At 40.2% G+C, this 70207-nt stretch overlaps 7 protein-coding genes across 9 annotated transcripts in view; 2 read left to right on the top strand and 5 right to left on the bottom strand.

Annotated features, from left to right (window-relative positions):
* Positions 1 to 6298: 6298 nt before the first annotated feature.
* On the bottom strand, positions 6299 to 14304 carry csrnp2 (cysteine-serine-rich nuclear protein 2). The gene is made up of 5 exons (XM_072449245.1): positions 14198 to 14304; positions 11218 to 11390; positions 10183 to 10445; positions 9063 to 9359; positions 6299 to 7082 (listed from the first exon to the last, which is right to left on the bottom strand). The coding sequence occupies exons 2-5, from the start codon at positions 11375 to 11377 to the stop codon at positions 6342 to 6344; spliced, it is 1461 nt and encodes a 486-aa protein (XP_072305346.1). The 5' UTR covers positions 11378 to 11390; positions 14198 to 14304; the 3' UTR covers positions 6299 to 6341.
* A 1423-nt stretch (positions 14305 to 15727) lies between these two features.
* On the bottom strand, positions 15728 to 23856 carry tfcp2 (transcription factor CP2). Of its 2 annotated transcripts, none has more exons than XM_072449244.1 (16): positions 23569 to 23856; positions 22208 to 22404; positions 21508 to 21656; positions 21357 to 21433; positions 21171 to 21276; positions 20987 to 21093; positions 20749 to 20901; positions 20572 to 20682; positions 19961 to 20049; positions 19828 to 19876; positions 19058 to 19151; positions 18887 to 18977; positions 18450 to 18550; positions 17424 to 17566; positions 17300 to 17351; positions 15728 to 16763 (listed from the first exon to the last, which is right to left on the bottom strand). In XM_072449244.1, exons 2-16 carry the CDS (start codon positions 22327 to 22329, stop codon positions 16726 to 16728), a joined length of 1482 nt encoding a protein of 493 aa, XP_072305345.1. In that variant the 5' UTR covers positions 22330 to 22404; positions 23569 to 23856; the 3' UTR covers positions 15728 to 16725. The 2 variants fall into 2 exon arrangements, with proteins under 2 accessions (XP_072305345.1, XP_072305344.1); XM_072449243.1 differs by having other exon boundaries at positions 15732 to 16763; positions 19816 to 19876.
* A 1638-nt stretch (positions 23857 to 25494) lies between these two features.
* pou6f1 (POU class 6 homeobox 1) lies at positions 25495 to 37771 on the bottom strand. 2 transcript variants are annotated; one of them, XM_072449241.1, is made up of 11 exons: positions 37410 to 37771; positions 35919 to 36007; positions 32542 to 32704; positions 31768 to 31889; positions 31312 to 31525; positions 30667 to 30863; positions 30027 to 30155; positions 28961 to 29266; positions 27610 to 27745; positions 27355 to 27520; positions 25495 to 26764 (listed from the first exon to the last, which is right to left on the bottom strand). In XM_072449241.1, the coding sequence occupies exons 2-11, from the start codon at positions 35970 to 35972 to the stop codon at positions 26416 to 26418; spliced, it is 1836 nt and encodes a 611-aa protein (XP_072305342.1). In that variant the 5' UTR covers positions 35973 to 36007; positions 37410 to 37771; the 3' UTR covers positions 25495 to 26415. The 2 variants fall into 2 exon arrangements, with proteins under 2 accessions (XP_072305342.1, XP_072305343.1); XM_072449242.1 differs by lacking the exon at positions 37410 to 37771 and adding an exon at positions 34233 to 34311 and having other exon boundaries at positions 35919 to 36009.
* Positions 37772 to 38682: 911 nt separating this feature from the next.
* On the top strand, positions 38683 to 43122 carry dazap2 (DAZ associated protein 2). Its single transcript, XM_072449240.1, has 4 exons — positions 38683 to 38842; positions 39491 to 39609; positions 39698 to 39943; positions 40011 to 43122. The coding sequence occupies exons 1-4, from the start codon at positions 38830 to 38832 to the stop codon at positions 40137 to 40139; spliced, it is 507 nt and encodes a 168-aa protein (XP_072305341.1). The 5' UTR covers positions 38683 to 38829; the 3' UTR covers positions 40140 to 43122.
* Positions 43123 to 49081: 5959 nt separating this feature from the next.
* Positions 49082 to 60417, bottom strand: bin2a (bridging integrator 2a). The gene is made up of 14 exons (XM_072449237.1): positions 60173 to 60417; positions 58023 to 58117; positions 57860 to 57940; positions 57367 to 57421; positions 57199 to 57293; positions 56040 to 56135; positions 55856 to 55963; positions 54178 to 54263; positions 54017 to 54092; positions 53860 to 53942; positions 53259 to 53524; positions 52450 to 52586; positions 52136 to 52333; positions 49082 to 49159 (listed from the first exon to the last, which is right to left on the bottom strand). Exons 2-14 carry the CDS (start codon positions 58104 to 58106, stop codon positions 49115 to 49117), a joined length of 1410 nt encoding a protein of 469 aa, XP_072305338.1. The 5' UTR covers positions 58107 to 58117; positions 60173 to 60417; the 3' UTR covers positions 49082 to 49114.
* LOC140362944 (uncharacterized) lies at positions 59018 to 66588 on the top strand. Its single transcript, XM_072449238.1, has 5 exons — positions 59018 to 59237; positions 60417 to 60522; positions 62237 to 62343; positions 64894 to 65066; positions 66265 to 66588. Exons 1-5 carry the CDS (start codon positions 59081 to 59083, stop codon positions 66538 to 66540), a joined length of 819 nt encoding a protein of 272 aa, XP_072305339.1. The 5' UTR covers positions 59018 to 59080; the 3' UTR covers positions 66541 to 66588.
* A 579-nt stretch (positions 66589 to 67167) lies between these two features.
* The window catches only part of racgap1 (Rac GTPase activating protein 1), a 9387-nt gene continuing 6347 nt past the window's right edge, over positions 67168 to 70207 (bottom strand). The window contains exons 10-16 of the mRNA XM_072449236.1: positions 70170 to 70207; positions 69504 to 69702; positions 68835 to 68940; positions 68328 to 68460; positions 67767 to 67893; positions 67380 to 67476; positions 67168 to 67289 (exon numbers count right to left, since the gene is read on the bottom strand). The exon at positions 70170 to 70207 is cut by the window's right edge and continues 58 nt beyond it. Coding sequence (XP_072305337.1) covers positions 67214 to 67289; positions 67380 to 67476; positions 67767 to 67893; positions 68328 to 68460; positions 68835 to 68940; positions 69504 to 69702; positions 70170 to 70207 — 776 coding nt within the window. The 3' untranslated portion in view covers positions 67168 to 67213. The remainder of the gene's footprint in view (positions 67290 to 67379; positions 67477 to 67766; positions 67894 to 68327; positions 68461 to 68834; positions 68941 to 69503; positions 69703 to 70169) is intronic.

Genomic DNA, 70207 nt, shown 5'->3' with positions numbered 1-70207 from the left:
ATGGACAAATTTGCCGGAAAACAAATGGGACGGACACAAAAGGAACAAAAATAGGACAAAAAATCACATATTTTGAATAAACCACAGAGAAAAGTATCCCCAAGAACATTAAAGGATGTGAAAAAAGGACCTGCTTCTTTCTGAGGACAAGCTTATCTTATCTTTAACTCTACAAGTACTGTACACATCATTCATGTATTTATTTGAACAACCATTTCACATTTTGCAGAAACATTTTGACTCTAATGTAGAGTCCAGTATTTCCTGTCTGAAACGCCCGGTCCAGTCGGTCACTACAGCAGATACACACATAAACAGGACACGTCTTTCACCGGCAGCTCATGTGAAAGGGAAACCTCGCATTCGTCATCATAATGAGCCTGTGTTTTTAAAATAATAATAATAATCATAGGTATTTGTGCAGTGCCTCTTCATCAGCACCATATTCCCCCAGCAGACTGTGCGGGACAGAACGCTTTGACTGTGAGTTTCCTCCTACAAAAAGAGTAATTACATGTTTAGTTCTGTATAAATCACAAGTTAAATTACAATTTCTCATCCATCCACTGCTTTGCTGCGGCTGCCCCGGGGCGGACTAACAGAAACGTGGCAGCCATTGTTTCAGCTACAGCCTGAGTCAACACGAGCATGAGCATGGACGGGGAAGTGTCTGGGGAGGTGGAGAGTGAACATGGCGCTGGAGCTGGGTCATTTATACTATGTTTTTAAAATTGAGACATTTTCCATCTGATTTGACTGAGATAACAAATGTCTTGAGCTTTAAAACATTGATGAATCACTCCTGAGGCGAAAGACACATTACATTGACATAAATAAGAAATAATGTGTTTATTTTTGAGTTTGTTGTGTCAAATCATAAGTTTTGGTGACACTTAGCGGCACTGTTTTTATTTATTAAGATTTTTATTGTCATTTTTTCCCCCCAACTTTATGAAGATAGATCAGAGGTAAAAGAGAGAGAATGACAGGCAATAACTTAAAATGCGTCAAACTAATGTGATTTTTTTTCCATTTGTGGAATTTCCATTATAATGTCGGTCAAGTCCTTGATTGTCGGTGTATTTTTTTTAAGAGTGCCTTTTAATAACTGCACTTTTAATAGCCTTAAAAGCATTTACAAACAATTTATTAACAATGATTCAGTCTTAACTACTTAATTAATACCCTAACTCTACTTACTAAGGCAGAATCACCCTTTATAAAACCTTTGTTCATTATGAGTTAGGTCTTGGTGCTTTATTTAGGCTAATTAAGGTATAAATATATACCATGTTCCCTATGTAAATGTAGCTTTATAGTTTTTCACCTGTTTATAATGTACACAGGCTTATGAAGATCCTTGTTGACTCTCTGTGGATGGAGTTAAACTCAGTTCATAAACGAGATCTGCTGAAGTTTGATCAGATAATGAACTAATAAAAGAAAAGTACAGTAAATATCTTTATGTTGGCAAAGGCAAAAAACAAAACAATGTTCAAGTTCAGTTATTGTGGAAAATGTGTTCTGGCACACGAGAGCGAAGGACAATGTACCACGTAACATCAGCTTCCTACCATTCAAAAAAAGGAGAACAACAATATTTTCACTTTTGTAATGGAGGGAACAGTTTGCGTCGCCATGGTGAACAAACAAAACAATTACAACAGCGCCTTTGTCTAAATGTGACAGTTTTCCAATAAATAAGTGGAATCATGCGATGTGTAAGATCATCCTCGGGGTCTGGAGATCACACACTGCTCCTCAGGTTTAACGGGACCATTGTTTAAGGACCAGAAAAAAAAACTACAATTTAGATTAGATTTATGAGTAAAGGAGGAATTTATCATCATTAATCTGCCTTTTTTCATAATTGAATGTTTTTTTTCCTTTCATATAACATAGAGCACAATTACGATTTAAATGGATCAAAATTATTCCTAAACTACTGCGTTTTGGTTCTAGTTACTATTAGTTTTAGGAGTATCTTCATGGCCCTGGTTCTACAGTGACATCACAGTGCAGGGTGAAGAACACGTGACACGGTTTAGCTGCTGTGGGGCGACATCTAGTGGTGAATGCGTGAACTGCGTGTTTATTCTAGGGCTGGAATGTGGGCTACTGGGTCAAAAGAAAATGCCAAAGGACTGCAGCTAAAACAGGCTACTGCATCTCATTTGTATTTATGTATTTATTATTGGTCTTACACACACGGGGCAGCCACAGCAAAGTCGTACGATTTAGAGCTATTTTATGGCCAGATGTTAAGCCATAAATTGTTATAGACGCACCAAAGACAGGATGAGATTCATAAATTCCAAGCCCATAATTATGACATTTATCGGATGTGTAAAAGTAATTTCATTGCTGAAGGAGTCATTAGTTTGTTGAGTTAGTGTTCTGCCCAGTGGTGCAACATGTGGGTTTTCCCACTGCTCAAAGGTTGAAAAAAGAATCATTAGTTTTCATGTTTATTTTCTTTGGTTCCTCGAGCTGCAGCTTCTCCCATGCTCCCATGTTCATCACAGTGAGTAATCACAGACTCGTCAGTTACAAACTGTACTTTTCTGGTGAAATGTTATTGCTTTGCCTGTTGCTTCAGTGTAAATAGTGTTTTTATTCATCATAAAGACTTAGTAAAACATGCATTTCTTACTGTGAGGAGTCGCACTGCCAGGGATGGCAGGGTGTTTTTGGGCCCCGCCCTCTTTCTCTTGACATTTGAACTTAATTTTTTTTAATCCTTCAAACTTTGGAACAGTTTGTCTCTTTAGAAACAGGACGATCTGTTCCCATAATGCCACAGAGGAAGTTATTGAAGGCTGTTGAATCTGTCGCTCTGATGTTCACCACCTACTGTGGTCAAAGAAAACAAAAGTTCAATCAATAAGAGACCTGTCAATGAAATGTACTTCTGTAATGAGCCTGTAATGACCTGAGGAGGCCTCTGGGGGCCCCTGGGGGCCCAAGGAAGTGCCTGTCCTGCCTGCTGAGCTACAGTATGTTTCTGTGCAGTGTTCATTTAGGAAAGTCTACTGATTCTCTGCTTCAGTGTTATTTTCTCAGTGGCACAAAGTAAATAATTGGTCAATACTTTCAACCCTGAAGGTCATAACACGACAACACTTTCAGTTACATAATATATATACAATATGTACAAGACACTGAATGTTACAGGAAACATTTGAAATAAGAGTGGGACATTTTGAATGTGTTTTAATGTTTTTAATGTTGGTATAAAAACGTTTCCACTTTAGGCAACAGTTAGTATGAGAACAGCTCTCACAGCCTTACATCGTGTTAACTCTTTCACTCACACATTCACACGTCACAAAAGTGTAGGTAATATACGGCAGGGGCCACAAACCTAACTGTAACACCAACAGAGCAACACAAGGGTTTCTTTACGTTTCTTTAGTACTTTTCACTATATCAGATGTATTTCCCCTTTTTTAGACCAAGATTATTCTATTTCCATGACTGATTTCCATCTTTTTTCTTTCATTGAACAAAATCAACAGTTAGCAGGAAGAAAAATGCGCTCGATTTGATAAAAACAAACGTGTATTTGGCAAAAATCATCTACCTTAAAACGCCATAAAACACAAGCCTCATAATAAATAACACAAACCTGAACTAGTCAAAAGTACTAACAACTGCTCGCTACAAATACAACAGTGCTTTTTGAGCTGCTTAACAGATAACATGATAATATAATAACAGATAACATAATAACGGATGCTCCATTCTTTTCATTAAGTTTGTGGCCACTGCTTTGGTGCAACTTCAAGCAGGTTAATATTAAGACAACAGAAAAAGGCAAATAAAAGAAACATCTCCGACACGGCTGCACGTCCTCTGTCTGAAGAGGAGCAGAGCTGTCCCGTTACAGAACGACCTTTACTCAGGTCGTACATGCAGGCACAATCTGAATTTTTCAAAACCATTATTTTGTACAGTAAAGTTCACACGATGCGGATTATAATTGAAAGTATCGTATTTTATGTCAATTATGAACGGTTTGCTTCAGGTTTATATATCAGGACAGACAGTACTTATAAGCAGTTTTTTTTTTCTTATGACACTATTTTTGTAACAGATTAGAGAACAAAGGGGGAATATAATGATTACAGATGGTGGTCGTTTGCGCGGGAGGAGTCGGCACACTTACACGTAAAGACGCGACGATATCAAAAGTCAAACATGAGCAGATTGAAGAGATTCTAAAGGATCTGCAGTGCCAAACGTCACCGTCATCAGTCAAGAGCACTGTCTGGAAAAAGACACAGCGCTAATTCTGGAGAGATCCCGATTACAGAGAAAAACACAGACTAAATCAGATCTGATCCAGGACCAGAAGAGATTCAGGAGCTTTTCGTGCAGCTGGAACGTATCTCCTGTCGATCTAGATGCAGCAAAGCAATTTTCAACCAAATAAAGGTGGAAATACTTTGACTGAAGGCTTCTGGAGAGAGAATATTTGTGATATTTTTATAGCGTATTATTGATGGAAATCAGAAATCTCGTGTTCGTCTTTTTCAACATTTTTGATTCAATAATGTCGCTGTGTTTGTTATAAAAAAGAAAGGTCATTATATGTTTTAGATCCAGATAAAGATCACAATCGTCAAAACATGATTCTTTTTAACTAAAAATAAGTAACTAAAATTGTGTTTAAAAAAACTATCCAAACGACTTAAAGCCCAAACATTTCAGCCAATAAATAGACTAAATCATCACAATCATGTATTTTCAAGGTATTTTGGAATAATAAAAACAAAAACCTTTATTTTAGCCATCTGCTGAAACGTCATGCAGTGGAGCTTTAAATTCTGTATTAATAAGCAGATCCTTATTATATCGCCATTATTTCCTGTTCCTTGACACTTTTAACTATTGAGTTTACTGTATATTTATCCTCAATATTTACTTAAAAAATCAGCAAAGGGCACTGCACGTCTTCATGTGACTGACTCCCATTGCTAACACAGTACATGTACAGACTCAAACAGCCATAATAATAATAAAAATAGTTAAAACAACTCAGCACATGCATACCCGCTAAATATTAATATACAAATCGATTACTTCATGGACAATTTCAGAATCTGTCAAACGAATAGCACTTTTGAATTGCGTCTTTCTTCAAACGAGTCTTATTTTTAGTGCACGATGACGACTTCTCAGCACGTTTAGTATCAAAAACAAAGCACTGGAGATTGAAAGAGCATTTCTCTTGACTAAGTAACAACGCTGGATGTGACGTGCCAGTATCTAATTCACAAAAGACGCGTTACTGTTGATAATATCATGTAGGCAACCGTGACGCACCGCTCGGCCGCTTCTGATTGGACGGCCTTCGCTCGGAGTTAGGGCTGCGAAATATGTGGCAAGACTTATTGTAAATATAAATGGCAAGCGCGGCGTCGGTTTTAACGAGAAACCGCAATTTATGCAGAAGTTTCCGTTTGCGACACAGAATGGCGAATATTCTTTTTTTTTCCGCAGTCGCTTCCTCAGTATTTGAGGCGAGTTACTGCATAAGTTACTACGACGTTTTAGTATTTATCACTTTGAACCTTTAGACAATGGTGAGGTCTGATTCCACGCGGCGACTGCAAACGGAACGTATTTACACTTCTCATTTGGATCGGGTGGAACTCGCCGGGTCGAAAGGTCGCGTTGCCGAGGTAACTCATAAGACAAATCCAAACCTCTAAACATCATCAACAATCATTATTATCTTGCTATATTTCGCCGCTTTCTGAAGCTTCTGCAAAAACATGATTCAACTTTTCGTCTATTTACGGCGACAGAAACGACGACGAACTTCATGCCGGTTTTTGTTTCATGTGGATAGGCCCGGTAATTACACCATAACCGGACAAAAAAACAGGACTAAATAACTGCATTTTGACAGTTATTAAACAGCAATATTTCCGCCCTGTCCTCAGTGCTGAAACGTTTCGTGAACGCGATCTCCAAATACAATAATGCAAAAGCCACAGTCAGTATCCTACAGCCCTCTCTTCTCACAAACAAATAAAACAAAAACTCTCAGTCTCACGTAATGCAAATACAGTACACGAAAAACAAGTATTTCCAGGATTCTAAGGTCTATGTCCAGCGGAGGGAACGTTCGCTTGATTTGGTTGGACGACAGCAGCCGCGTAGTTCAATGGGAATGAGACCGTTATTTCTTCTTTCTTTTTTATAAATTCATTCGTTATACTGTATTTTCCACTGAATTCACCAGTCACAACGGAGATCACGGTCTATTTTTCCATCGCATGTGGAAAATGTGATTTATAGAGCAAGCTATTGTGCAAACATGTGCAGAAACGCTAGTAAACTTCTTGGTCCAAGCGGGCGTGGTCTTGGCACTGGTTCCGAGGAGTGCTTGGTGGTCTACTCTCCTCAATACACCTAAGCTCTTCTATTTCCTGTTTTGTGATCATTATATCTGGGCGGGAAGCGCCCTCCTCAGCCGTTTTGGCCTCTTCCTGATGCATCGGAACTTCAGCGGCGCCCACGTTTCGCCCGCCCAGCCCGCGCCCCTCGTCTTCTTGGGGCAAGGCCTCAAACGCGCCTGCTTCGATGGGGCTGAGCTGGTAGTACAGTAAATCCTCCTTGTTGTAGTGCGCCTCCTCTTGGTCCTCGGTGATGCAGAGGACGGTGGCGCCGGTGGGGAACGGGCCTTGCAGCAGCACCTCCCTCGTCCTCCTCTCCCGCTCTTCGGCGCTTTGCAGATGCAGCACGGCCGTCTCGTTCTCCCTCTCCAGGATGTCGCGTTCGTCCAGAGCGTCTTGAATTTGCCCCGCCTCCTCCTCCTCCGCCGCTGCCTCCCGTTCGTCGCCCAGGCCGGGGCACCGGTCGGGGGACGCGGGGCGCAGAGTGGCAAGCGAGGGCTGGGGGAAGTGGTCGTCGGCGCTGTGGTGGAGGAGTATTTTCCTGCAGTCCGAGTCCAGCTTCATGATGGTGTGCAGGTAGTGGGTTCGGACGCGGAGCGGGTTGAACTCCACGCGGCCGGACATGTTTCCGCAGCCGTCTCTGGAGCAGCCGCACGGGAAAGACATGCGGTCCACCTAAGGACAAGAGGGACGGAAGTCATTAGTTCATAACAATAATAGAGCATCTATACATCGTGCTCTTCTGCTTTGCAATTCTACATGTTGTTCATTCATATTAAGGTACACTTTAATGTCCCTGTGGTGAGGAGGATTTTGTCCTTTTGTGCAGGTTTTGTCTTCACTCTCACTCTTCATACTACTTTTGTGAACACATTCGTGTATAGGGAAGGTGGGATAACACATAACTGTTTAATATATAACTGTTTAATATATAACTGGATAATATATAACGGCAGGCGATGGATCTAACTGCTCTAACCACTGTCCTTTGTTAATGTGGCTCTATAGAGTTCATTTTTTTATTTTAATTTGCTGTGTGAGATCAGATAACCTTTATTCGTCCCACAATGGGGAAAGTCCGGTGTGTGAGGTCACGGTCGACTAAGCTGACTCGGTTTACCACAGTAGTTTACCTACTCCCGGTACAGAACGAATGAATAACGGACACGGCTGTAACGCCACTTAGAGCGTCTGGAAAAGTCAGGAAAAGACACTTTCATTCTGACTTTCTCCCTGATTACTGCAACTTTAACAGGATATCACATCCTCATGTCTGAATATTGCAATGATGAAAGAATAAAGAGAATGTTGACTTCCCGGTGAGTATATAAGAGCAAAGTGAGCGTAATATCTTTCTTTACAACGGTTCTCTGTTTCAGGTGTAAGTATGATAATGAGAGAAACCAGCTCCAGCTGAGCCATGTTGTGTGAATAAACTCTTACTGTCATTATTAAGTACAGTAATAATTCATTATTACTACCGCACCAGACTAAACCAGACCCAAAACAGGGCTGTTGTAGGACTATATTAGAAAGATCATCACTTAAACCATAAAACATATATTCCAAGACATTAGCATCATATTCATATCTGTAGTTCTTGCTATATTGATATTCCATTGTCTGACATTTCAATAATAATAACTTAAGTATATATTTATTAGGCTATTGCTAATTTAATTTCCGATTACGTAAATATAACAAATCTATACATATTTTGTAGCTATTGGCATGAGCAAAAGGAACATATCATTAACCCTCTACAGCAGGGGTCCCCAACCACCGGGCCGGGGACCGGTGCAGGTCCGCAACGCGTTTGCTCCAGTCCCGGCCCGGGCCACACAAAAACAGTAAATAATTTATCAGCGACAGCATCTTCTCTGACGTAACTTTGGCCTGTACCTCGAGGCACACTAATGAGCTGTCTGTGGATATATAATGAAAAGCCATATAGGAAATTGCCAATACCAGGAGTCCTACTTAAAATATGGGTTTGTCGCTACAGGTGACACTCACGCACCGAGTCCGCTCTGCATAATATGTGGGGTAAAGCTAACAAGGCAATGAAACCTTCAAAACTGCGGCGGCAAGTGGATCGAGGGATATATGACATGTTCCAAACATTAGCAGGGATTTTGGAGGACACCTTGGCCAGCATTCTCCAGCTGCTGCGCGATCACCTGCTTTTGCTTTTACAAGAGTTCGAGCGCTACTTCCTGTGCACAAAAGATCCCCGAACTGCACATAAATGGATCCGCAACCCATTTGTGAGTAAACTGTGCGAATCGAGCATGTGCAACAAGAGGATCAGCTGTTGGAGATTGTAAATGACGGTGGTCTTAAACGTATGTTTGAGGCAACAACTTTACGACCATTTCCAAAATCCTTTCTATGTGAAGCGGGCTTTTCTGCAGTGACGGCAACCTTGATAAAATTACAGAGCAGACTGGACTTAAGAAACACGCACCCCTAGATGGGACCAAGCGCAGGGCCCCCACTGATTCAGTGCAATGATGGGTTGTAATTTGTATGCACTTATTTTTGCTGTATTTATCTGGCCGGTCCGTGAAAAATAAAACATACATTATTCCGGTCTGTGGTGCATAAAAGGTTGGGGACCCCTGCTCTACAGTATATTATGCCCGTAGCCGTCACCTGGCACTTGATCCCGGCCTGGCTGCACCCACAGTGCCTCGGGTCGCAGTAGAGGCGGCAGTCGCAGCCACACTCCTCCCGGGACAGGCGGATGGCGCGGAGCTCGGTCTTCTCGCGCGCGTCGATGCGGCTGATGCCCGAGGCTCGGAGCAGGGCGCGCCGGCGCTTTGTGGGCAGCGGCTGAAGGAAGAAACAGTCGTCCACCTCCAGCCCGTCCACGTCCAGGTCCTCGTCTGAAACGTCGTCCAGCGTCAGGAGCTCGGCCTGGGCACACTCCACAGTCCCGTTACGCGTCAGCTGTAGAGGAAAATCAAGCTTAGTGCTGCCGTTTTTACTGCTGTGGCTCCCAACCTCTATGATCCTGGGTTTTCCTCTGGGCCAGTGGCTCCCAGAAGGGTTCGAGGCCCCAGAGGTACTGCAGGGGCCCCAAAAGATTTTCTACACATAAAGCACATAGACAGAAATGTTTGAAATCAACTATAAGTATATGCTTCTTCTTTTTGTTTTTAGGCATCAGTCATTACCGTATTTTCCGCACTATAAAGCGCACTTAAAAATTTGAACGAACTTACTAACCTGGTACATGTTTTGTTTTGCTTAATGCGCCTTATAGTTATGTATGAAAAATGATCGAAAATGGACCATTTATAATCCAGTGCGCTTTATAGTGAGGAAAACACGGTAGTTGTTTCAGGAACTGCTGCCCTCAACTCCAATAAGGCATAAATTAGCAAGATTATTGAAAGATTTGGCTTTATTACAAGTCCATAAATCGTGATAAATGGGCAAAACAGCTTTGAAATGGGACTTGTCAAGATCCAACAAATATTCAATCTAGTATCCATCAGTCCAACGATTAACCAAAATAAACCAGGCGGGATTTGAAATTTGAAGACAAAAAAAAGGTTTCCGTTTGAATTGAAGGTAATTTTAGTCAGAAATGTAAAGGACAAGTTAACAGTTCAGGTAAAAGTGCTTTAAAATGTAAAAAAGACCACACACATTATGTCTTCAAGGCTTATCCTGTCATCATTATATTATCATAGGGTTCTAAATAAAGCCACTAACCACCGTCCTTCATACAGCCAGTGACAAAAGTACACAAAAGTATGCGCTGTACCTTCATCTTGCGTGCGTTGAGCTTCTCTTGGCGCAGGTGCTGGCGCAGGGTGTGTCTGTGGCTGGACTCCTGCTCCCGTGCGAACTCGCCCAGAGTGTAGTGTCTGATGGAGCAGTGGTGTCGCGCCATGCCCAGAGAACTGCCCCCCTGACTGGGCACGCTGGTGAAGCCCTGCCTCCGGGGGAAGTAATACACCGTCACCACATCGAAGCGCACTCTCTTACCCCCCGGGGACGGTTTGTGCCGCCTGAGGATGGACGTGGCTGGTGGGAGACACGAGGACACATGTCAAGACTTATTTTAGTGTTGTCCGTTACTACCCTTAAACCACAAATACTCTTGTCACTGTACTGTGTGGATTTTAGGAGTAATTTTACTTTTGGAGTATATTTGTACTTGTACTTGAGTATTATTCTAGCCATGTAAATGTATTTAGAAGAAGTAGAACAAATCAATTCAACTTTTAACTGTTTAATCAATCAGGTTTTGTAAACAATTATATAAAATGTCACTATAATACAATATTTTTCATATTTTTAGTTGTATTTTTCATATTTTTTCTAGTTTGGCAGCAGCACTTGTTCTTGCATTTAAGTACATTTTAACCCAGGAGTAGGAGTAGGAGTAAAATTGTACACATTTTAAGCACTCTGTAATGGTTAATGCACGTTGCAGGTAAACATGCGGATAACAGATAAATATGGTGGAATTATGGACATTAATGCAAATTGCACTGTTTCAAATCAGTACTTTTTCCTTTAGGATTACTTATAATTATAATATAATCAATGAATCATCATCTCATTACAGTTTGAGAATCATGCTTGTGTGTTAAAATGTCAGGATTATTTAGGGGAAACAGCAAAATGAGACGAAAAATGTATAAAAAATGATATATTATGGAGGTATTGTACACAAAACACAGGATCTTTTGCCCGTCAGGACACTGCAAACTCCCAAACTGCTACAATGACATTGACACCACAAACATAACCTTGGTAAACCGTGTCCTTTGCTGTGTTGAGTTGGTCTTACGCGTGAAGGAGCTGGACGGCGGGTTGAGGCTATCGCAGCTGTCTGCACTGTCGCTGCTGGAGACGTCATCGTCAGAGTCCTTTGGCGTGAGCGAGAACGGAGAGCCTTGGTCCACCTCTTCATATCGTCTTTTCAGGCCGAGGGACGCTCCTGTCTCCATGGAAACGCTCTGGCTGCGGGCCGGGGGCACAATGCATGTCAGAAACACACCGGTCCTTCACGTTGAGACAGGTTTAAGTCGTGGTTTTGTCTCCGTTATTGACCCAGTTCGGTAAATTATTCTTTGTTGAGTGGATTTTTAAACATTTGTACTTGTAATTGAGAATAATTTTAGCTATGCATTTACGCAATACTTCATTATATTTAAAAATCCTCTTAATCGTTCAGAGAATAAAAGGACTATCGTTTAAAAACATCTAATTCAGGGTTACACAATCAATCAAGTTTTGCTTAAAAGAGTGAATTAAAGGAGACATATAACGCTTTTTTCAGGCATATAAACTGAACTATAACATAACTGGATCATCACTTCACATTTTACAGTTTACAGTTTCTTATAAAGTGCAATATTGATCTAAAACAATACATATATGTGTGTAATATGTAATAGAAACACTGTTCAAAAGTGCAGAACTGATAAGAATGTCATTGTAGTAAGCAGAGGACTGTCATAACACTTTATTTAAGTGTTTACGTGACAAAAGAATAAAATGTTCTCCTTTGTGCAAATAAACCAAAGCCCTGCACACAATACTGAAACAAAAAACCTCGTGTTAATTCCTTTTTATGGAACGATAGGCTGAGCACCTTAATAGTCTAAATTTAAATTAATTTAACATGAGCTTTTGTGCCGTCTCTTTTCATCTGTATTCAGGCTTCATCAGGCTCGCACTTTGAGATCATCGAGTCCCACAACGTCACCATGGCAACTCAGCAAGCAGCGACCGCTGCGACCAGCCTTGACCAAATCCTTTCTCTGCTCCATGTGACAGGAGCATGTACAATATAGATCAGCAATGATGACGAGTGCTAAAAGTATGACCGGTCTGTGCCAATGCACCAAAACACGGCACAAAACACGGCACAAAACACGGCACAAAACACGGCATCCAAAACACGGCACCAAAACACGGCACAAAAACACGGCACAAAACACGGCACCAAGAGTTCTTAGAGAGGATTTTGTGCCAAATTTCAACTAGAAAGAATCTAAACATGTATCTTTAATTTCTATTATTAGGTAACAAACTTCAAATCAGTTGCACTTTACTTGACAGCAATGGAAATAACCTGGTCCATAAACAAGCAGCCTAATGATCGTCATGGTGATGACTACAGTCATTCTCCTTTATTTCATGGTAATAAAACCCTTTGTGAAGAGCTTTTACAGGATTTTACAGTTCTGTAATGGACATCCTAAAACCAATCAACTTAAGATCACCTTTATCTGAGCCACACTGGGGAAGTTTCAGTTCAAGAACAGCAGGAGAAGAGAAACAGGCAATAAAAAGATACTTTCAACATATTCAAGCGAACACACTGTGCAAGGACAAGTACAACATGTACCTCACACTAATAATCCTGAAATAACAATGTGTCTGATGGCTGGGAGGCTAAGCCCATTCAGATGAAACATTTTGGATACTGTGAGACCCAAAGTTATTTTTTCACTGCTGTTCAAATGTAGCAACAAAAATCCAAATGAATGACGACAGTTTCATGCGGTAGAAGAGAGATGTGTGTCGAAAAAGGGATCGTATCGCAATTGTTGTTTCAGAGAAATGCAAACGTAGAATATTAAGTATGTCATCTATAAATAAACAAGGGTAAAGCGACGTTTCTGCAGCGGAGCGGTTATTTTATGGTTCATTCACGTTCTGTGTGGGACTTACACCTCGACCCAGACATTCACAGGCGCATTTTAGCACATTTCTCTTAAAATATCATGTGAATATTGATATTGAGCTACTGCACACACAAGAAATTCACCTATTCACGCCCGTTATTTAACAATATGCAGCTTGTTTGAAGGTCTAGCTTTTTATAACACGTCTACTGCTGCAATTATGAAGGTTTATGGCAATTGACCTATTCTATGATAACACAAATGAAGTAGCCTGGTTAACACATGTATTATGACACACACATGACCAATAACTTTAGAGAAGATCCAAGCACAAAAGGTGAGTGGAAATGAGGAAATATAAGATGGATTATTGTCTCTGAGCTGTGGGTCAAACTGCTGAAGTGTGTTGTGCACCTTTAGGGCCAAAGTAGCCAGTGAAGGGGGAGGTTAGATATTATCACACACAAACACAACAGACATACAACACATACACACACACACACACACACACACACACACACACACAGACACACACACACACACACACACAGACACAAACACACAAACAAACACACACACAGACACAGACAGACACACACACACACAGACACAAACACACACACACAGACACACACACACACACAGACACACACACACACAGCCCCATACACACACACACACACACACAGACACACACACAGCCCCACACACACAGCCCCATACACAGACACAGACACACACACACACAGCCCCATACACAGACACACACACACGCAGACACACACAGACACAGACACACACACACACACACACACACACACACACAGACACACACACACACACACAGCCCCATACACAGAGACACACACACACAGACACACACACACACACACACACACACAGCCCCATACACAGACACACACAGAGACACACACACACACACAGACACACACATACACAGACACACACATACACATACACATACACACACACACACACACAGACACACACACACACATACACACACACACACACACATACACACACACACACACAGACACACACACACACACACACATACACACACACACACACACACACACACAAACACACACACACACACTCACGTCTTACCTGGGGAAGAAAAGACGACCCTTATTCCAGGCGAGACGTGGAAGAATGTCGTTCCTTTTGGACAAATCGAGCAGGTCATGAATGGCCAGGAAAGACCCGAGCAGCAGCAGCAGCCGGACAGGACAGGACAGGACAGGGGCCCCTGATTGTGCAAATGCAATGCGTAAAAGGCGTCCTAAAGTCACCAAAGCTCTGAGGTCATTGTTCTTGTGCTCAACAATGGCTCGAAAGTGACAGCCCGTGAGACCTGCAGAAGGGGAAGAGATGATGCATTCCCCGTTTGATTAAAGCCCAGGAGGAGCAGGAGGAGGAACAGGAGGAGCAGGAGCAGGAGGAGGCTATGGAGTCAGTCCTGCGACGCGCCACTCCAACATCTCACATCGGTTGGATTGTTCCGCACGGCCCGGTGGAGGTGGCTCTTCTTCTTCTTCTTGGGGCAAGTCCTGGAGAATTGTGGTAAAAGGAGGACGCGGCTGACGTCTGTGTCCTGTGCGTGTCCGGGCCGGGCTCTCCTTTAACGCGGGCTCGTTGGCGTCATTTGGTGACTCTTCGTTGCAGAATTTGTAACGGGAAGACGCCTTTCTCCCCGGTTCGCCCCGGCCCCGGTTGTTACAGTGTAACAATGGAGGAAGGTTTTTTTCCCCCTGGTAGCTCTTTATATACCCTCGTGACGTCATGAGCACGGGGCGCACCGGGGCATGCTGGGAGATGTAGTGCACTAAGCCCATTCAGATGAAACAGGATAAATATGATGAATACAGAGAGAGACAGAGATCATATCTTCACTCAGGGCTTTGAAAAGAAGGACATTTTTGTACCAACACAGCCTCTGGTCCAGACCCAGAGCTGAAGGGACGTGGTGTCTGCAGAGACACACCAGAGTTAGACATGCAAACACTACTCACTTTTATATAATAACACATGTATTATTGATTATAATAAAATCTATTCATGTTCCAAATAGTGTCACTGTTCCACACATGTCTGTCACATGTGAGTTCACTGCTGTATGTGAGTTCTCTAACGGTTACTAAGCAGCAGCACACAGAGGGTCAAACAGAGGGTCAAAGACCAGAGGTCACCCACATTATACCAGAACCAGGGTCTGTCTTTGGAACAGTTCAGGTCCAGCTCTGCTTGTGCAATGGCTCAGAAACTCTGAGATATTTGGGCCGGATCAGCCCCGCCATTCACTTTAGGACGTCAGCCAGAGGAATCATTTGGGCAACATTCAGGCACGAGCCGGGGCACGAGCCGGGGCATAGTCCTAGGGCAGCTCTGGTGTTGTAGTTTTGTGAGACTCCTTGACATATGTTAGTATCAGCCATGGCAGGTTTGTCAAAGCCACAAAGCCACAAAGTAACCCTCGATAAAAGAAATATAATTAAAAAGGACATTTCAAACAGAATATTTATTTGGTAATACATGTCATATTCGACCTTTATGATGATCAAACTATGAGAGAAAAACAAACGTTTGCATTTGTAATGTTTTTTAATGTTGCGTGTGGCGGATAAATAGATCAGTACAACAGACTATGAACATAAAGAGACCACATTGCCTCCTGCAACACGTTTAGTTCATTAAAAAGGTCCATTTACAAATAAAACAGAAACTAAAATGTAGGAGACAAAGGTGTAAACAATGATCAAAAGCGGTTGTTAAAAAGTAACTGGTGATTAATCTGAACAATATAGTTTTAAAAAGGAGGAAGCACATGAAGAGCTCTGCTGGTGACGCCACTCTTAACACTCCAAACGACAGCGTTATAAAATCATTTATATAATTATCTGACATCTGTAGAATAAAATACAACAATAGTGTGACAGTGTGCAGAATCAGTCTTTTAAATTAAATACACACCAAGGACATGATGCACAACTTCGAGACTTTGAGTAACAACATTCTCTGACACTACAAACACATCCAGCGCTTAAAATGCCTTGAATTCAGAATGTTAATATAGATTAGTGGCGTTTTTCTCTAGTTTAGATTCATTTTCATTGATTGATCGGTGGAGGAAGTGGTGACCAGGCCCAAATCGTCTGCGTAAAACAGACAGACGATAGAAATATGAGAAAATTGCCCTTGAAATGGGAAATACTTTTGAATGTGATGCACTGACAAACATGAAAGCAGCCAATGCAACAGAAAGGGGAAAATAACAGTGAAATTTCTTCCAATTATTCAAACCTGGGCGTTGTTCGTGGCGGTAAACGAAGCCAAACTCTGAATTCAAGTCATTTCAACTCATTTCTCATGTGTGTGGTGTCATTTTGTGCTCTTAAAAAGGACAGAGTAAAAAATATACAGCAGCTGAAAACGACGACGACGCGTTAAGGGCAAAACGGCGGTAACAGAGCGTCTCGTTTAGGAGGGTCACAAGGAGCTGAACGAGGGGCGGAGCTTCGGCGGCCGCGCGGGACCATCTTTGGGCTCCGTCCGCTCGTCCCGGGATCAGCTTCGGCCCCGCGGCGCGCCGGGAAAGGGCCGAAAAAGAGACGGGACTTCTTCACTCTTCTTCTGCATCACTTCAGGATGATGTGGTAGCCGTCGCTGGTTTCATCTACAGAGAAACAGATTTATAATATTAACTTCTAAGTGTCGGTGAAAAGATGAAATCGAAATAAATAAATAAGCCGAGGGAAGAACAATTACAGTGATTTCGAACACTTAAGTGCGACGAAAGCGCTGCGAAATATTAAACTGCATCCTCTCTTATTTAGTTTGCAGGAAAAAAAGAGTTTGTAGTAAATTGTATGACATTTGGGGGAAATAATCAAACTCGGCTAAATGAGTATCGGCCATGACATTTTTTAAAATAAGAATTCATATTGCTCTGTCCACAGAGACGAGCAGTATCCAGACTTCCATGAGGAAAGTTAAAGAGTTGCACCTGTATTATTATCCTTTATGTCTATCCAAATGTTTAATGTATGACAACAAAGAACCAGGGATTTATTCTGTCTGATGCCAAAGAATAAATACTAAAAAAATATCATTCATATATTACAAAAAACATCACTGGTTGTAGAGTGCTAAAGACATTTCTGCGTTGCAATGGAAACATCTGTGACATTTTCCTGAGTAAGAGTCAAATACCTTTCATTGTGTCCAGAATAAAACAGACTTCATCCTGGAAGTTCTGGATCATCTGTAAATAAACGGCATCATGTCATTTATTACAGAGTTAAAGTGGTACTTGAAAAAACAGTCCCGCTCTGACCTCGTCGCTGACCAGCACGTGGATCCCGGTCGGGCCTTGTTTGAAGATCTGGTTGATCTGTCGGGGCGAGATGTTGAAGAGCTGCGCGATTTTCTCGGTCAGTTCAGTGGCGGTGAGTTCCTCCAGGTAAATGGCGTGATACACTGTGAGCAGAGCCAAAACGTTTAGGGCTAAAAGATGAACTCATGTGTTCAAGTGACTGAAGTGAAAAAGGTGCAGCAGAAAGTTCATGTTAAAGGAGTGTGCCCAGTAAAGTACTGATGTAGACATGGTTTAGTCCTGGTTTAGTCCTAGTTTAGTCCTAGTTTAGTCCTAGTTTAGTCCTAGTTTAGTCCTAGTTTAGTCCTAGTTTAGTCCCGGTTTAGTCCCGGTTTAGCCTAGGTTTTGTCCTGCTCTAGTCTAGGTTTGGTCCTGCTCTAGTCCAGGTTTAGTCCTGCTCTAGTCCAGGTTTAGTCCTGCTCTAGTCCAGGTTTAGTCCTGCTCTAGTCCAGGTTTAGTCCTGCTCTAGTCCTGGTGTATAATGCTGTATAATACCGGTAAGTACAGTAGTTTTGTTTCTTAAAATATGTAATTAAGTATTTCCATTGTATTTCTGCTAATGTACACATTACTAAACAACTAGAGATACAGTATTAGTTTTACCCATTTTCTATATAGGCAAAGTATAATTGATAAGTTCTTCTTCTTTGGCTGAATAAACTTGACTTCTGTGATGGTGTGTTGTGTTATTTTGACACAATGATGTTTAAGTGAAGTAGAAGCTCACACACAACAGGAGTTTGTCATGAAATATGCCACTGCCCAAATATATATATAGTAATAATGTATTTAAAAACATTTCTGCTCATATTTTAAACACAAACTATTTCACACTTTCCATTAAGAATATGGAAAATAATAAAATGTTGTGGATTTTTAGAGTTTGAAATGCAGTGACTTCATGACACAATTTTTTTTTTTTTATCAAGAATATTACTGTGAATATTACTGTGATTGAGTGTTCCGAGAGATTCAAAAGTGACCGACCGAAAAAGGCAGCGGCGTCTCCATTCTCATGCTTTGATTGTTGCTCTTGTGACTGCTGAGACTCCTGGCACACGTAGACGGTCAATCTGGGACGCACCACTCTAGAACATGTTCAAGAAACAATGGTTCACTCAGAACTGTAGCTTGTCAAATACAAATTAAAATAAACAGTTTTAAAATACCTGTCCACGCCTCTGAAAATGTGCCAAAACGTTTAGAATGTAGAGAATGAAATCTAGGAATGAGTTTGGTGCATTTAAAAAACTACTTCCTCCTTTTTACAGTGTGACAATAGGGTTACTTTAGGAGTTCTTGAACGTCTCTTAATTGTGTGACTGTTTTTATGATTTGCGTGACCTTTTACCCTCGAAAAAGAGGCCTCGTTCTCACCTGGCTGAATGAAACAAAGCTGAATAAATGAATAAAACATCTCATACCGTCCCTTTAATGCATTGAACAGTCGTATTCCGTCCGCTGGGCCGCAGATCTGGATCACATCTTCCCTCGTCAGCTTCAACAAATCTGCTCCTGTGGCAGATTAAACTCGTACCGTGACATTTTCTCCTGTCGTTCGACACTGAGGCGGTGACGGAAAGGAGGCACTGTACCTGAGAAGTTTGTGAAAAGTCGACTGAAGGGAGTGAAGCGATTTCGCAGGAGCCACTGTTGAGCGTCTTGTGGCGTCGCTGTGGGTAACAAATTCTACCAGAAAAGACCGAGAAAGTTTGATGAATAACATAATAAATGACGTGTATCCTAAATTGTCTGGATGTCAGGATTACTTGATTATATAGATTCAAACATTTATTTTCAGTCGCGGCCAATGAATTCAAAAATGGTAAAACACAGTGTGGATTAAGTGAGGCTTTGGGGGGGTCAATAATGTAGTGCGAGGACGTTCGTTGCTCTCTAAAAAGGGCTGAAAATTCTGTATTACAATTGCGATTTCTGTCTTAACTGTTGAACTCTGTTAGAAGTTCACATTTTTAAAAACATGTCCGTGAGCATCTGCAACTGTTAAAACTGAGAAGGATTCCATGCATTTCAGAACATGTTTGTCAAAGTCTAAACTACAGGATTAGCAGCTTTTACACACAAATGCAACAGGGCGTTTTGCTGTTGCTTAAATAACTGCAGTCTTTGCGAGTTGTGAACATTCAAATTGTGATTTCCATTAGATTGCTTTATAAATCTTGCAGCTCTAAATCATAACACTAACATGACATTTTGATTTACCTCATTCCAAATAAAGCATACTTACGAATCATAAAGGGTTCTCCCTTTGGCTATTACCGTATATTAAGGTCAAACTCAAACCAGTTTTCAGGATCAGTGTGAATGTTTCTTCCGGCGTTCAAACACTTACACAAAGACTTACATCGACCGTCGGGACGACAGGTTCAGGCTGGTGGCTGGGTGAGCCATTTCTAGGAAAGTGAATTCAATTGGTATTTTTAGGACACATAATGAAAAAAATATGGGCTGTATTCTATGTCTATAGTTCCCCTCACCCTTCAGATATAGTGAAGCTGTTGTGTGAGCTGCTAAAACCAGGAGATGGACAGTTGGTCACGTACGTCACCTCAGGCCAAGGAGAGCACTGCAAAGCATAAAGAACACATTTACATTTATATGTTGTGCTTCTCACAAAAGGCTGCAACTAACCATCATTTTTTTGCATGGGTTTGAGAGGTCAAAATAACGATGCAACTACATAAATTTTTTTTATAGTGGAGAAGTCACAATTACCGGTAGTCAAGAAATCATTGCAGCCCTAAGTTCACGGATACAATTTGTGGCTTTTTCAGCTTCGTCAATATTATTCACGTTGTTGATCTCCTTTATATTAATCCATATTAGCCGATATAGAACCCTTTTAGTAATTGTTCAAGGACGTTTTGGTCTGAAATCTTTATGTGACAGGACAGAAACTGTGTTAAATGTGGTGACGAGGGGTGAGAACGCTTCAGTGTGTTCAAGTGCAGTATGTGACAAAACACCACAGTGCAGCACAACTTTATCGTAGTCTCCTTTAAAAGCTGCTCTAGACCTGGTTTAGAGCTGGTGGCACTCGAAAAGCCTGATGATACTTTAGGAGGTACTTAGAGAGAAAAGCTCTGACCTCCGTTAGTATGGTGGTTTCGTAGGAGGGCTGATACTTCTCCTTCTCTTGTGGCGCCCTCTTCTCCATCTTCTCCCTGTCCGTCTTCTGTTTCCTGTCAGCGCCTTTGGGCTGAAGAATAACAGTCACATCAGAGCCTGCCGTTTCCACACTTCGATTTGAATGTATTTGTCTGACCTTAAAGACTTTGATTTGGCAGGAGGCTGAGTGAAGATGCTCCGTGTATTCACTGCTCTCGTTCTCTTTAAAAGTGTCTATTTGGATCCGAAATGGAACGCCTTTTTCCCCACCGTGTTTGCGCATTGTAAACTCTGTGCTGATGCAATGAACCTAAAACGACAATAAATACAAAATATCCATATTCTGATACAAATTTAAGTTCTTATTCTATCCATCAGGGGGTGATTTTTTTTACCTGGATAAAAACTGAGGTTCTCTTTGACGGGTCCCACAGGAACTCCACAGTGTTTAGCTGAGTAGGGTTGGATCTTGGATCAATGATGCCGACCGACAAGGGAACATCTGTAGGGCAATTTGTGACACCTCAATAACTCTTGCCTTATTCAACAATGGAACACGTGTAATATCTTTGTGCTAACCTAGATCGAGTATTCTGTCCCCGGGTCTGTTCCAGCGCCAGCCCTCGAGCTGCTGATGCTCCGTGTACTGAAGCCGCCGGTCATGAAACACCACACGAATAATGCTCTGAAAAACATACATCTTTATCATGTGTGTGTGATCACAAATCCCCCTAAAGACAGTCAAATATGGAAGTAGATTCATACCTTCACCATTTTATCAGTGATTTCAGGAAGTTCTCCAATTTTCCGATTGTCAAGCATTCGAATTTCATAGGACTGGCCTAGAGTAGTAAGAGTGAGAGTTTTGTTTAAAAAACAAGACAACGTAAAGAGAGTGAACGACTGTGGCACAGACCTTGGTTGAGGTAGGTGAGTGTCTCGTCGTGCAGTTTGACTGCAGGAGAAGTAGCTGCACACAGGACATACTGAAAAGGAAGGATCTTCTCAGAGTCTGGAGGGAGATTAGACTCTTCCTGCTTGAAAATGGGAAGAGCCAGGACATCGCTGGAGACAAAAGAAAAGTCCAAGTTAATGAAAAATGAATGGTAAAAGCTAGAGTCCGGAGGGACAGTCTGCTGTCATTGGTCCTTCAAAGTAATCAACGTTTAGGGTTTAGGTTAGACAAAGGGTTTGGGTTAGTTTAAGTGTTAAGTGTTTAAGTGTTGGCAGCAGTAAACTTCAAATTGAAAAGTTCACCTACTATACTCTGATCTTACAACAGCAAGAAAACACAAACCAGTCAAAAATATGACTAAGTTTTGGCCAAATTTCCAGACTATTGAGCAGTAACATAAATGAAAGTACCTGAGTGTTATGATGATACAAGGAACAAGACATTTTGCAGCAACAGAAACAGGTGCAGTACTATCTGCTGCTCTAGAGCAAGACAAACATGGAAGAGCTTGGAATGCCAGGGTCACTAAACTGTGAGCTGCTCCTCCAGTCAACAGAGATATTCAAAAACCTCACACATCTGACCTACAGTGAAATAACTCAAAGCCTTTTATTCAAGTAAGCTATAATCACAGCCTGACTGACACGTGTCTTCACTCTACCTCATGCTGTACGCCCCAGCCCCGAGCTCTTGGCCGATTCCCGAGAGGCTGGCATCGAAGTCCTGGACCAGTCCGGACTCGATGACCTCATCCGTGAGAGGAAGCTTCAGAGCCCACGCCATGGCTCCAGAGAAGGACAGAGAAGGGCAGGACACTTTCAGACAGGTGCTGTTTTTACCTGGCACTCCACGCTGCTCCTAAAAACAGAATCATTACAATTAAACTTCACAACAGCAGACAAGATCAGTGAGTGCATTTACATGGCCCAGTAACAATCAGAGAATAATCCGACAAGCAATTAATTACCGCAGATTATAAGCTGCAACGGTTAATCAAGTAATTGTGACAAGCTGACTATAAAAAAATAATCTTAGTCTTTTTTAGAACAATTCAGTGGCATTAATGAAACAAAATGTCAAAAAAAAAAAGATTCTCATCCGTAATTCACTTTTTCCCTAAATATTCTCTATCTAGAAGCCTTCAGTCGCCATATTTCAGCCTTTAATAAGTTGATAATGTTTTTTAAAAGTCTCAACGTACAATAGAAATATTAATTCAACTACTAGACAACTACATCATCATAATAATTCGTTGCAAATAACTCTTTAACCTTTTCTCTTTGCCACGTTAGTTTGCCCTTTTTCACAGATCAGAAAGAAATCAGTTTACTCTCATCAGATGTCTGTTTACGTGTCAATAAACTGAACTCCAGAAATCAGATAATGATCTTTCCTGTGTGTGCGTGTAAACATAGCCTGTAATAACCTATAGAGCCTTAAAAAGTGTATAAACAAATACATTATAAATTCAATGAAGAAATTGGGATTAACCACAGAATATGAAAAAATGATAAATCAAGAAGGTTTTGTCCAATAAAAAACACTCAGACACAGTCTGGTTTAAAGACATTAACGATTGTATTTTACATAATTTGTGTATGTAATGGGAGATTATGAAATGAATGAATTATGAAAGGCAAAATCATGGGTTTTAGGTTTTACGGCACAAATACTAAAAAACATATTGACCTTATAATTGTATTTCTCTTAATCTACAGAGATACTATATCATTTACCACAGATTATAATCTTCGTGAAACTCAAATGGAGAATAGCATATGATTCCATCCCTTAGATCTGATGTCAGTAAATGATTGAAATTGTATTATGATTGATGAATGATATGATATGATTGATATTTGCCTCCATTCATAATCAGCATTTCAAAGGATCTACGATAAGAGACAATTGACCACTGATATATTATCTGGGTTAATAAAACATAATACAACTCATGAACAATCCTTAAATGTAGCACAATTTACAGCAAAACGCATACAAAATAAAAGCATCAATGCCTACCGTTCTCGGACTTAAACGGTGCGTCTTCTGAGTCAGTTTCACGCCATCACGTCGCTCTAATTCGCACTAAAATAAACATATGGAGCTAACTACATTAGCAGCTTTAGCTAACCGAGCCTTTAGTCTAAGTTATCAACACTGGAGACACACCCGCACTATTCCACCTACACGATTATGTCTGTTCTAAACACACTTCTTATAAACTGAGGCCGAAGCGTAAAAATTATACAAATGTTTTGGCTTTTGTTTTTTTTGTTTTTATCAGAGAAACAACGCTGTCTTTTTCGTGTATAACGTTGGTTTAAAGCAGATGCGCGCTCTACTGCCCCCTGCTGGCGAAGTGAGGAAATGCTGCTGGAGTTCATGCAGGGTGAGCGCCTCATATTACAGTGGTGGAACCTAAAAGTACAGTATTAGATATCTGTACTTCACACATCAGCAGGCATCTGTACTGTCTAATAGCACTGCATTCAAAATACTTAGGCAAATTGTGCTTAAATGCCATAAAGTGTTTTTTTCTATATTTTTTCCAGTGAAACTCCTGTGCCAATTAGTTTGTCAGGTAAGTCCAATTAAAGGAAAAATTAATTAAGAAAGACATTCCACATTATTAAGCAGACCACCAATTTCAAGCAATATGGGAAAGAAAAAGGATCACTCTAGTGTTGAAAAGTGTGAAATAGTTGAATGTATTGGACAAGGTATGAAAACGTTCAATATTTCACAAAAACTTAAGCCTGATCATTGTTGTATTAAGAGATGTGTATCTGATTCAGAGCACACACGGCTTTGTGCAGATAAAGGCACAATGAGGAAGGTTTCTGCCAGATAAATACATCGGAATGAGAGAGCGGCGAACAAGTATTTGAAGTTGCTGGTGTCTCTGAAGTACAGCGAACATCAAGGTGTAGGATCCTCCTCCTCCCCTGACCTCGACCCTATTGAGACCCTTTGGAGCATCCTCTAGAGAAAGATCTATGAGGGCAGGAGGCAGTTCACATCCAAACAGCAGCTCTAAGAGGAGATTCTGACATCCTGTAAAGCAATGCAAGCAGAAACTCTCCACAAACTCACAAGTTAAATGGATGAAAGAATTGTGAAAGAATTGTTCAAATGTAACTCGACCTGTTAAGATATTTTGCATAATAATTTGGAACAGTGCAGTTTAAGTTATTTTTGAAAAACATACTGTTATCATTGGGAGGTTTGTTCAATAACATTCAAATTGCACTCTAAAGGTTGATGACTTGATAGCTATATTTGGCAATTTGCATAATCATTTGGAACGCTGAGTATGTGCACCATTTTAAAAGGCGACCATAACACATTTATAATGCTTAACATCAGATTTAAATGCTAAGGAGTTTAAAGTCTTTATAACAAACAATGAGCCACAGTTTTGAATTTCTACGGTAAAAATACTAGGTAGTTTGCTCTTCGATTTCAAAGGAGACTGGAATAGCAATATAGATGCCAAAGAGTTTTCAAAGTCAGTTAACTCGAAAAGGGTTGACTTCTTTGCCAGTAGAAAGGGTGAACATATACATATATTTGCATGTTTTCTATGTAAATCTCACTTAGTTTTTATTCATGAGCTGCCAGTGGAAAAGTGGGACATTCTCTAAATAAGTGGGACAGGGGCCGAAATGGCTGTGCAGGACCACAAAGAGGGACAGGACCTTATCTTGTCCCACTTATTTAGATCATTTCATCGCACTATTACGCAATATATACAGATATCATATTAACACTTTCTGGGTTCCAAACACTTATAAATAAACACTTAGATAAACATTGGAAAGTCTTGATAGTCTTTATAAGCCTGACTTCATCATATCCGCCCCACTATTGCCCAAAATGTCACACTTTTTCTTCTATTTGACGAGGCCATCCTGAGCATGACTCACAATATTCAATAAAACTTACTTCAGTAGGGATAGCCATTATTTATATTAGTATATTTAATGTGCCATATTGTTTCATTGTATAAAATATCTGGCATTACAATGGCAACTGGAGAAAAAACAAAAAGTTACAGATTTTCACAAAGCAAACAGTTCCAAAACAGTTATTTTTTTCTTAAATGCGATATGAATGAGAGGAAAATGCCTTTATATTGTCCTTTCAAAGGATACTTTCACACTGCACATGCACAGACCAAACCTATGGCCACAAAAACAAATGCATATTGCTTTCAGTAAGTATCGGATATGCATTAGCTTAAAACATACAAATAAAACAATTCATATAATCACACAAATGTGGCACTGATGAATCAGACACGCGAGGACCACTGAAGCTGACTTGTTAATATAACTTACAATGAAAAGTAGTCCAGATACACAAGGATAATAACATAAAACAATTTTTTTAGATGCATGTGAAGAAATTAGACATAATTAATATGTAGTTATACTTTATATGAGCAGAAGTGATATATTTTAACTTGAGCCTTACTGCACAAACATGGTTTAAAATGAATACAACAATAAGTTGTGTACTTAAGAAGAAGAAGCTACATGATTAACAAGTTAAACAACAAATGATATATGACAACATTGTAACACTTAAAGGCCGGTTATTGTGGATAAGCTAAAGATAAATGATCAGATTCATATTCTGAATAAACACTGATGTAAGGAAAATTTAAATATGTGTTTTAAATAACATATTATGCTATTATTATTGTTACTGTATATCATATGATCATGCCGTTTTTCTTGATTTGACAACAATAAAGAAGTCGTACCTGTACAGTATAATTTCCTTCATAAAAAACGGTCTAAAATTTCCATCACTCTTGAACCCATAAGCAAATAGGACCAAAGAAAAAGGTAAAAGGCGAGGTCACTGTTGAGCCTGGAAGACATTGATTTTACTTGTGTTTTTCAAAGTCTGTCGTCTGTTGCAGAACCACACCCGCACCACTTCCCTGTCGTAGTTGAGTTCTCGTGCGATTTCGGTAATTTCCTGACCGGTCGGGAGGGCGTTCTTCTCAAAGTAGGAATTGAGAACTTCGATGGCCTGCGGAGTGAAGCTGGTTCGCCTTTTCCGTTTTTTCGAAGGTTCGCCGCCGACAAACTCCATCAGATTCTGCTGGCCTTTCTGGTTCCAGTGCTCCGCTTCAGCCAGCCACTTCTCCAAAACCGGTTTGAGTTTCTGAGCACTCTTGGGGGTAATGTCCAGCTTCTCAAACCTGTGGGACCAGAGATGTTTTTATGAGAAATGATATTGCTGTTGATGATTTGACATGTTATAGGGCTGTAAGAGACATGTTTCCTTTCCCTGCATGTTGACATTTCTAAGCAGATAGTTTTATGCCCTCTATGCGCCATCTAAGGGAATAAAAGCCTCTAAAATGGAAACCTATAGTCCTACTGGAGTTGCCAATACGTCATCAAAGTTATATTACTCCCTACAGAGGAAGCATAGGACTTGAACACTATCACAATGTGGTCTCCGGATCCAGTTTCTGTACTGACGTTAAAAAACTTCTTAGAACTATCGAGCTACTTCAATTTATCAGGCAACATTAGGGTTGGAGGCGGGAAAACTATGCTCAAACGAACCAAATCAAACATGGGGATGCTAGCGTACATACTATTGACTATTGCATTTGCAAAAGGAAAGGATGTCTCGACTGGACTTAGCAAACGTCTGGTTTATCAGCCCAGTTGTGATGTTGTGATGGTTTGGCTGGGAGTGAAATTGATCATGTGCAGAACTCAAAGTAATCAGTCTGGCTCCAGGTCAGCGATGTCCAGCTCCACTTTCAGATGAACACACCTGCAGATAGCGGACTGACTGTACGCTGGGCCTTCAGTTGCCGTCAGAGCCTGTCCCACTTGTGTCTGAGTGAGTCCTAAAGACAGGCGGCGGATCTTGAAATTCTTGGCGAATTCTCGAATCTCCTCCAGATTAATGCCCTCCTCGCCGACTGCAGGCTGAGGCTCTGCAGTGCCAAAAGAAGGAAAAGTGTCAAAGTTATGGACTCTTAAAATTATCTACAAGGGCTCAGACAGTGACACGGAGTATACATACTGTTGACAAGTTGTCCTACTTTGGCCACGTCTCCGCAGGTGATGGGCCCGGCGGAGGACAGCGTGGAGGCGGTCTTCAGAACAGACGGAGACGGAGCGATGACAACCGGGGACGGACTGACAGCGGTAATGGACGCCTGCGGCAAACAGACCCACACGTTCTTTTAAATACGGCACTCTCACCGTCTTCTTGTCAGGTTTAGAATGCAAGGACAGGGAACAATAGGCTGCAGTTCATTCTTCGCTTTATGTAACCACTCGTTTTGAGTTATTTTAGCTTGTGCCATGATCTAAATGACACTACATTAAAGAGTGAAATCTCAGAACAAGTAGATAGTGTTAGTTACCTCTTAAGGGTAATATAAAGCTACACAAATAACTGTACAAACCTAAATAATGTTACTTTCATCATATTTGATGACGTTTTATTCAACCCGGAGAACCTCGTTGAGATATCAACAATGTTTTTTCCTGACAATCAAATAACTAAAATTATATATTATATTATATAATTTCTCAGTTAAACATTGACACAATTACAGGCTTTTAGAACTAACTTATATTCAAGTCTATTTGGACAATTTTGTTAAAGGTGTACTAGCATTCTATAGGTATATCTGAATTATATTTCTAAGAACGTTTTGGAGTCGTTGGTATAATTTACATATTATTTTCATATTGATTAAGGAGATCAAAGAGGTGCCTTTATTTTAGAAGGTTATGTTTTTTATGTTTTCTTAAAGGCGTAATGGGCGATTTTTTGGCGCCAAATCTGAGTCTCATTTCCTTGTGGCGTGGACTGCCGATTAGTCCACGTATCAGTCATAGGATGCACATACCGCTCACCTGCAGCCTTGTTCTGGCTCGTCCCCATGAGAGCAGCATGTTTCCCCGTGTCTGAGCGCATGGATCTATCATAATATAGTTCCCTCAGTGTACGGGACAAAATTAAGACAGAAGAAAGACAGTTCGAGCTGTCTCAGAAGAGACGGAAATCTACGCGATTTTTGGATGCGATCCGTCGCGCTAATGAACAAACGCACGTGTAACAACAAGGCTTTTCTCTGCTTCCGCACGGGGTGCACATGCGCACTTCCGCTAGAGTTCTCAAATCGGCAAAAAATCCTCCATTATTCCTTTAATAGAAATATTGTTAAAACGTGTGATCAAGCGGTGAACCTCCAATGTCAATTTTGAATTTCTGTCCATTTTTGAATATTTTTGTAAAGTTTTTTATTCACTTTTTTGGACAGAGAATGTTTTGGATACTTTTGGGCATTCGTATTCTAATATTGTCTTTTCTCGTACACACCATTGTGAGACAAATGCATTTTTTCTCTCATGTTGTTTACCTGGGTGTTAGATTTAGATATAAGTGAAGCCGCAGTGGTTTTGGGCTGCACCGTTGCCGAGGGAGCGACTGCAGCTTGTCCGTTCCCGACTGTGGCGATGATCTGGCCCTGATTATTGAAGAGGATTTGAGGAGAAACCGTCTGCACCTGGAGCCCCTGGAGCCCCTGGAGCCCCTGGAGTCCCTGGAGTCCCTGGAGCCCCTGGAGCCCCTGCAGCCCCTGCAGCCCCTGCAGCCCCTGCAGCGGGAGGCCGGGCGCCGCGCCGGTCAGCGAAGGGTTCAACAAAAACGGCAGCGTTCCTATCACCTGGAAGAGGAAAACACTGTCAAAGTGTCATTCATTTAAAAATGACTTATTGTGCTTTTTTCCGCTGCAGTTATCTATGACACCCGGGGATAATTATTATATACTTTGGACATTTTTAAGTTGCAGTACTGGTCCAAAACACCTGAAAAGAAACACATCAGTTGGCTTCATGGTGGTAAATGACTCTCCATTGCAGATCCCGGTAACGAATAGTGTATTATTCATTTGTGTCAAAATGGAAACACGATGCTGCTAAAACCCACGTACATCAACAAAGTATGTCACGTGCAGGGCAGTGAGCGGTGAAAACGGGATATGCAATGGCGTCTAGAATGCAGGAGAATAAAGATAACTCAACCCTGCACGAATCATTCCAAATACAACTAAAATGACAAGGGAAAACAATTAAAGCAATTATAGCTAAGAGCTTTGATTTAGCATAATACAGTATGTCTCCTTTAATAAAAAAAAAAGATTATTAATTGGGAAATCTCAGTGTGAAACGTTAATATTTCTTATGATATAAAGTAATGTTCTTTGTCACTGATTTAACTTTAGTTTGATCAAATAAGGGAAAATATACAATATCAGTTTATACTAGTATTATTATATTACTGCTTCTCTTTATGTTGTCCTGTGCTGGTTTTATGTGGTAGAAAATAATGTAATGTAATAATAAAAATGTAAATAAATACAGTTTGGGTGTAAAAGTGTTCAGAATATAATCCTGTTAAAGAGAAGGGACTGAACAGAAACGGACCTGTCCTTGGGCGTTGGTGATAATCTGGCTGGTGATTCCGGCCATGTTGGACATGGCGTTGGTGAAGATGGGAGTCGAGGAGATGGACCCAAGAAACTGAGTCTGTGCTCCCAGAGTGGCAGCGTTTATCTAGTAACACAGTAAAAACATGTCAGTCACACTTGCACCTGATCAAAATGGGCAGAAAACCTAAAACTAAGTCTGAAATGGCGTCTGGACTAGCCCCAAATAAAAGAAGAGAATGACACTGTTTCTACACTACAGTTGGCTGAATGTCTTTTCCCGCGCTTTACCCCCAATTACTGCTAAGATCTGTCCAATAAACCTTATAGTTGAAACAATTAAAGACGACATATTATGCTTTCCCCCCCAAAATTTAGTATTTACTATAAAATACGTAGATAAGGATGTTAAATTTAGTTTGTTGTAAACCGCGGAATTCATCTAAATTGATTTAATAATAGATGAATAGAAAGTTTAAAATCAGAAGAGGCGCAGAAAGCCACCTCTTCATAGCGCCATAGCATATTTTCATTTACATGTTTCTATTGTTAAGCAGTGGGCGAATACAATAATCATCAACACCTAAAATTATAAAAAAACGAATCATGTTTGATGCAAAAATCCCAGTGTTTCTTACAATGGCCGGGTTGATGGAGAGGCCGGCGGTCTGAAGAGCAGCCACTGGGATGGACTGAGAGACGGCGCAGGACACGGGCGTCGCTGCTGCTGTGGACACCGGAGTGGACGGGACCGGGGACTGAACGGACTGAACCGCAGGAGAGGAGAAAACCGTCTGTGTAGCGGCCTGAAACTGAGGCTGCACGGAATTCAACACTGCAGCAGCGGATGGAGGACAGAGGTAACGTCACATTGTAAGAAAATGTGTGCTTTTAAATCAAGAACAAACTAAAATGTTATATATTTAAGTCATTTTATTTAATTTTAGGATAGGAATTTCAAAGCAAAGTATGATTTGGTTCATTGGGTCTTCTGATATAATGATACTATAGTTACAAACTACATGGAGAGAGAGAGGCAGGATTTGTGAATTTTACAATTTATATTTCATGTGTATTAATACAATTTTAGACGTTTATAGGCAATATAGAAGTTCTATCAAACGAATATGCTACTGAGTTTACATCACACAACAAATATTTCATTTAAAGTTGCAGTTGAATGCTATGACGACCTTTAAAGCAAATAATGTATTCATATTTTTATGTTCAATCTTAGTGAAAATTCAAATGTCTTTCTTCTCACAGTCATTTGAAGTGTGTACCTTGGAGGCCAGCGAAGGGTAACTTGAGCAGATTCCCGGCTGTGGTGGCTGCTGCCAGGCCGGGGAGCGTGGCTACGTTTGTGGTGGGCAGAGTGAGCACTGCGAGGCTGCCCTGACCGCCCATGTTCAGAGGGATGAGCAGCGGCTGACCCAAAGTCCCTGCCTGCGCCATCATGCCAGTCATCAAGGTGGCCAAACTCTCCTGGGTCAGCACCTGTGGGACGATCAGAAGCACTTTTAGCATAGAGCTTTCTGTCTTTTACATGTTTGTCCTTGCACATTTTGCTTTTTATCATGTCCTTGGTTTTCTGGACCTTAAGTTTGATTATAGATCACAGTGGTATCATTGTTCAATCACACCTGAGCAGTTATTCATTCAAAAAGACATTAATAAGTCTGTAGAGCAAATCTCTTACAAAATATGACATTAGTGTAATTTTCTGTAGAAGAATTCACCTGTGGACAGGCTTGTACAGAGATGGGGACCGCCGCCTGAGCTTGAGACAGGGACACACTGATGGGGACAGACGGTGTCAGAGTTTGAACTGCGGGAGCTGAAGTCGGCTGCTCACCCAAAACTGCAACAGAAGAATGGTATTTGTTTAGTGGCTACATTTATGCTGTTCACACTGGTTTGAGCCCAGTCGACTCCTGATTCACACTTAGATTTGTCCTGTCCGAGTCCCATCACTAGAAAAACATGATCACTTTAAATACGACAGTGAGTGCATAAGTGCCTGAATTAAGTAGTTTTATCTGGATTTTAGTATATTTTCACTTTAGAATGAAAATACAAAAAGCTCCTGCACATGTTCTATTTGCAAATTGTATTTCAAAATAGTCGAAATATACTCAAATTCAGATAAATATTATGTACCGATCATTCAAGCACTTTTTTTGTTTTTATGTGTGTGTGTGTGTGTGTGTGTGTGTGTGTGCAAGTGTTAACGCCCCCTTAGTCTGCACAGTATTATTATATTAAACTCATTCATGTATTCTAGGTCTTAAATTGTTTATTTTGTTGCAGCAGCAATTAAGTTGGAAAAGCTAGAGACTAAGGACCTTTGCAACTTGACAAAATAATGAAGAAGAAAAGAAAAGCGCATGATACTGTATCGATTACATAAAGGTAGGCTGATTACTGTTGCCAGTATAATCCCCCAAAATGTCAAGATTTTGTGTCAACATTGCCCACCTTCACAGTTCTGTATTCTTTCTGTTTAAACTCACCCACTGCCCCTGAGCTCTGGTCCAGAGCCGTGCAGCCGTCAACTTGTTCTGCCGCTCCATTTTCACTCTTTAAGTCTCCTTTTCCGTCTGGCGCTGAAGACTGTGGCGTGTCCACTTCGACCTCGAGCACTCGAATGGTCTCATGGCCGGACATTACAATGACCTGAGCAACACAAGTGTCAAAGGGATATTAAAGAAGATTTGCAATCATTATCAATGTTGACCTATTAATCAAATACCTAATTTTGTAAAATCCCTCACAGTTTGCAGTGTGCATTGTTGGTTCTAACGTTTACAGGGAAGAGGAATATGGAAAATGTACTTTATGATTTACCTTGAATGATATTTTTGTTACATCTTGATAGTGAATTTACACAAAAAGCTTTCATTGTGATATTCCTTGTTTGTACAAATATTAGTCAGAACATGGGCATTAAACACCAGCTTTGTTTTGAAATATAACAAATTATCTCATTGTATTGTAATTACTTGGAGTGTAGTCAAAGTTTCAAAGGTAAACTATGTCACTTTTCTAATGGAGGGTTTGCCCGAACCCTGAAATGGTCTACAGTATAGCATCAAACTATTTCTGGCATTTGATCATTAGCATGTGTGTTTGCTGCTTGAAAAACATGCATTCTTACAGTGAGCAGGGTCACATTTCACAGTAACAACTTCCCTGGCGGCTTCACCTGCTCGTAACCACGGAAATAGTCAAGAAATCATATGTACACACATCTGAGTGTTTCCTTCCTCCTGAGTGATGGTTATGAACAGGCCTTGGCTCATGTTCAGCTCAGAACCTCCAGAATATCAGGCTCTCTGAGCTGCAGAGGCTGCACTAGCTCTCATTCATGGTGCAGGAGATAGTGACCAGTCAGATCAGAGCGAGGACACACTTTGAGACTCATGTGAGGCTCATTCTGCTCTCTGATTGGATAATCGTCTTGAACCAAAACACTAAATTATAACATAAAGACTTGGCCATAATGTCCAATGCTTTCTGAACTTAAAGGTGGAATGGACGATTTTTTTCAGCAATTTTTTTTATCATATTTCCTTGTGGCGTGGATAAATCATTTGTCCTGCCACGTATCAATCATAAAACGCACCTACCGCTCACCTGCAGCCGTGTGCGGTTCGTCCCCACGTTTCCGCGTGCCTAAGCGCATGGATCTATCATAATATAGTTCCCTCAGTGTACGGGGCAAAATGAAGACGGAGAAAGACAGTTCGAACTGACGCAGAAGTGGACAGAAATCTACGGGAGACGAGAGATGCGATGTGCTCCGTTGCGCTAATAAACAAACGCACGTGTGTGTTGTATCAGTCCGCACGGGGGAGTGCGCATGCGCACTTCCGCCTGCGTTCTCAAATCGCCGAAAAATCGGCCATACCGCCTTTAAGAATAAATCAACCTTACAATTGTTCTCAGTAAAAGCAATAGTTCATTTGAACATGTTTACCTTGTCATTTTCATAAAAGTGTCAAAATATTGCTGTTCCTTTAATGCCACACTGCGGAATATTCCGGGGAAAGGTAGGTTCCATAGTGCACCTTGAATCTGTTTTAACATACACTAAGATTGTGAACACAGTGAGATGTGAGTGAAGCATGAACAGCCTGGAGCGAGAGCAGCTGAAGAGCACACATCGCACAGAGAAAACAGAGGGAGACGAGGCACACTGTACCTGGCGGTCTTTGGCAGGGAATTCAAAGTGCAGGATTTAAATGGCTGAAAAAACACTTCTGCAGTCAGACAGAGAATGGCTAAGGAGAACAGAGAAGCCAAGCACATGTTAGGACACAATGATTACATAAATATAAAACAATAAATGAGCCGCATGGAGGAGGGCTGGGCAATCGAATCAAACCCCAATTCTATCCAATCATCAATGATCGGATTGGTGCTTTTTAAAGGTTCAATCCTCTCAATAAAAGCATGTTCTGACTTTGAAAGAAAAAGCTTTTCTGGTGAGGGAGGGGTCTGTCACATGCTCGTCTCCATGGAGATGTTGTTGTTTTGCCTGGAATGTTCCATAGTACGGCATTAAACGTATCTATCACATCTTGTTTTTTACTAAGCAGGCTCCCCTCTTCACAGATCTGACTTGTAACTTGGCGGAAGATGGAAACGTTAAAAGCCAGACTGTGGAACATTCCGGGCGAAGCAATAACATCTCCATGGAGACAAGAAGGCGGCAGACGCTCCACCAGAAACGTGACCAGAAGTGCAGCGTTCACATGTGTTTTTAACGAGAAAAAAAAGGAAATTTGAGATGAAATTTGAAACTCTTGCCCAGCTCTAACATGAATGAAACCATGACAACCAGCATCAGCCCATGGACAACTCAAGCAATGTGTTAATCGCCCTTTTGCATCAGAGAGCACTGCTTTTAGATATAATGAAGAAAAGTCCTGACCGAAGCATAGCAGCCGGTAACAAGCATAACGTAAATCAGGAGCGTGTGACCTGGATTAGTGAATTTGTTAGTCAAAATGAAAGATAAAAGTCAAACATTGCAGAAGGAACGTGACACAAAGAGTAGGCCCCAAGACACTAAATTTATCTGAGATAGAAAAGTAGCTAAAGTTAGAAGAAATAGACTAAGCTTTTGAAAACTAAGGATTTCTGTATAAAAATGTCAGACATCTGGATCTTTGCATTGCTGTTGGGGCTCTTTGGGAATCTGATTTCTTGTTATGCAAGTGAATAAAGGAATATGTTAAATATAATAATAGGAAATGCACACATGGACACACAGCAAACACCAGGATATAGTTCATTTTAGTGGCTTTTACGCTACAAAAGAGCAGGAATCCCAAAAGAAAATGTCAAACCTGAGCATTTGTTTTAGTGACTTGGCCCTTGAACTAGAAGGAGAGATATTAAAAAGTAGATCATATTAAACTTTTTGTTAAGTAAAGTTTAATACATAAAATCAATAGCGTAAAAAAGAAAGAAACAGCTAGAGTAATCTTCCAAACAATCATACAAAGTGAACTTTTGTGGTTAATTTAAAGATCGATTCGCATTTTGTGCAAACTGAGACATTTACAGGCAGATTTGAGCACATTCCCGATGCGTTGTTAAAATATTGTTGTTGAATATTGCACAAATATTGAGCAACGTCATTTTGGTGAATAAAGCCCATCCATGCTATATTTAACAAACTATTAGAGGCCTATGAATGCTGTGAAGTCGTCTGCTCCTTTGCTCTAAACGAGAAAGTGGCACTGGAGCTCACGACCAGACTCCGGCAGCTCAGGATCAGACCCGTTCAGGAGTTTTAGCCTGTTCTTTCTTCGTTTTGGCGATCATGGTAAACGTCCACGTCCCGGTCCGCTTTGGCTGGCATACGGTGCGAGACACTTACTTGCTCGTTGACAGTGAGTGACACATCTTTGGCTGGTTGGTCTTGGGAGGCCATGGTTCTCCGTTAGGACTTGGCGATTTCCATGTATCCTGCGCCAACGCCAAAACAAAACGTAACCAATTAACAAAAATAACCTGCGACATGACCAGTTAATCGTCGCGTTCGTGTACGTCGTGTCAAATGTAGAATTAAACAGTCAAATTGATTCATTACAACAGACGAGTATAATATATATATTCTTTTTTTTTAATCTTTCGCCCTTTTCCAGTGTTTGGTTTGAGAGTAACAAGAAGCAACATGTTCTAGAAGGTTATAGAGAATGTCACTTCACAAGCTGAAGTTTATAAAATGGCTGTAGAGGCTTATCACTCATTCACAACCATAACACAATCATATCCAATGTCAGCATTTACAGGGCCAGACAAACATTAGATAACTGTAATCATCAGATAACACACAAATTCCATCTGCTCTTTGGTGTGTGCGTTTGTTGTCAGAGGATTTGTGTCAGAAGCTGTTGTATTTTGAAGACAAAGTACAATCGAGTTTAGAATAACTCTCAGTCTGTAACACAGTCTCTTTCATTCATGTTTGTCTTTGGCACATTCGCATAATAGTCCAAACCCGGCGCTGGTGAGAACGACCATAAAGAAATCAGATTACTCGCATCAGATTCATTCAACCGTTTACATGACATGTCGATAATCTGATAACTCCCGAAGTCAGATGATAAGATTTTTGTTGTGCAGGTGAACATAGCAGTGAGGGATTGAACCACCAGCCTTCAGGTTAGCGTGCGGAGTCATAATTTAACCTTAATAAAACACTGTGACAGCAGCTTCATCTTTTATTTGGACGTGATCACTTAGAGAGATAGTTGACACTCATTTATAATAGGATTGGACCGGGATACTAACTAAACACCAGAAGAACAAACATAACTGTGAGGGCAAGTCTCCATGTGAAGGTTGACACTCATGGATGTGATTATACCTTTATTCCTACACTTATAAACATGGTCTTTGCCATTGAAATAGTTCCTGTCTTGTGCAGGATGAAGCATACTATCTGAAGAGGCCTGCGTCAGGAGATCCTGTGGTGTAAAGACAGAATGTAATGCAGATCACTCAAGTGCATTGTCCCTAAAATGCTCAAAGTGATGCACATGAATCCTCTCCTGCTGCAGAGCCTGAGACGGAAGGATGTGTCAAAACTTGAGCCGCAGCTCCCCGCCCCCATCACCCAATAAAGTCTCACCGCGGCGGACACTTTCGGACACACGCACCAAACATCACGTTCAAGCGGCTCAAAACGCGCAGACCGGTGCACGGAGCGCGAATATTACGTATTCCCCTCTTCTTATCATAAATATATAAATTATGCTAATTACGAGCATTGCATATTAACCCACACTGATGGGTCCCCTCGCCATGTCAGAGCTGCCCGCGACCCGCAGCCCAGAATAGACTCGTGTTGTCAAACGGAACTTACCGCGGTCCTTCTGTCCCCGGACGCTTTTGGACACGTCCTTGTCACAGTTTGTTTCAGTCACACATCATTCAAAATTCCCCTCAGCTCCCAGACAGCGCTGTGACTGCACACAAAAGACCTATTTGCATTGATAAGGAGGTTTGCAGCGTTGGCAGCGCCTCAGTCTAAATATGTAATGACGACGTCCTTTCTGGAACTCTTCTGAGCGCGCAAGATCCTAAAGGTGACGCATAATGTCCCATTTGAGCGGAAAAGTTGGGCAAAATTGCCTCGAAATTGGCCTTTTGCACTACGTCATGAGCATAATTTATGCAAGAAGAAATCTTGCATTGAAAAATGTCTGCCTGGTCTCGCGCGGTGCCATGGTTCCCTTAAAGGCGCAGCGCGGAGCCGCTCAGAGCCGGGCGGAGCGTCAGGCCTGCTGCCACCGCCCGCCGCTGGAGCCCGCCAGAGACACGGACACAACAGGTTAAATGTGCGGTCCTTTGTTCACAGCATCACGCAGCTACAGCATCACGCAGCTACAGCATCACGGAGCTACGGCATCACGGAGCTACGGCATCACGGAGCTACGGCATCACGGAGCTACGGCATCACGCAGCTACGGCATCACGGAGCTACGGCATCACGGAGCTACGGCATCACGGAGCTACAGCACAGGCTCATTCACATTCACTCACAATTCAGCTCAAACACAAGAAAGTTGCAGCTTTGTTTTCTACTGCAGATGCTTTATGATCCCATTCCCTCAAAGGAACATACTGTACGCTTTTATTAAACCATATCATTAAATGTAAATGTATTTCATTAGGACAAATAATATAAGTCTACTTCACCAATCCACTCACAAAACAACTGCTATTATGTTGGTCCAGTATCTGACATCAGGCCACGTATGACACTAAACACTCTCAGCCCTCTGACCCATGTAGACTCATTATAAACCTGTATTTAAATCTAGATTCTGCACCCTAAACCTGGGATAATTTAGCACACAGAAAGTTCTGAAACAAAGAGAGCTTATTGCCACAGATCAGTGTAAATCAATGCTCAAATGTTTGTAACAGTTAGTGTAAATGTGCTGCTGTTATGACTGAAGTGTGCTGCTGTCTGGGCCGGGACGCTCTTGGTAATATCACCGGGACTTTCATTATTAGGCTGAGTAAATATGTTACATAAATAAACCCCAAATAGGACTTTAAGTATTTCAGGAGTTAATGGATTTTCGCTTGTTTCCTGCAGTGCGTGATTATGACCTGCAGGGGGCACGCGCCGGCCCCGCACAGTTACGTCACCGCTTTGACAAAAACACGAAAACAAGGAAGTGCGTGATATAAAGCAGTCGAAACCCGTTTGAGGCCGCACAAGATACGCAGAAAACCCTTTTCATTCAGATCTCCTTCAAAATCACTCGGACACGATGAACAACAAAGGTATTTCACCCGCAGATCCCGGTTCGGCCGCGGTCGCGTCGTCAGTCGGTCTTTCTGTTGTTTTGGTGCAGGATTTGTGCTTATTTCTCAGACGGAGAATACAACGGGCTACATTTGGGCTACATGAGCGCGCACGGACCGACGCTTCGGGGAAATCACGTGAAATCAGCCCAAACACAAGCGAATGCGCAATTCTTTTTAGTCAGATTAGGATTGTCGAGGTGATTTACGCGCGTTCACCGAGAATGCATTTATAACACGTTTATTATCGTGAAAAGAAGGTTATTGGACGTTAGACGCACAAGGCCCATTTTTGCGTGGCAGTGTTTCATTAAAACACGATCAGCAGAGCGATTGATTCGTTTTCACGTGTAAATAATAATCACTGTAAACATTATGTATCTTCGTGACGGGATTGACCGACCTGCGGGAGAAAATTCTGTTACGTGACAATTGCGGTGTTTCACTATTGTGACTTTGTGAGATAAAGTTGAAAGTGTGACTCACTCTAGACATTGACCTGTTTGGCCAGGCTCTGGATAATAAAACAGATCAGATTCAGTGTCATGTTTTCAAAGCGGTATTACATTGTGTTATTCTGGTGAATGTTGGAGACTTTGATGTCCTCATGATGTTCTTCTTCTGCAGGTTCCTATCCACAGCAGACGGTTTATCCTCAGCAGGGATCTGCTCCTGCTTATCCTCCTGCTATGCAAATGTCTCCTCAGGCCCCTCCTTACACAGAGGCTCCACCTGCATATTCAGATGTAAATATGACATTATGTTTGTGATTGTGACAACATAAATAATACCATAATTATCATTTAACCTGTGCCTGTCCCGTTGTGTTTGCAGATATACCAGGCCAGATACGTTCTTCCCCCTCAGGTGCCTGGACAGGCCACCATGTCCAACCCATACGCTGGAGCTCAGATGTTCATGCCTCTGCAGCAGCCCATGTCAGTGGGCCATGTGGGGCAGAATATGCCCATGGCGTACTACCCCATAGGAGCAATGTACCCCCCTGGTTCCACTGTGATGGTGGAGGGAGGCTACGACGCCGGAGCACGCTTTGGTGCCGGAAGCAGCGCTTCTATCCCAGTAAGTACCCTCATTGTACTATCTTCATGTTTAGACCTTGTCTAATGTTTATGCTGTTGTACTTTAGCCTCCACCACCTGGACACCCCCCCAATGCAGCACAGCTGGCCGCGATGCAGGGGGCTAACATGGTCATGACGCAGCGCAAGAATAACTTCTTCTTGGGCGGATCCAGTGGAGGGTACACTATCTGGTAACAGCAGCTCGGCTGGCCTCCATGTCCCAAACGCCCCAGTTCTTCCTGTATCTGTTATGGTTAAGGCTGCTTGTTCATGCCACAACACTGAGTTCACATAAAGGAATGTACTATAAGCCCATGTAAAAGGTACAGTACTCCACTTCAACAGATAACAGGCAAAATGAGGCCTGCAGAAAACAGTGTGAAGTAAACAAACTCCTGCATTCTGTAAATGTGATAAAAATGTTTGTATATCCAATAGCATTACATGTGTAGTACTTAGCTGCTTTATGATACAGTCAAATGCATCTACAAAATGAAAACATACACACTTAGAAAATGACTGTACTATTTCTTATTTTAGTTTAGTTCAATACTAGCTGTGAAGTGGTAAGTGTGAGTACTAATGGGAAGTCTAGATCGAACCTTAAAAATCTGTATAATTATCCTTTTAAACTGAAGTGTCAATGATGTTTGTACAAGACCCTAATTACAATAAAAAAATGTTGTTATCAAGTTCCATTTTAATGATCAAACTTAAATGAAAAGTTTCTGTGCAATATCCATAGTGGTCTACTGTACCTTGATGGGCAATTAAATTTATGTATTCAAGTGCCAAAGAGCACCGGGGACAACCCTAATCGAAGCAAATTAGCTTTAGGAAAGAAACTTGGCTAAATCTAACTAGTTTGTTGAATATATTGGAGTGGTTGGTTTAACATTATTGCTTTGTGTCTTTCTATTTGACAGTCGGATACCCAGATTTCTTTTTATTATTATTCTGATAATTTAATTGTTCTAGTTCTAGTTGATCTCTTTCATTTTATTTTTTGCATAAACTGGACATTTCAAATCCAGTTGTACCTATTTATTTTAGTAATTTTGTAATGAGCTTGTATTCAATGTCGGGTAACATTACATCGTTGCACTTTTTCCTCACTTTCTGTGATCGCGTGAGCGCAGACAAAAACATTAAATGAAATGTAAAATGACTTGAATTCAGAACATTCAGCAGTTTAACGCTTAATAGAAGGATAAAAGGAAATCATCAGCAAACTGTGCGAAAACAAACAAATCGGATAGTATTTTTACTAGAAACGAGGAAAAAATGTTATGAAGCAATGTCAAATAGCTTTGCTCTAATGCACACGTAAACATTAAAATGTGATTAAAATTCTGATTCAAGTCATTTTCAAAGGTGCACTGTGCATTCTGGTGTATTGCTTTGCCTAGAACGTTCCCACAGTTTTGCATTTGCCTTATTTATCTAGCGTTTATTCAATTACAGGCGTTTTTATTGCTCAAAAACACCTTGAAATCCGAACAAAGCTGTGTGTGAGCTCACCTCTGCACAGATCTGACCTGTAACCCTCTTACCTCCACAGAAATGTAAGTTTAACGCTATTTTTTGGAACTTTATCCGCTTCAGACCATTCAGCGGACGACGTACATAGTGCACCTTTAACGAACAGTAGTGGTTTCCATTGTTTGTGATTTGTAGTGTATCTTTTGCACTTTTACTGCGCGGCAAAAACTCACCGAGGGTATAACTGTTGTGGTTATGATTACTGTGAAAAGAAATCCAATTTTACAAGATTGCGATTGTTGACGTCACAGGCCAAAATCAAAAAAGCAGTTGAACACTATTATTTTCATAATTATTTATAGACATGTCATTTAATATGCGCCGTCAATGGGATAAATGAATAAAACAGTAAAGAAACACTTCAGTTTAGCCACGTGGAGCTCGACAGGAATGACTTTATCACTCTTTGAGACCAACATCGTGACTGCTGCTCGATGCAAAAGAGCTTTTTGCGTGTCGTTTTATTCTTTCCTTGGACCATTTGCACGTAAATCACATCTATAACCACAAATGTACAATCGATTCCTTTAGCTCACATTCCCAGCGCTAACTCACTTTTTTCTTTTTAACTTTTTATGGTGCACTGCAGAAACACAGAGAGCTTTTCCTCCTTTTTTCACGTCATACTCCATCGAGCCGTCACAAGAATGCTGTGCTTGTTAGTAGCTTTGCACTGAATCTTATTTTTTTATTATTTGGCGACGGTTTTGTGCTGCTAATACTCAAAGCAACAGTGTGTGTGTGTGTGTTTGTGTGTGTTGTCTAGCCATTTTAATCGTGTGCCAGAAGTAGGAATGTCATTTGTTAAGTCAGTTTTTGTTAATACGTACAGTATCCATTTAGATTTGACATAGTGTTAAGTAAATGTAACTGGGTATCCGACATCACTCTAGTTTTAACAGCTGTGGCCAGTAGAAACAAATCTTATAATCTTACTCTGCAGCGATTGAACAAATACAGCAGTTAAAATGACTCAAATTCTCAATATCCATCTTGATTAGAGTCGATCACATGTTTAAATTGACTTAGAATTTACTTTTAATTGGAGTTTTATCGGTTTAAAGATATTTCGCATTCCTTTTTTTTTTGCACGAAGTCACTTCAAATGAGAATACAGTATCTCACAATCTATTGAATACTTATTTACTCAAATCGAGATGCGTTAACTCACATGACTAAGTTTTCCTCTTTTTTTGCTCTAGGTGTCAGTAGTGAGTTATATCTTTTTGCCCTAAAGCTTTACAAATCCCTAACGTTCAAAAACTGGCCGCTGCTTTTAAAAAGGTTAATTTCATCACATTTTAACTTGTATTGCTGCATCATAGTGCATTTGTTCGAGCAATATAAAGTACTGTAAATTACAGCTGAGTAGATGCTATGCCAACCACAGCAAATGGAAAACTCTTGAAGGAGAATGAACATTTATAGTTCAGGGATTCTTTTTACAACATTTTGTAGAAAAAAATGAAAAAAAAAGACACATGTACTAAAGTGATGTACTCATTTTATCTTTTAAGATTACAAAAGGAGGAGAGTGTCACTTGATGGTAAAGAGAGTAGGTGCACTTAACTTTTTTATACTAAACTTAAAATTTAAAATGGTTTGGTTTAGAATAAAGGTTATTTTGAAAAATTAGGCATGTTGTATTTTCATTGCTGTTTTTTTTTTTTTTTTTGCCATAAGAAGCAAACTGATGTAGTGGATTGTGGAGGCCAATTGTTTTTAAGCAATTTGATATAATTAAACATCTTAAACAGTAATTTGAATTTATATTGCAGGTGTAACTGAACTAATCTAGTTTTGTATTGTTTTCTTTTGTTTTTTTTTACCCAAATCATTCCATGTATGTTGATATATAAAAGTAAAATGGCCCCTGCCTGATTCCAGTTTGAAATGAGCCATAAAAATGGCACTTATAATTGAATGTTTGGTAGGTAAAACGTGCTAAACTGCTGCGCTGGCAACTTTATATTTGTGTTGAGTGTTGTGCAGTGTAGTTTGCTCCTATCTGGAACCAAACAGACTAAAACAGGTCTAACAAAAGAATAAAAGTCCATTCAAAAGGACCGACCGGCACCATCGCCATAGCAGCCAACAATTCCAAACATAATATTGTGTTTTGAATGGTCAGAAGTCCTCAAAATGTCTGCAATAAACTTTCCATGAATTCTGTTCAGACTATGGTGGCACAAGTATTTTTATATGGATCATCTCTCGAAAAATGTGTGAACTATAAATATCACTTATTGCCTATATTTAATAATCAAACTGTCCTTAACAGTGTAGTTCCACTTGTATAAAGGCCAACAAATAGATGTTTGTGATCTCCATGTTGTTTTTAGACCACCATATTCTCTGATAACAGGAAGACAAAACGAAGACCAGTTTGAAACAAGAACTATTGTAATAACACAGACAAATTATTGATTTGTACAAACGTTTACTGGTTCCCACACACAACGTAAACAGGAAAACTGACATTTCATTTTTAAAATCAAACAAAACCACTCGAACAACTTAGTCAGTAACAAGGTTTTAAAAGCAAAAACGCTCAGAAATAAAAAGTGAATCTTCATTTATACAGTAACTAGAATTGTAACTGGAGCAACAACAGCATTTCTTTGTACACCACTGTCCACATGGCAAACAATCATCCGTTTTTTTCCTTCTGCTCCGAATGCTTAACTTCCATCAAGATCCTTCCCCATTACATTGTATCGGACTTTCAACTAAGATTCTAAACATGTCCGTTTAAAAAAAAAAAACACATAACTCACTTGTAAAAAAAAAAAAGAAAAAAAAGTGGCATCCTTCCATCAAATAAAATACCCAAAAATACCCAAACTCTTGAAAGTCTTTTGAGTTCATATGAAGTACTCCTTTTTCTCGTTTCCTGTTTGATTGTGTCGCTCCTCGTCATCGGCCTGGCCCGGCGCAAGCTCGCCCGTCGTCCTGTAGGCGCCTTTGTTGTGGCAGAGATATCGATAAAGCAGGAAGCCAAGAACCGCCACGGTCAGCAAGATCACACAAATGACCACTGCGGAAAATAGACCAGGGTAAACGGAGAAGTAACAAAAGAGGTTAAACCAGGGGGATTTCAGAACAAATTTGTCTGGTTTTAATCTAATTCTGTAATGCAAAATATGACCAAAATGTCAAAGAATATCAAGTATTAGAGTTACGATTGTGAGAAAAAACCTCATGATTTGAAGGTCATTCACCATTGACACAACGACTAAACAGTGAAATCCTTCATTTTCTGTCATCTCCAGTCTCTAACAGACACATGTGACCAACTTTAATAAATCAACCTTTACATTTGGAGGGTAGATTGTATTTAAGGGCGTGTTCACACTTAGTCCTGATGTGGACTGTTTAAGCCTGGTTTAGATGCGGTGAGTGTGGAAGTGTGAACGCACCTTTAAATGACTTATTCTTGCTCCTACAATGTTCCTGAATAGTCTTTTTCAGTTGTTACGACTGACCTGAATATTCACAACAATCGATAAAAAGAATAATCTAACATGGTAGCCACAGTTGCCCTGGGACTGACAAGAGACGTGGCTTACATTCTACACTACATGGAGGCGAGATGAGTGAACAGGGCCTTCAATTCATGCTCTGCACCCTAGTGAGTCCATGACACTTATACAGCCATGTAATTATATATTATATTAAAATCAAATACAATGATAGAACAAAGTGTACATTTTAAAAAGCTGCATTATGAAATGTACCTGCAATAATTGTTCCGTCTGTACTTGGTGGGAGCGCTGTCGTCATCACTGCAGATAAACAAAATAGGTAAGTTTAAGAGCGTTATGAATATTAAATGGGATTATATAAAGAATTGCCATGGTTAATTGTGGTGTTGGCTTCTGTGGTCAGAGTTGTTAAAGAATGTGTAATGGCTGTTGGGAATATAAGAAAGTACTTAATTAATCTTACAGGAAGTCAAATCTTACTATTCAAAAAGTAACAACAAATGCAGAAAAAACAACCTTGTACATTTTACGTAACAAGACGCCATGGAAACCGGATCAGTTGTGGCAAAAGGAGATTCTGTTCAAAAGTAGATCATTAAAACCATTTACCTTTCGTCACAGCGCGTGTCGTTGCCGCTGTTGTTGTGGAATTGGCCATTTCTGTAACTATCAAAAGCAAAAGTATTTTCAAAATGTCAAAGCGAAAGAGAGACTTGTGTAACTGCATTGCTCCGGTGCAAATGACGGCGTTGGGACATTTTAAGCAGATTATTAAGATTTCACCCAAAAATAAAAGGAGAAAGTACTGCTAATGTGTTGTTGGGACCTGTAAGACTACTTGGTGTGAAACTGCTGGGACGTTAATCTGGTTTTGTGAACTAAACCACTATTGGGATCAAACTAGAGTTCAACTGTAGGACTAAGAATGAACTCTGAACAGGATCTAAACCAGGACTAACTTGGGACCAATTCACCTTATTCCGCCCCACCCACTTAAGCCTTTTTTTGCCCTGGATCAGCTCTTCAGTCGTCATCGCACTTCTGGTCGAGCAGGAACATCCTTCTTTTAAGTGGGAAAAGTCTCACCTCTAAAACATGCTAGAAAGTACATTAGATTTGTGTAAAATGTCTGACAGCGATTCCCTGGGGCCTTGTGTTCTCTGGAGGGCGACAGCCCGATGTTCACCAGTATAAACCAGGAGAAGGATTACCTCTGAACAGGCTGTAAGTATGAGTAGACTTGGACAAAGCCAGGTCCAAACTAGGACTAAATCTGGACTAAGTCAGGACTTAACAAGGACAAGACCCAACCAAGTCCATGTCAGGATTTAGGACAAAACACCCCTGAACACCCTTTAAAAAGGACCAAGACCAGATCTAATGTGTAAACTACGACTACAAAGGGTGTATACTAGGACTAAACCAGGAAGGTCTAAACTAGGACTAAAACAAGAAGGTCTAAACTAGGACTAAACCAGGAAGGTCTAAACTAGGACTAAACCAGGAAGGTCTATACTAGGACTAAACCAGGAGGGTCTAGACTTGGACTAAACCAGGTCAGTCTAAACTAGGACTAAGTCTAAACTAAGACTAAACCAGGAAGGTCTAGACTCGGACTAAACCAGGAAGGTCTAAACTAGGACTAAACCCAGAAGGTCTATACAAGAACTAAACCATGTCTATACTAGGACTAAACCCAGAAGGTCTATAATAGAACTAAACCATGTCTTTACTAGGACTAAACCAACAAGGTCTAAACCAGGAAGGTCAAAACTAAGATTAAACCTGGTCTAAACCCGGACTAAACTAGTACTAAAAAAAAGGTACTCTTGCAAATAAAACACGTGAAAGATAAGTTTTAGCAGCACAAAGGATTCTAATAGCCCATTAAGATTCTGAATAGGCTACCTCGGTAGATACAAGGGGGGAGTTTCTGTTGAAACAAACAACTCTTTCTACTTCAGGAAGGCTCCGCCCAATGGGCGGGTCTTACCACAGAACAGTATTAATATCGGAGTTCTCGATCTAAATTCTTTTATTGACAATGACTCTTGGATGAGAGTCGAAACGTCTAATTTTTCAAACTGAGTCCAGATGACTACAACTGAAGCTTTTTCTACTTTTAGCAGCACAGTCAGATTTGCACTGATAAGTGTTCAAACTTACCATTCATTGCTGCTTTTTCACTTGAATTGCCTTCACCTGAGAATAAAAAGCAGAACTGTGGATCCAAATTTCACAGCCGCGTTTTGAATAACAGAAAAGCCCTGGAGCCATCACTCATCATCTCTGTGTCAGTGTGTACCATGGCGTTTACCACAGTGTGTACCATGGCGTTTACCACAGTGTGTACCATGGCGTTTACCACAGTGTGTACCATGGCGTTTACCACAGTGTGTACCATGGCGTTTACCAGTGTGTACCATGGCGTTTACCACAGTGTGTACCATGGCGTTTACCACAGTGTGTACCATGGCGTTTACCACAGTGTGTACCATGGCGTTTACCACTGTGTGTACCATGGCGTTTACCACAGTGTGTACCATGGCGTTTACCACAGTGTGTACCATGGCGTTTACCACAGTGTGTAACATGGCGTTTACCACAGTGTGTACCATGGCGTTTACCACAGTGTGTACCATGGCGTTTACCACAGTGTGTACCATGGCGTTTACCACAGTGTGTACCATGGCGTTTACCACAGTGTGTACCATGGCGTTTACCACAGTGTGTACCATGGCGTTTACCACAGTGTGTACCATGGCGTTTACCACAGTGTGTACCATGGCGTTTACCACAGTGTGTACCATGGCGTTTACCACAGTGTGTACCATGGCGTTTACCACAGTGTGTACCATGGCGTTTACCACAGTGTGTACCATGGCGTTTACCACAGTGTGTACCATGGCGTTTACCACAGTGTGTACCATGGCGTTTACCACTGTGTGTACCATGGCGTTTACCACTGTGTGTACCATGGCGTTTACCACAGTGTGTAACATGGCGTTACAGGCGAGCAGATGCGCTCGCTTTGTTTCAGGAAATTCCACTTAGTTACAATTTAAGTAAAATGTCAACTTATAGCAAACATTTAATCTTTTGTGTCACGTGAAGCTAAAACTGAAACAATATACCTGCAACGTTTCTACTTGTAGAAGAATAAACCGTGAGGTAACTTTAGAGCGCCTCGCAGCTGCTGGACAAGATTGATTTACCTGGACGTACTTTTTGTTGGAGAGCTTTTTCAAACTTTGCTGCCGATTCCAACACTTTAGCGGCGAGAGGAAGCTTTGGTAGTGGTCCTAAACTCTGTGTCAGACGCCGGCCGGGAAACTTGAGAAGTCGCAAGAAGCTAAAAATGAAGTAAAGTTGGCGTTTTCCCGTTGGGGTCGTGCGTCGTGCGTCATGTGCAGGACACGCCCTTTTCCTCCTCGTGTCTCTCCAAAGATCGTCTTTGGTTCTGAACTTCCGCCACAGTTTTGAATGGTCACGTGTGTCGTTTATAAAGAAACATTCAACAACAAAACTGCAGTTTAATAAAAGATCAGAGTCCAAATCGATTATTTTATCAGTTTTATCAGTTTTATAATTCATGGGAATGCAGTACATCACGTTGTGTGTAATTCTGTTGATTAGATTGCAAACACAGTGCGTTATCAGTTAGACACGTTTGCAGTGTGATAACAATAACACAATTAACACAAGATTAAATTAGTTATTTTTGTAGAGCCCAAAATCACAATTAGCAGTCGCCTCGTACAGCTTCACAATAGTGTGGATTCAACCAACTAAAGTTAGAAAATCAAACTATGAAACGTCATTGGCCAATCAAAGCAAACCAACAAAAAACTAAAAACATACAAACTTTAAATTAAAATAAATTAAACAATAAAACAATGGTTGACTCTAACTATTGCATGATTTTGTATAATTGTAAAACGTGAACATATAAAATATTGTATTTCTTTTAGAACATATACAAAAAGGTTATAATTTGTCCGTTGACACTGGGCTGTGGTGTTTCTTTGTGCTGCAGCTGTGGTTTGGTCTCCACATCTCCTCTGCTGAACCCACAGAACAAACACAGGCTTAGTCAAACAAATGAGCTGAAGTGTCTTTGTGTGAATGTGAAAACAAACCTGTCACACTGTCGTGCTTTTTGAGTCTGCCTGATCTACTGCAGAATACTGGAGACAATAATACATGCAAAGAATTAGATCAGAAGCATAAATGGATTGTCATTCTTTTCTGTGTGGAAATGGATCACAATGAGAGAATGAAAGTACCCACGTGAAACCACAATATATCTGAAATTCTTGGGTTTCTCCTGAAGTAAGAGTCACTCAGGACATAAAAACCCTCCACGGTGCTCACTGAAGACTGGCTGGAACAACACGGATCAATTTGCTGCTCAGTCTGTTCCTAATCCCACCCATAGGCCTGTTCTCAACCTGATCCTGAAGACATGCTGCTAACACAAATGTCCTCCTCATGAGTGAAGAGGAGCTCGGAGCTTAGCCACTGCTCCTCCGTGTAGGACGCCTCATTGAGGAGGTGATATGGCCCAGCAGGAGGACAGACCTGGCCTGGTGTTGGGAACGGTTGGGAACATGGAAGTATGTCAGACAGTCCCTGCTTAGACTGCAGCCATTGTAGGCGGAAGAAAGTAAGCAGCCTTAAAGGAATAACAGAGGATTTTTCGCTGATTTGAGAACTCAAATGACTGTTAATCCCTTTTTAAAAAGTGCCCATGCTCACACTCACCCCCGTGCAGAAGCACAACAGCCTCGCTGCTACACATGCGTTTGTTTACTAGCACGACAGATTGCATCTCTGTCTCCGCAGATTTCCTGTCTCTTCTGAGCTCGAACACAGTCTTTCTCTGTGGTCATTTTTGTACTGTTCACTGAAGGACCTCACTAAACACACACCGGCATATCAACCACGCATGCGCAGCCAGGGAAACGTGCTGCTATGCTGGGAACGAGCCAGAACGAGGCTGCAAGTGTGAAGTAGGTGTGTCCTATGATTGACATGTGAAGGAACTACTCGGCTGTCCATGCCACGAGGAAATGAGACTAGCCAAAAATCCTCTATTATTCCTTATATATATATATATAAGGCTATATATTGGTTTTCTTATTCTGGACATTTTTATTCTTACAGTCTCACTGAATCAATACAGAGAAAGGGAAAAAGGCTTTCAGCAACTTTACTCCCGGCTTATGGGACAATACTTTTTAAATTGAATGATTTTATGCCTTCAAAAATGTTAAAGCACTTGTTAAAGACTATCCACACTGCATGGTTTTATTCCTCAAAGTGTGTTCTTTTATACAGTTATTTTATATTGTTTTATTGACATATTTTCTGGATATTAGAGCTAGATATAGAGTTTTACAAAATAAATATCACAGGCCACAAAGTGCAAAATCAGATGCAAAAACATATCTAAAAAACACCACAGTTTACATTAATACTAATCACACATTAGGACCTGAGCCTATGGAGATGGGAACCCTTTCTCAAAAGGTTCTAGTTCTCAAAAACAAGTTAGTTAATTTCGTGGTCTCTCATATATATCTCATGTAAGTGTCTTTGGAACAGGAGGAGCATCAGCCACATACAAGAAGAACACAATATTAAAACATCAGGCAACACAGTGAAACATACAAATCCTCCTCATGTCCCACAATCCATCAGCAGAGCTCAGACCACGGCAACAGAGGCGTGCGGCTTCATCAAGGCTGTGTGAGGCTCTGAAGGTCGCGCGCAGGAGAAAGAACAAGGAGCCAGTGTAAAGATGTGTCCTCTCCTGCTCGTGTGGGTCAGGGGCCCCAAGGCAGAGCTGGGGACGGTCTGCAGCAGGTTCAGCTCCTTCTTACTCACACAAGTGAACAGTCTGTTGCAGTAATCTAACCGTGAGGACACAAAGTTACTCTTGAAATGGGGCTGCACAATTTGGAAGGATTGTAATTGCGATTCGATTTGCAATTTATGTTTTAATAGTAGGATTTTGTTCACATTTCCGTTCCACATCTTAAAGCGAATCGCCGAAAAGACAGAAATAGGCCTTTGTGCTGACTGATACTGACTGAACGCATACAAGAATCACATGTTTGTACGGATTGAAACGACAGGGTTAGCAGTTTTTTGTGCTGTATAAGCAAGACAAGATGTTTTGCTCTTTACGAAAGGAATTATGATTAAAAAATGAAAAAAACATGTTTTATTTCTACTTTTAGCGCTTTAAACTGAAAACCCAAACGACTTGCTGTGTCCGCCGGGCGACAAAGGTCAAGGAAGGTCAGGGTTACTGAGCAAACCTGTTTTTAGAGTGTGGACGAGTGGCATTTGACACTGTGGAAGGAGAAAAATGAGGCTGGGAGTAAAAGCTGTGATTAAGCAACGGCATAACTTTTAATTATATATTTCTATTACTGTTTTTACTCCTTGCTGTTTTTATTTCATCTTATGCTGTGTTATTGTTGTGATATTTTGTTAAAATGTGCTAAAATAAATAAATATTGAAAAACCGCACTCGACTGCATGTTAACTATATTTATTTTCTGTTATTAATGGTGCATCGTCGAGTGTAATGATTTAAAGCAGTGAAAAGCAATTTGATGTCCTGAATTATTAAATCATAATTTTTAAAACGACAAGAAAGGAGGTCTAGGCAATAGGTTGACCAAAGCGAAAGAAGAAAAATTACGGAAGTCAAGATTACGCGGTTGATCAATAATCGTGACTTTTCATTTTACAATATAATCTCAAGTTAAAACATAATAATTGTGACCATTTTAGGAGCAAAACGAAGTTATTTCAATTCAATCCAGCCTAAAAACGTAACCCTGAATGTAAAAGCTGTAATACCTGACTGTTTAAGTTAAAAAGTGTATTAATTTTTCACTTAATAAGTCGGACTTTCCCTTTCAGGAAGTTTGATTTGATAAAGCTGGTCACAGATTAGAGGAATTGTTTCCATAGAGGAGATGATTTTATGTGTTTTGTGTGTTGTCCAGGTGTCAATAATCATGAATAATCGTTAAATCGTGAGACTTCTTCTCACAATAATCGTAACACAAAACAGGATGTGTGAGTAGTTGTAAGTAGGCTTGAGAGCAGAGGGTGCAGTGTGATAAAGTGTAATGAAGACTGACCTTGAGAGGGGTGCTTCTGGCTGGGACCTCTCCGTTCTCCAGGCCGTTGGTTTTGGGGGTCTCCAGGGGCCTCTCGCTCCCCTCTTCCTCCTCGATGTGCAGTGGGCTGTGGTCCGTGGCCGAGAGCTGCTGGTCCAGACTGACCGACTCACACGACTGGTCCACTTCAGAGCTGCTCTTGCTGGCTGGAGCCTGGTCCTGGAGGCGAGTGATATTATGCAACGTGTGAATATGTAGAGTATGTTGTAAACTTTCTAAAAAAAAGTGATTAATTCTGGTCAATTTTCCTGCCATTGTAGTAGATTTTGCCACACCTTTTCCTTGTCTTGCTTGTTTCCAGAAGTGGGCTCCTCCTGCTCCTTCACGTCTGGGGTTTCCTCTTCTCTCCTCTTTTCAGGTGACGATGCAGAAGCCTCTTGTGATTGTGAATTGTCCAGTTCCTCGAGGCTCCCTGAGTTCAGCAGCGTGAGTTACTTCAGAATCATTTTACTTTAAATGTAACTTTTGTAGGTTCTGCCAGGCGCTCGTCCGCATGAAGATGTTATTACTTTGCTTGGAATGTTCCACGATATGGCATTAAACGTATCTATGTGACCAAGCCAGCATGTTACAGGTGAGATCTGTGGAGAGGCTTACACCGTGTTTTTGAGCAATACAAACTCTTCTAATTGGAAATAACATGCAACACAGGTTATTAACACTGAATTCATTGTTTAATCCATTTAATTCCATACTGTGGAACATTCCAGGAAAAGCAATATCATCTCCATGGTGACGGACACCCCACCACAAGTTAATGCAACCATAAGTCATTTTTAATCATGTAAATACTGAGTCAGAGATTTAAAACTAGATTTTTCTTTTTTGATATAATTTGATGTTATATATTTATTTCTGTCAATATTTAGTCAGACAGACAGAAAATGTAAAGTGACAATGTATATATTTTAAATAAGTTAATATGATCCTGAGTAAAGGCAAATAAATAAAGGTCAAAAGTGTTTTTCAATAGAACGATTAAAAAGTATGATTTCATTATTTTAAATGTTGGTAAATTATGTTTATGAATTCTGTTCATTGACAACGGCAATAAACCTTTTCTGATTCAGATTCTGATTCTGACCTCCAGTAGATGTGTCCAGGTCTGCAGGCTCAGGTTTGGGGTGCTCCGGGTCGGGGTGCTCGGGGCTGGGGTGCTCCGGGATCAGGGGCGTTGGGGAGACTGCGGTGGAGCTGCTTTCTCGAGACAGAGTTCCATATTTGGACTTTTCTGGGGACCTCAAACTGAACCTGGAGCCCTGTTTGGGATTATAGCTTCTGTGAAACTCAGAGAAACTGGCTTTCCAGGCTCTTGGAGACATCAGAGTCCGTCTCCTCAAAGAGCCGTACCTGAAAAAGGGAAGACAAGTCATTCAGTTTGAAGTTAACTTGTCCCTAAGCAGACGGAAATATGAACTGCTAAACTAATACAAGAATCGTGCAGTTCAGAATGTTTTTATGGAAAAGGTTTGATCTTCAGGTAAGAACATTGTCAAAGTACTTAAATAATTCAGAGTTGTGAGACATTGTGACTTTATTTAGCCTAATTATTAACACTTTGAATATAAAAACGGTGCTTTAAACTATCCTACATTTTTTACAGCTTGTTGTGACACCTAATCCGAAGTAAATCAACAATTTATTTGCTAAATCAATCTTTTAAATAGAGTGGCGGCAGCACTGACCTTTGAATCCCCTTCACAGAGAACTGCTTGTCTGGATGTTGGGCCTGCAGTTCGCTTATCACATTGTGGAGGTCTTGGTTTAGCTAAACGCAGATAGGTTCAATCACAAACAGAGCTAAACAAATAAAAGGCCACACTTTTACCCCGGGAAACACACCGCGGTGACTTCTTTGTAGAACGTGTCCCGTAAGTTGGAAACGGCTAAGAAAACTGCCACGTAGCATCCAATACGACTTCACACAATGATATGCAGATAAATTGTTAATAACACATACATAACACAATAGGAAATGTTGGTTTGAATGGAAAAATGCTTACTTATCGTGCAGCACGGGCAGCTCCTCTTTGAGCTCATTGTTGATGCCTTCATACACCACCTTGACTGCATTCATCTCCTCTTCTGCCTGCAGTGAACAAGACGATGTCAAGAAATCGCCAATACTGCCACGATACTAACAATATAACTTATGTTTTTCCATGAATAATGTCGCTGTTCTGCCGGGTCGGTCAAAAGCCATGAAAAACAAGTGCTAGTTTGAGGCAGTTGAGGCAGCAGAAGGAGGCGGCGCACCGGAGACAGAGAGCGCTGCAAAGGTGTGAAGTATGGATTTAGCAGGGAGGTGTCCAGAGCTACATCACAGTATAATACATGTCAGGCAGGAGGCTACAGCCCATCCGGACCACCACAGGAACAGCTACTTTCCCTCTGTCGTTGGACTCATGAACACTTCTTAAACACTTTAACTATAATTCAAACCAATAACCATTCATTGCACTGCTCAGTTTTTGCACTATTCTGACCAAATGTAGCTTCAATATATTCAGAGCAAAGCATTACATTTTTTGTATACATTTTTTGCTACTATTCTGTTCACGGCAATAAACCCTTTCCTGATTCTGATTTGTGTTTCTTTAATCCAACTCATAAGATATATGATGACAAAATGAAGACTGGGCAGAGTCATATAAATACCCTGGCAATTATTGAGAGATTTGACTGTGTTTTAACAGTGACAAAACCATGATGACTCTTTTTTTAATCAAGCTTTAATTTACTCAGGATTTGTCATTTTGTTTAGTTTCATGGTTTCAGTAAAGTGAGCGGAGACCCCCAGCTGCATCGTGAGTCTCTGAACTCGAGGCAGACCCTTGTAAATGATCATTTTCTGCTTCTTTCCTCTGGGCAAAGCTTCTTGGAGCCGAGATGTAAAACAAAGAGCTTTTAAAACAGCTTCATCCGAGCTGCTGTTTGTTTGCTAAATACGCTGTAACTTGCAACCTTAATTGTTCATCTGTGTGACTCTTTTTATGCTGACAGTAAAGTTTTATATGAGATCTTTCTTTTGTTTTCATCAACTCTGGGGCACTTTCTTATTGTAATCTATGACCTTATGTCTGTTTTATTTGATTGTGTGTGTGGTGTATGGAACCCATTCTGCCTGTGGGTATATTAAAGTCACCTGAACCTGACTCTTTTACACATGTTCTAAACGCTTCAAAAATAAGATAAAAGGTAAGTGCTTTTCTATCTTCAAGGCACTCGAAGCACTTTATATCAAGGAACCACTCACCCACTCACAGACACGCAGACACAGAGGACAAGGGTTTAAGTGTCTTGCACAAGGACAACAGCGATCGCACCACCAACCAGCGGTCAGTGGCTCTGACCGCTCTACCAAAGATCTTTCATGTCAAGAGCTGACCTTCAGATCTGAGGAGCACCACTGAGCTCCTGCCGCCCCCTAAGCTGTCCTGTCTGAAGTCTATGGGCCAAAAACTATGATAAATATTGACCTATTGACCTAGTATCCTACCAAACTAACTCATGATGAGGAAAACATGAGAACCTGGAGTATAGACTTTCAAACAAAGCCTAATGCATCTACTCAAACGACACACAATCGGGAAAATGACCAAAAACAGTGGTCCCTGTAATGGTGTGTGGGGGGTCCCGCTGTAGACTGCACATCTTTTTGTCATGTCTGTCGTGTTTGACCTTGTTGATTTTCACGTCGTCCCTCTTCTTTGCGCTCTGCAGGGCCTCCAGGTGATGCCGCGCAGAGTCATAGTCCACCAGTTTGCGGCCCCTTTTAGCAATTTTCTCCTGCAGAAGAAGAGGAAAGGGTGTGGTCACGATCCTGCTCTCTCTTCAAGTGTGTGCTGGTGGTAGTATTTCTTACCTTGACATCGGGGAACTGGCTCGCGTAGGATTCCATGGTGCGAATTGCCTGGTCTAAGAGTTTCACCTCAAAGTCATTCCACAGCAGGTCCTCCCCCTGGTTAAAAGGAAATGCATACATTTAGCATTAATTATGTAAAAGGGATGAGGGCGGGAGCAGAGTTTAGTGCCCTGGTGATAGAGTTTAGACCAAAGGAAATGTTTTACGGTTTCACTGCAAAAACAAAAGAGCAGGCTCTCTAAAGTGCATCTTACACTGCCCATTAAACAGTCACACAGAAGTATTTATATATATATTTATATTTTGGGCCTCCCATAGTTTTCCCTACATTGTTCATTCTTGAGAAGTTCATCATTTGGTTCACTTTTTCATTGGGCAATACATACAAAGCATTTATAAATATTTATTAATCATTGACAAACAAACTAATAATTTTAAGTTTGATGATAATTTACATGGTTAGGATTAGGGTCAGTGTCAATGATTACTCAATGATTACTCTACATTTATAAATGCTTTGTATTTATACCTTGGTGAATGATTAGTTCATTTTTGTTCATGATTAGTAAATGATTGTTAAACATTTACAAATGCTTCGTATCAATCAATCAATCAATCAATCAAACAATCAATCAGTATTACCCTCAATTTTACTTCCCGATTGGAAATTATGATGTAAAAATATTATAACTGTCACCAAGAGAGCCAGTTCCTGGTTTGTAAATTCTGTTCACTGACAATGGTAATAAAACCCTTTCTAATTCTGATTCTGATTCTGATTATTTATTCTAGTGTAGTTGCGAACACAATATGTAACACTTGGACAAAGCTTGTCTAAATAACATGATGATTATTATTTAAGTCGAGTGTAATTTACGGATTGAATTCTGTGTCTTAACGTTTCTTCACAAACTGCTACTGAATGTTTATTTTCATCTAAATTTGAGTACTGGTAGTTTTGTGTATCTTAGATTTTGTTCACTCAAGAGATTATTTGACTAGTTACAATAAGTTTCTGGATAATCTCAAAACTATATAGTACATCATTCTTTTCCCTATTTAAAACGGCAAACCTAAGAAAACGGCATAATCTCTAGTCGACATAAACAATAACGTTCACATTCTTACTTCATTCTTACAAGTGTATTTCATGTCTGACCTCGACAATGGCTCCGAGATCCTCTTCCCCGTCCCATTCCGATTCATACACATCAAACAGAGACTGAGAAAGACGTCTTGAAGCTTCGCGCATGTCTGAAGGAACAAAATGACAGTTTAATGTTAAAAAAAAGCTATAAGAGAAGTCAGAAATCATTTTACTTTATACCTCTGACAGCGTTGAGGTAGGTCCTCAAGTCTTTGTGAATGCGGTTCCCATCAGTCTGCAAAACAAGGTATATTTCCATGATAAATATGTAATACAGCTGTAATAATATCCAAATATGTGCGCATCGTATTGCATTGTAAGCATCCAAGGCTTAATTTGATGCTCAGTTTGAGGAAAAACATACTCATTTCCCTTGATTTTGGGGGGTAAAAGATGCAGGAAACTTTTGAAGAGGATGTAGCGAATAGTGTGCCAAGCTTTGTGTTCAGTCAGACAGTAACTATTTTGGTACGTTCAACCACTGAAACAAAAATGTCCCACTAAATCTCTCATTTCTGTCCGGCCACTGTGGCATAATGCATCCAAAATGTTAGCCAAGTACTCAACTGTGACAAATTATGAAATACTGACCATAAGAAATGATAAACAAATTGGAACGACTTCAAAATACAGTATACAACACGCCTGCCTTGTCATGATATTCATACTTTACCTGCTGGTCACAAAATCTCTGGAGATGATGTTCAAATTCATCGTCTTTGGTTACCACTGCCTTCCCCAGCTTTTGAAGGACCTGTAACGAATCATTGTTAACACTGGACTCCAAATTAGTGCAATCAATCAATCAATCAATTAATCCATAAATCAGTGGTTACCTTTTCTTTGCCTCTGCTCAGCTGTCTCTGGACTTTTCTTGCAAAGACATTGGAGCTGCCTTTTGGACTGTTACTTTCGGCCATTTTTATTTATGCTGCAAGAAAATAAAATGGCGAAAAAGGTGAATAGACTGCGGTAATGTGGTGTTGTGAATGTTACAACAAAGCAGGCCTGATTTCCTGAGACGTTTGTAACTTTTACAAAACTGCTGAAGAATATTATTTTGCATATAGATTGCATTAAAATTAACCACACGTGCTTACAATATTTTTGTGTTTACTCTTAATATAAGTCCATTGGGTCAGCTATCATCGTCCTCATTCATCCTGATAATTAAAGCAAACATAGACAGCAGGTGTATTGCTGTGTAACATGTATTTATGAAAATCTTTATCTCTGTCCATTCAAGGCAATAATATTTCAATGATTTCTGCCAATTTCTTTTACCCATCGCTGTATAAACGCTTGTTTAAAATAGCTTGAAATGAGAACATTAAACTTGTTTATTTGAGGAATTTTGACTGGATTATAAATGACAGAAAATAGAATATCTGATATGTCACATCAAGCATCTGCAAGTTGACTTTTTGTCATTTCAACGACGGCCTCGAATTACAAAACAGACATTTTCACCAAAAAAATTCAAATAAAAACAATTTAACAAAATGGCCAAAATGTTACATTACATTTTCATTAAGTACATAAAGTTGATTTTTTTTCCCTACGCTAATTATTATTATTATTATTTTTTTAATAAATAAAGACTTGAAAATGAAAAATAAATAAAATACATAAAATAGAATTGACTTAATAATCAGTTACATACTCCAAACCTACTTCAAATCCATAATTCAAAATGCAGGCTAACCACAAAACTACTCTAAATATACATATTCTCAGTGCCAGTTATTTGAATCAATGTAGGTAGATAAAACAGGCCTACAAAACACTAATCCTCTTTACTACAACTCCCATAATGCCTTGATCCTCCCTCAGAGGCCGCGCCTCTTTGCATGTCGCAGATGAACTTTGCTTCGGTTGATCTTCTCTCGTGTTTATGCCACATTATTTGAGTCCGGAGCTGCTGGCCGGACTTCAGAGCCTGATCATGGGCAGCGTGATGCTCAAATGTGCCCTGACAGACGTGGGCATCCAGTGGGCAGGGTGGGCACTGGCCGCCGCGTGCAAGACCGAGAAGTTTTACGACTTAGCAGGTATGAAGATATTTTTGTTTTGTTTTTTTGTGTGTGCAGAATTTGAACAAAAAGTGGTGATACATTTGTATTAATTCATGTTGTTTGCTGGCAGCACGTTTTGAATCATTTCGCTGTTCTTCTTCTTCTTCTTCTTCTTCTTCTTCTTCTTCTTCTTCTTCTTCTTCTTCTTCTTCTTCTTCTTCTTCTTCTTTTGTTTTGTAACGCGTTGAATTAAATGCACAAAAAGACTAAATGTAAAGCAAAAATCTATTGGTGGAACCGGTTTGTCAAAAATAAGGCAGTCTTTTTTGTTATTTATTTTTGACTGATCATTGTTACAAAACGCTTGCGACCTCAAATTAGTGATAAAAGGGCGCCCTCTGTAGGTCAAGACGAGTACGACTTAAGCTCAAGGAGACATTGACACGTTACAAGTCAAAGCTTTTTCTTTTTGGCTGTGCAATATTAAACAAAACTAGTGATGTAGCATTTCTAATCATCTAGTGCAGGCTTTTAGCATGGTTTGATGTTTCCATAATTATTTAGATTTAGAAATTACAAAAAAAAAAAACAATGACATCTTTGTAGTGGACTTTATTATTCAATTCAATTATCTTAAATACAGCCATCCAAACTGAAAAATGTCAAACTGATGTAACTCATCGCTACCGTCACTAAAGGGGTTACTGTAACAAATGGTTAACAAAAGAGAAGTTGGGGTGGGAAACATTGATCTTATGTTGAATATCTCAATGACAATATTTTAAAATGGCATCATGAATGTGCTCAGAGATGGATGAGGTTCAAGTCTTGCACTAAACATGAAAGAGCTTTAAAAGAATTCACCACAAAGTGGCAGAAAAAGCACTTTATGCCACTGCAGTTTAAAGTATCTCCAGAACAACAGTTGTGATACCATCCATTTCCCACCTCTATTATTAAATATTGCATACCTGGAGACTCTGAATTAATTCCTTTCCACTTCACAAAATCTTCAAAGCTTTCCACGCGCCACAATCTTCCGCACTCGCAGACACGTACCCTTGAACTTTGGAACCGTTTGTCCATAAGCATCCTGGGTAAACCATTTATTGAACACGCCTTTCTTTGCGACAGGTTATAGGCCCATCTGCCATGTGTCCTTCGTATGGGACCTGGAAGTGCCTTCAATGTTTAAAGTGCCCGTTCTGTTCCCAGGGTCCGGGACCTTTATACTGCTCGCTCACCTGAGTCGGATGTGGGGAGGAGCCAGGCACGTCCGGCAGAACGTACAGACCGGGCTCGTGACGGCGTGGGGACTGAGGCGAGTAGTGCCCCCTCACCATAAACATGATCCACTGACCTCACCATAAACATGATCCACTCTTCTGTATTAACTGACCTCACCATAAACATGAGCCACTATTTATTTAATTTCATTATTATAATTGTAATATTATTATTTATATATTTAATTAATTTAGTTTTTTGTTGATACTAACAAACTATTTCAGTGTTTAATTCTGTAATTTAATGAATGTATTTAGTCAATTTAATTTATATTATTATTATCATTTTAATATAATTTTGTATGTATTTAATTTATTTTGACACTAAAACTATTTTAGGGTTTCATTCTGCTATTTATTGCAGTCCATGTGTTTTAACAAAATTGTACATTTTAGAAATAGTTTTGTGGGAATCTTGACTGTAATACAAACACAAAAGTGCAGACATTTTAAAGCAATTGCAATAAATATATAGTTTTTTGTATTTTTTCCGCCTCTCTTCACAATACTGTATTTATTACTTTACACAGTACTAGACACTGTCACGATAACACATGTTCAAGTGCGATAGAATATATCGCCACCGAAAATATCACAATAAAAGATATTATTGAAACTACTCTGACATAATCCTGGTACACCTCTTTTTAAGTTTACAATATTGTTCAAATACATAAGCTGCAATAGAAATATAGTAGAATGGAACACTTAAATGGTCCATTCCATAATGAGTCATAGAAGTTACGTTTTCGACTCTCTACAGCTCGAATCTTATCATCTACTAAAAATAACAAAACAAATCCCACTAGTGCAAGAAAAGTTTCATTGAGCCCCAAAAATATTGCTCCGTCCATCATTTATTGAACGATAAGTCGATAAAGTAACTATTGTGACAGGCCTACTGTATCATTAGGAAAATGATTCTCTTGTACAATATTGTATTATCTAAAAAAAACTGTTGTACAGCCATTAGTGCAATCGTCACTGACACACCACAACTAAAGATTAGGACTAAATATGTTTTGGGTTTTTTACCCTGAAAGAATGTTTGAATTGTTTTTTATTCAAAATGTTCTGAATATGCATATTCTACATATTTTTCTCAGTTTAAAAATTCTCAAATTTATAAGTTGAATCTTTCATCTTTTAATTTTTAAACTGAGTTAAGCACAGTCTGCCAAAATCAGCAATTGAAATTTGAAATTGCAAAAATTAAACATTTTAAGTGAATAATTTACCACCATTTAAAATTGTCAATCTGATTAAACAAATTATCTTCCATAATTGTGGCTTTTTAATCACGGCCACTGCAACAAAACAGAGCTCATTTAATATATTAAAAAGTCAAAGAAAATAATTGAAATTTTGAGATATCACAATGTTAAATGTTGTTAGATCTTTCCTTTTTATATTAAATATCCTTGTTCTTTATCAAAACGAGCGATCATTTCAGGTTTATTGTAAAAAAAAGGTGACATTCTTACATATCTTAGTGGCAGATTAGTCCCTTTTTTAAATGTAGTATTTCCACCTGTGTGACATTCCTGTGATTTCTTTTAACCCTGACTTAACAAAACCTCCTCTATCTGGTTTCTCTTGGAAACAGCGCTGTTCTGTTTGAGTTGTTCGAGTAATGGCGTGTCGCAAGGTCACAAGGAGAGAAGGACAATAAATCTAAAAGCTAAAGTTAGTCTGGTTAATGTGTAATGACGCAGCGATTAATGTGAGTTGGCGTTAACTCTCTTTCAGACTGGGGACTTTTCTTTTCCTGCGGATCCTGAAGGACGGCCACGATCGCAGATTCAACAATGTCAGAGAAAGCCCAGGGACCTTCTTTGTATACTGGACTGTTCAAGGTACTTCAAGGATGGTTACGCGTCGTTAATTCCCCTCCTCCGAGCTCCATCTGCATCCGCCTTCAATAACACAGCGTGTATCAGTGGAGGAGGCCGGATAAATCTGTCTCGTTTTAATTGTCGTCTAGGATCACTTTTAAGGTGTCGTTTTAAGCGCAATGTAACTTTTACTTGAGGCGCATATGACGGGCTTTTATGATTTTCTAATTTTGTCTTTATTTGGTGTGTTTATGCCTGTTGTAAAATATGAATTATAGTTTTAAACCGATCAAGTGGCTATTTGTGGAGAAAAGTTGAAAAAGCTGTAGAAAAAAAAACAGGAAGTGACATCACACCAGGGCCACACTTCCATCCCAGGGTTATGCAAAATTGACATTAAAGAAAAACAAATTTGACCCTCGAAACAATAATTAAAGGCGCAATGGACGATTTTTTGGCGATTTGAGAACGCAGGCGGAAGTGCGCATGCGCACTCCCCGTGCGGACTGATACAACACACACGTGCATTTGTTTATTAGCGCAACGGATCGCGTCGCATCTCTCGTCTCCCGTAGATTTCTGTCCACTTCTGAATCAGCTCGAACTGTCTTTCTCCGTCTTCATTTTGCCCCGTACACTGAGGGAACTATATTATGATAGATCCATGCGCATAGACACGTGGAAAAGTGGGGACGAGCCACACGCGGCTGCAGGTGAGCGGTAGGTGAGTTCTATGATTGATACGTGGCAGGACTAATCGGCAGTCCACGCCACGAGGAAATAAGACTCAAATTTATGCCAAAAAAATCGTCCACTCAACCTTTAACAAAAGAAAGGTGCTCTCATATATTTTTATTTGTCAAATAAAAAAGAATAGTGACGTTAGATGAGTTTTGGCCCAGTGCTGGGTAGTTTGCTAGTGTGATGTCATCAATTACAAACAGGAAGTAAAATTATAAACCTAGAAATATGGCTATTCTGGGATTAAATTTGAATAGTTTTTAAATATAACTATCTTAACTGCATTTTAGTTCAATGAGTCGTCCGACCTGCCAGAGGCACTTTAATGTTCAACTTATTAAGATCCAACGGGGGATGTCAAGATGATTCGGTTAATTGATAAATGTGATTATTCAGGTCGATATATTATTGTAAGAACTAAAAAACAATAATCATGGGAATTTTAGAAGCAAACATTATTATTTTTTTAATTAAAGGCGCAAAGGACGATTTTTCGGCGATTTGAGAATGCAGGCGGAAGTCTCCCCCGTGCGGACTGATACAACACACACGTGCGTTTGTTTATTAGTGCGACGGATCGCATCGCATCTCTCGTCTCCCGCAGATTTCCGTCTACTTTTGAGTCAGCTCGAACTGTATTTCTCCGTCTTCATTTTGTCCCGTACACTGAGGGAACTATATTATGATAGATCAATGCGCTTAGACACGCGGAAACGTGGGGACGAGCCTGACGCGGCTGCAAGTGAGCAGTAGGTGCGTTTTATGATTGATACGTGGCAGGACTAATGGGCAGTCCACACCACGAGGAAATAAGACTTAGATTTGGGCCAAAAAAATCGTCCATTCAACTTTTAAAGAAAAACTCAGAGCAATCCAAAATTATATATAAATAAAGATTAAAAAACAATAACAAATTAAAACAATTTAAAATTCAATCTGTTCTCAATCTTAAGTACTTTTTCAATCCCCTTATGTCACATTAACATAGAGCTCACAATTTTGATTATATCACGATAAATGTGGAGCTGGGAGACATATATGTTGTTTTGTAAATGTGTTAAATTAGAATATTGAGTTGTTTGTTAACGTCTATAATTAAATTGGTTAAAAATGAGTTTAAAAAGATACAGAAACGTCTCCCAAATAAGAGTATTAAGTGATATTTCTGCACTTTTGGGGTTCATTTCATGGTCCATTCACAGGTGGATTTGCCCAGCTCTACATTAACACAATTTCAACATTCAGAAAAAGCTTTATATCAAAAGGCTGGTCCCAGACTTGAAGAATGTTAGTATATGGACAATGGGAATGAAAGAAAGTTAAGGATTAAACTTAAACATATCAATCATGAATAATTGTAAAATCTTGCTTTAATAATTCCCCTACATCCGTAAAACTAAAATTAGACATTGTGACATCCCACACCAACTCTTTTAGTCGGACAGAGCATGTAATTACCTGCTTTACATGTTCTGTTCACATACTTCTTGGTTGAGTGGGAATTTGTTGAGTTTGTTTAATAGAAATAGTTAGATTTGGGAGGTTGTGTTTCTTGTGACTTCGCTTTAAGATGAGTTTTTATTGTAAATTCAAGCATGTCAAGTGCATCGATAACAAAACAACGAATCAGTCTTATGTTGTATTATTACATGTTCGAGTATAAAAAATGATCAGAACAAATGATCATGTAATGTGTCTGCTATGGAGCCCAGCGGTGGTGGGGTTTCTGGTTCTGGAAGTACAAATCCCTTGTTCCCATAGACTTTTTAAAACATTAATACAAAGTTTTTTTAAAAGTGATTACTGATAATGTTGTTGTTTCCGTGGCAGCCGTGTGGATATTCACCACGCTGCTGCCCACTCTGATGCTGAACAGTGAGCGGCGGGACGAGCCTCTGAGCTGGAGGGACTACGCAGGCTGGAGCGTCTGGGGCCTGGGCTTCACCGTTCAGGCCATCGCCGACCAGCAGAAGTGGAGGTTCAAGAGCGACCCCGAGAATGCCGTGAGTAGAGCTGGCAAGACCATTCGGTCAAATCAGGGCTATTCAACAGAAGGCTTGGGGGCCAAATCAGGCCCTCCAAGCAATTTAAACTGGCTCACAACCGGTCCAGGTAAAAAATATTAATAAACTGGTTTAATTCTGGGTCTAGTTTTATCTAGTTTAGACTTGATTTGTACTAGTCTTGTACTATAGTTTAATTTTAGTTCAGTCCTGGGGGGCATTTTACAACGCAACGTTGGTTAAGTATTATGTATGTTATTTTTCACACAAATCGATTCAGTTATTTAGACAGTGTTGGGGATATTATGTGCAACCCAAAATGTTGTTACAGTGGCATGTGGTACACCTCTGGGCCGGAGTTAAATAGCCCTGGGTTTATTGATAATCATGATTATTCAGGTCACAATATAATATTAAGAACTTAAAAATCATAATTGGGACTGTTGTAAAAGCAAAATTAAGTGGTTTTAATTCAATCTTAAAATTAATTCCATTTTTAATTAATTTGGTCGGGACAGTGGAAATTAATTACTAAATCTACGTTTTTGTCACATTTACTTGTTTTGTCATTCAGAAAGTTCAATTATTGGTGTTAGTCTGTAATGATTGTGAATAATCATTAAATCATGATTTTTCTCACAATAATCCTAACACTAAAACCCGACATTGTGACATCCCTGGCTGTAAGATGTGTTGTCATCACACTGCAGCAGTCGTAAGGTATTCTATGCAACAGTTGTTTCCTTAGATACGACTTTGTTTCTCAAGCCGTGATTTGTGGAGCAGTAAGATAAATATTACTTTTAAAATAACAGGTAGTCTGTCAAAATAATATACTGCTTTGATTTGAAAGAGGTTTTAATCTGGTTTAATAAATACTTTAAAACCCGATTTTCAAACAGCAAAAAGTGTGCATATACATTAGTCAAACTCTCAACTACTTTGGCACATGGTTTGATATCTACATAGTTTTGGGGAAATGTATTATTCCTAACAAATAAATGGCTTCAACATTCCACTGATATTCTTCTAGGGCTTGAACTAGACGTTTCCCTAGGCCCATTATCGCTCGTGTAGGTTAATAGGCCTCTGCTCTCCTCTGGGATTTTGACACAATCCCAGCTACCTATAGACCTCCCAAACTGCATTAATACCTTGTGCAACCACCGTGTAATCAAATTTGTCTGTTTCCCCGCAGGGCAAGTTCATTCAGTCCGGACTCTGGGCTTACAGCAGGCACCCCAACTATTTCGGCGAGATTCTGCAGTGGTCTGGCCTCTGGCTCTCTGCGTCGTCAGTGATGCAGGGAAAGCAGTATTTAAGTGTCGTTTCACCCATGTTTGTGTGGTTCCTGCTAAACTACGTCAGCGGAGTGCCTCTGCTGGAGAAACAGGCCGCAAAGAAGTGGGGATCAGACCCGGCCTATCAGAACTACGTCAAGAACACTCCCGTCCTCTGGCCAAAGATCTTTTAGAGTTGTAGCTTGTCATATTGTGGTTTAATAAAGGTTTACATTTTTAAACTAGTCTTGTTCTCAATGAGGTAATTTGCCAACTGGATCTTTCTGGAGCAAACAACAAATTGATTGGTAAAAATAGTTACAGCCCCAATTCTTTCAAAATGATCTTTGTTTCAGATTAATAGAAGTGGAAGGTCTGACGTGTTCAATACTAGGGAAGGTCAAAGTTCATTTGTCATTGCATTAGATTCTGACCTCAAAACGTGTCAAATTTCCCTTTTAAAAGACCAGTACACACAAATTAACAGGCAGTAACTCACAGAATAGACTGTATTTTGTAATTTACACAAATCAAAAGTAAAGCATAGCATCAGAAAATTACATTAAATACAAATTGGAAAAAAAAAAAAAAAAAATCACATTTGGTCAAACCTGTCAGATTTAAATCTGTTCAACTTCTGAGTGACACATGAGCTGAAGCCGATTCACTGTTACAGATTGAGCAGGTTCTTTTAAAACAAATTCAAGCGCAAAGTAGGATCTCAAAACTGATAATGTCAAGCCACGAGTATCAAAATGGCGCATAATGTTCAAAAGAAAAAATATAAACTTGACAACTTGTAAAAACACACTGAGGTTGATAATATTTTTAAAACTGGTTAAATGAGTAACTATTTACAGACTTGATTTATTTCAGAAGAGGAGAAGCAAAGAATTTCCCTTGATGAGGAAACCCTACAGCCGACTTGCTCTTGCTCCCAAATCTGCAACAATTAGCAAATAATAAGTTGTCAATAACACTTGTAATGAGACACTTTAGCATTATACACTTTCATAACAAGCAGGTTTCTTACCTTGGTGTGAAGGATTTCATGCGCTGAGTCAAGGAGCTGGAGGATGGAGTTTTATTGAACTGATGTTCTGGAGTAGTCAGTGGCCCCAGCATACTCACTGTTAATACAACAGAAACACTGCTTTAAAAAAGGTAAATACATTATTAATGTTCCACTATCATAAAATCAAGAGGAGATGAACATCACTAAGACTAAGAGAAGCCTTTATGGTCTGTTAATGGAGAAGTGTCAGTGAAAACACAATTTCATCCCTTGTTTTGTCATTTTAGGATGACCCTGACTATTGGCTTTTACAACACTCCAAATACACATTAACATTTGCTCATTAGTGTGAGGTGGTTTCTGAGTAGCGACGACATCATCTGTGACCAAACACCGGAAACGCACCTCTCTCAGGAGTGGCATAGCAGTTTGCGTTCTCGATGATCAGGTGGTCGAGGTTCGGATGTCCATTTTCCGCCATCACAAACTGGGCCCAGTAGTTGCTGGGCAGCGACAACAGACGCTCCACAACCTTCAGAGAAACACATAACGCTGATTAGATCGCAGTAGACTTTGCCAAAAAGAGCAGACTGGAAATAAAAGCGCCTTTGGAACAACAGAAGGGGATTTGATGTTGGATTCTCTGCCCATGTTCTAGAAATATAATTTAAAAAAAAAAAAAAAAAAAAAAGTCTTTGTGGCACCATCAGTCAAATAATAACTGGAAACATGTGATGAAAAGGGCGGCAGCTAAGCATTCATTCAATTCATCCGCTTGTTCCCGTTAGGGGCGCACTAAAAAGTACACTTCTACAGTGTAATTCTGACGCAATTACTCAGTCTGTCATGAAACCCATTTTCTTTGCACATACTACACATTTAAAATCTGTGTGTTTTATGTCTGTATATACCAGTAAATAAAAAAAAAAAACACTTGTTATGACAGTTTGTTTCCTTGTGGCCCACCTTAGGCTGTCTCTTGGTGTCCTGGAGGATGGTCATGGGCTCAGGGTTTTGAACTGCGTGGCCCACAATCGTCGGTCCGAAAACTCGAGCGAGGTTACTGATATCCATACGGGTTTCTTCCCTCTCCGCCACCCTGTGTTCAAAGAGAAAACATTAGCTCAGGGGCCAGCAGCCTCTGTAGGGCCGAGGGACACTGCAAGAGCACAGAGTTGGTCAAGAGCCACCAGTTCAATTAGTCTAAACTGGCCTCCAATTACATTTATTTAAGCTCATTTATTTGACATTTATTTAAGCTGGTAGTTGATCAAATTAGAGCTTATAGAAACTTTATAACTTAATATGAGGAGACACTTGATGAACTGAGATTTAAAACCATGGCAGAATAAACGCCAATCCATGCGGTTTGAAATCAGCATTTAACCTATAAACTACCAATTCAGTCGATCTTTTAACCTTTATTTTATATACCCCTAATAAATATACCTCCCACCAAAAGTAGACACTTACCTCTGAAGGTGGAGCACCAGAAAGGCCAGAGTGTCTCTGTTCGGCTGTGGCAGGTCTCCAATAGTTTGGTACATCAGAGCAATGCTGTTGTCATCATCGGAAACCTCTGGAACATTGTACAACTCTGGTCAGAAACTATAGAAATGTTCGTTTAGCTCCTATAATTCACTGAACTCAATAACTGCGAGCAGGAAGAGGCCAGGGAACCACGATATAAATCCCATCATTATTACAAGAAACTTCACATCCAAACAAAGCACAAAGTGATTGAAAGTGCTCTGCTGGGGGCACTTTCACTCTCCATTACAGGGTCTCAGGAGTTTCAAGGACTAACATCAATTCTCTTTATCTGGTGTTGCAGAGCTTGTGCTCCGCGTCCCCATCTGTCACTGCAGTAGCACTCACCGCCGCGGCTCAGCAATTACTTAAATATGAAATTGTAATTACAGTCAAGTAAAATAATAGTCTAGAGCAAAGCCACACATCATAAAACATCAATAACATCCATTAATAATAAATGTTTCACATAATTGTAATGTAAGCGACCTAAACAAAAGACACAATTACAGAACTGCACCCTTCTTAAATAGTTTTAGGATGAACCGGTTTAACCCCAGATTAAAGTTCTTTCTTTGCGGTCATTGTTTTGAACATTTGACCTCTTCTCACCTGCTGCGTTCATGAAGGGCTGGTTGAGGCGGAAGGTGAGCAGAGGCTCCTTCAGGTTTCGGAGGAAGTCCTTGAGCAGGCCTGCGATGGCGTGGATGTCGTCCACTTTGCTCAGGACGGGGACAGTTTTGCTCCTGAGGAACTTCTCCTTCAGCTCCTTCACTGTGCGGTCAGCGCCAGACACACGGTACAGGCCAGGCTGCCAAGAACACACATGACTTATGAGAAACCGGCCTATTGTCTATAATAAACTATACGTCTATTATAGTCACTCCCTTTTCTGTGATACTTGAACAGTGAGTTTATAGAACAGCTAAAGTCAATTATCACTGGAAAATACACACACACACACACACACACACACACACACACACACACACACACACACACACACACACACACACACACACACACACACACACACACACACACACACACACACACACACACACACACACACACACACACACACACACACACACACACACACACACACACACACACACACACACACACACACACACACACACACACACACACACACACACACACACACACACACACACGCTCTGAGTGAGCTAAAGAGACATTAAAAGCTAACAACATAGACCTTGGGTTTAACAGTCCCAATAAAATCTGGGAAATATTAAAATGGAAAAGGCTCACCTCATGCAGCCCTCTCTGCTCAATTTCACTGACGCAGT

The sequence above is a fragment of the Eucyclogobius newberryi genome, unplaced genomic scaffold, assembly GCF_026437365.1.
Source record: "Eucyclogobius newberryi isolate DKJ021-1_F unplaced genomic scaffold, fEucNew1.0.hap1 SCAF_17, whole genome shotgun sequence".
Lineage (NCBI taxonomy): Eukaryota > Metazoa > Chordata > Actinopteri > Gobiiformes > Gobiidae > Eucyclogobius > Eucyclogobius newberryi.
The sequence above is the reverse complement of the archived record's forward strand: the minus strand, read 5'-3'. Positions and strand labels throughout refer to the sequence as shown.

Bases quoted from the DNA above. Each gene is read 5' to 3' on its own strand.
- csrnp2 (XM_072449245.1), bottom strand. From the start codon at position 11,377: ATGGAGACAGGAGCGTCCCTCGGCCTGAAAAGACGATATGAAGAGGTG. The intron at 10,446-11,217 runs GTAAGACCAACT...GTCTCCCACCAG, and splicing joins GCCGTCCAGCTCCTTCACGC to CCACGTCCATCCTCAGGCGG. The intron at 9,360-10,182 runs GTACAGCGCATA...TTTCCTCTACAG, and splicing joins TCAACGCACGCAAGATGAAG to CTGACGCGTAACGGGACTGT.
- pou6f1 (XM_072449241.1), bottom strand. From the start codon at position 35,972: ATGGCCTCCCAAGACCAACCAGCCAAAGATGTGTCACTCACTGTCAAC. The intron at 32,705-35,918 runs GTAAGTGTCTCG...TGTGTTGCTCAG, and splicing joins CACTCACTGTCAACGAGCAA to GTCATTGTAATGTCCGGCCA. The intron at 27,521-27,609 runs GTATGTATACTC...TTGGCACTGCAG, and splicing joins AGTAGGACAACTTGTCAACA to AGCCTCAGCCTGCAGTCGGC.
- LOC140362944 (XM_072449238.1), top strand. From the start codon at position 59,081: ATGCCACATTATTTGAGTCCGGAGCTGCTGGCCGGACTTCAGAGCCTG. The intron at 59,238-60,416 runs GTATGAAGATAT...TTCTGTTCCCAG, and splicing joins GAAGTTTTACGACTTAGCAG to GGTCCGGGACCTTTATACTG. The intron at 60,523-62,236 runs GCGAGTAGTGCC...ACTCTCTTTCAG, and splicing joins GTGACGGCGTGGGGACTGAG to ACTGGGGACTTTTCTTTTCC.
- bin2a (XM_072449237.1), bottom strand. From the start codon at position 58,106: ATGGCCGAAAGTAACAGTCCAAAAGGCAGCTCCAATGTCTTTGCAAGA. The intron at 57,941-58,022 runs GTAACCACTGAT...GATTCGTTACAG, and splicing joins TGAGCAGAGGCAAAGAAAAG to GTCCTTCAAAAGCTGGGGAA. The intron at 57,422-57,859 runs GTAAAGTATGAA...CTTGTTTTGCAG, and splicing joins AGAGATTTTGTGACCAGCAG to ACTGATGGGAACCGCATTCA.
- tfcp2 (XM_072449243.1), bottom strand. From the start codon at position 22,329: ATGGCGTGGGCTCTGAAGCTTCCTCTCACGGATGAGGTCATCGAGTCC. The intron at 19,152-19,815 runs GTAAGTGTTTGA...CTTTTCTGGTAG, and splicing joins CGGTCGATGTAAGTCTTTGT to AATTTGTTACCCACAGCGAC. The intron at 17,567-18,449 runs GTCGGTCACTTT...CTCTGCTCACAG, and splicing joins AGACGCCGCTGCCTTTTTCG to TGTATCACGCCATTTACCTG.
- dazap2 (XM_072449240.1), top strand. The intron at 39,610-39,697 runs GTAAATATGACA...TTGTGTTTGCAG, and splicing joins CTCCACCTGCATATTCAGAT to ATATACCAGGCCAGATACGT. The intron at 39,944-40,010 runs GTAAGTACCCTC...GTTGTACTTTAG, and splicing joins GAAGCAGCGCTTCTATCCCA to CCTCCACCACCTGGACACCC.